Below are 59,779 nucleotides of genomic sequence, written 5' to 3' on the forward strand. Positions count from 1 at the left end.
ATTCGCTCAGGGTTGTGTCCCATGCGTGCCCCTCGTCACATTAGAAGAATGTTCACTTGGACATGCTTTTGCCATACTTGAAATCAGTAATTCTACATGACGAATGCATGTACACTCTTAAGTGGCAGTCATCACTCTTTACCTTTACATTTCAGCCTCCAAATCTTTTCAATTTCTTCACTTCTATCAAATCCATCAAAGTTTTGACCAGAATAACTAAAATCTTCTTCAGATGTAACAGAAACACACCACTACTTTTTCTCGAGGTCCATGTGTGTTTCTCCATCAGAAACAGCCACCTCAATAGTCTCCTCAACTGATACTTCTGATTTGTCGTCTTGGTCATCTGATCTTTGGTGTAAGGTTTCTTGTATCTTCGTCACACCCTTAGCTGTACATACTTCTGATAATGAACCGACCGAAGTCGTTCTACGGGGAACTGTGAAGAGCGTTTGGCCTGGATGGAAGAAAATTGTAACGGATGAGTTCAGAGGAGAACACAACGGCCGTACTAGTAACTAGGCGGTCTGTGCAATTTTTTGAGTTGTAAGCTCGACACGTGTACTGTTACAGCAACTTATTCCGTGAATTCAACGACACGTAAACTGTACAACCTCTTGCGAGAAAAACCAACAGGTGTAAAATCTCCTCTGCCCTCTCAGAAAACAAGTTACTGATTTACTGACAGTCGGTCTGTTTTGTGAAGAAGAATCTCAGAAGTCAGAACCGGTGGGTGGAGATCAATGTGCAAGTAATATGTTCGCCAAATGTGCTTGCCGGTATCGTTCTGACATGTTCGCAGTTGGAATTTAGAGTTTAGAGTTCCGGCGGAGAATCATTAAAGTCATTGTGCGACAAAATTAAATTTTTCCAACTTTGGTAATGATGCTATAAACCAAAATGTGAATCATTGTCAAGAATGGGAAACATAGATATCTTCTCAACTTGGGTCGGAACATCTCGTTGACAAACAATACAAGTCGAGAAGACATCGTCAAGTGAGATTTTTTTTGTTTTCCTCGAGTAATTTGCAAGCCCGTAGTTTAAAGATAATCATATATTTCATTCCTGCTGAAAAATTTACAGGGTTGACCTGGGCTGTCGAAAAGATCCCAAAACATTACACGAATGTTGATCACTCGACAAAGCGTAAGAGCAAATATTGTACTAGCTGCCTAGCTGTGGGTATTTTGATGCAATTAGGAGAAAATGCAGAAGTTCCTATACACTACTCTACGAGATTTATGATCCGCTGTTTCCTCGACCACAACATAATTCTGCACAGCAACCTAGGCAGCCAGCACACGCTAAACCAGTAAAGAGCTGGGTTAATACATTTGCGAACTGAGGGTTTATGTGGGAACAACATCGGATGCAGGCCATGCAACAGCAGTGATTGCACAGGGAGCCACAGCAGCTTGAAGCAGCTTTCACAAACATTTCAGCTGCTTCTGGAAGCTTTGGTTCTTCGGATCCCGGAGGTATGTTGTCTGCGGTTGCACCCAAGTTTCCAAAGCCCACGCACAAACTATGTCGCAGTATCATTTTCAGGCTTTCAGAATCTTTGGTCTTGTTCTGGCTTTTCTTTGAGGCCTATATGATGTTTGTTGAAGAGAGACCATTTGAAAATTAAAACATAGCAGTTAAAAAAGACTACATGACTTGTTAAAGTTATGTAAAGTATTTTAGTTTAACATTAACATACCTTCTGCTGTACAGCTTCTTCTTTTTGATAGACGACCATGCGGGTATACTCACTCACAGTACCAGTAAGTACACTCAATTTAGCTACCTGCCAATTTTTACAGCACCAGAGACTTGTTAGTAACTTAGTACTATTAACTGAAAAGTTGATGTCTAGAAATGAAATCATCGATCAAACGAAACTTTGTACTGAAGTGCAAGGTTTGTGAGGGTGAAGGAGTTGAAAGATTTAAGATTCCAAAAGACACATTTCCATTTTTCATGGAGGGAGAACGGAAACTGGAAAGGACCCCATGACTAACCTTATCCTCGAGCTGCTTGTTCTCTGACAACCATGCCTGAGCGGTCAGTAAATCAATCTCTCCTTTCGCACATACCTGTAATAAAAAAAAGGGAAGAAATTGTCACAAAACAAGACATAAGATAAAGAACATGCATACCGTATGCAAACTCATGTGGATTAGCACCTGCAACTCAAGAAAAAAAACTGAAGGGGACATGAAGGGCCGTCATGTACTGATGTAAGCATGAACCGAACTGTATAATCTAACAGTAACGAATACCAGCATAAAGAGTTCAAGAAAAACAGAGCTAGCATAGCCAACTCAATAACCAAATTAGTGGACAAATATGGATATCTGATTATCTACTCAACCACAATACTCTAAAAGAGATTAATGCTCACAAATAAATTAGTGAGGAGCAATTTGAAGTTTCAGCTCAAAACCCAAAATCTTACCCTGTGAAGAGATATGTCCTTTGCATCTTGGACTTTCAAGTCGATCACAATATTAGACATGTCAGCTGAGACTCCTTTAACTTTGAAGGTTTCAGGTAAATTGCCTCGGTATCTGCCAGATACAGTTAATGGACTCTCATATGAGAGATCTGGGATATTGCAAGGGATCACCTATTGGATAAATTCAAGATTTGTCACGATGTGAAGAATAGTCTATAAGTTGGATGTAAAATTAAAAAGAAGCAGTCATTCTACATGTGAGGTTTGACAGAGATTCCCATTAAATTTGTAAATTTATCAGAAATTATTCAAATTTACTTGTGAATATATACAAAGACATAGAGGCACAAGAAAGTATCAAAAACCTACAAAGAGCAACATATGACATCATAGACAGGTGTTCAAACTACTGCAGGCTCATGCTATATCTCCTCCACATGAGACAGGATACACTATATATTGAACACTGTCCTTGTGTTGATACGGGTACCAAAAGTCATTAATAGACATGGAGAGTGGGCCAAGAAGTCTTGGATGGCTTAATTAATAGTGTTTAAGATAGCTCAACTTAATATCTAAACAACACATAGGATGAGCATACCTCAACATCGTCAAAATCATCCAATGTCTCATCAAGGGTTATATTTGTAAGAATCACAGAGGAAGCTCTTGTAAATAGGTTCTGCATTCGAGGTTCAACCAAATCTGCACAAGAGAAAAGATTTAAGTGCATTAAAAAAACCATATTTATCTCATCTACCTTCATATAAAAGGATCGATGCACCGAATAAATCAATTTGCTAATGTTTATTGAGTAATATATGTTTTTCTTTTCAAATTAAATATATTTAATCGTGAGTTACATATCACAACATTATGAAGTGGTAAGTAAGGACTCATAAGATTTGAAGCTCAAGCTAAGAGTCGGGCTACAATAGCCTTTGATTTAATAAAGCAGGGAAAGTAAGCTCACTCTATTATAAAATGTAGATGTAGGGGTAGATATTTGTTTCTGAACAAATATACTTAACTGACCTATATCATAGGCAGCATCATATTGGCCCCTTCCGATACTAGCTAGCATCCGCAGGAAATAATGGTTGCAGAACGAACCTGAAAAAAGTAAACATAGATGTTAACCAGGAGATAGAGCATAAAAATTATGATCTTATCAGGAAGTGCAGTTTATAAAAATATGTGAAATGTGGCTGGATAAGAGGTGAAACATAATAAGGCAATAATCTTGATTGATTGATAAGATTAAGTTGCACAATTCAAAACATTCCTATGATATACATAGCCTGCAACTAAAATGAGCTCTAATAGCACAGTTACAATTACCTATTCCAAAAGTGTATAGACGTGGGGATATCACATCCTCACTTGCAAGATGCTTTTTCATCACTTCGCATATCTGTCTCTCATCTTCAACTGCTCCATCAGTTACCAGGAATATGATAGGAAGTGAGCCCTTAGAGTTGGATAGAATCTCTATGGCCTGAAACAACAAAGAGACATCCATATTGTTGATAGATCACTTACTACCAATGCAGAAAATATCTTATAGGATATGAAAAGTAAAAGTGAGAAAACTAGATAGCCCTTCAAAGGGGTATTCAACAATCACCAAGTTCATTTGATGTAATGTGGCACAATACATGACTATGTTAGAAATGCATAATACTTATTAAAATGAAAAAATAATTGGTAAACTCCAATTGAATAACTTTAAGGGCCAAAGAAGCAGGGGACAATACCTGGTTGAGGGGAGGCAATATATTTGTATCACCACCAGCAATAAAATTTATGCCAATCCACTCAATGGCCAGTTCGACAGCCTCCTTTGTAGCTGATTTCAATGATGTAGATGAAACATGAGTCTGTCCATTAAAAGCTATCATGCAGAATGAATCTTCTGGACCAAGTTTAGAGAGAGCTTCAGATAGTACATTCTTAGTGTGATCAAGTGGCTTTCCCTCCATACTTCCACTTATATCAACAACAAACACTACATCCCTTCTGAATACCTGCAAGACCGTGTTAAAGTTATCAGAGACAGAACTTTGAACAACCAAACTGAATAACATATAATATGGAAAAGCCTAAGAAGTTCCATTTAACATTAAACCAACCTTTCTTCCCTGGTTCCCTGGAAGAAGATAGACGGAGAAAATCTCTCTTTGATCGACATCATCCTTGGAGGGTGACTGCGAGATATAGGCACCATGTATTTGGCTTGAAGAGACCTAGAAATGCATGAACAAGTTAGACAAATTAAGCTAATGTTTCTTATATGCCCCCAACGCTTTTGCAGTCAATCATATATTCAGAAAGAGGAACGCATAAGAGGCTTACAGTATATGAGAAATGGAAGTCAGTTTTTGACCAAATGACAACATCTCCTTCATATTTAAACCCCAATTTTCCTTCTTGGCTCTGCAATTCCTGTGAAGTCAAATAAATTTCGAAAATTACCAACTCGGCTACTAAATATACATAAAAAGAAAAACAGTGAGCCGTGATCAATAAAGCACCTTCAAAGGATAACTAGCTCCCTTGAATAAAATCTCAGTCCCAAGACCAGAGTTCACATTCACCACGATCCTCTCCTTCTTGAGGTACTTCTTCCCCGGTGGAATCACAAAATCAGGAAATGCGAACGGTATATCCAAAGAGAGCTCCCCATTTCTATACATCAACTTCTGGGACCAGCTCATTTTCACTGTGAGATTGACTCCCCCATCAATCTTGACAAAACAAAAACAATAACACCAAGAATCAAAAACACACACATTTCAATTATACAAACAAGAACTAGGCTCAAATTTCGAATAAATAATCGTCACCGGCGGCGTTGTCAAGGTGAAGATATGAGGCTTGACATTGAGGAAGCCTCCTTCTCCATGAGGAACCTTGCTCATATCCACGTCATCTTTCAATTCAGTTAACTGAGTAAAAAAAGATTTACCAGAAACTTCGACCTCAACACCTAGAATTGAACCCTGTTAGGATAAATGTACATTTGCTTAACAACACATTAAACCAAAGATTAATCACAGTAATTGACAAAATTAAAACCCTAATTGATTAAGGGAGTAGTTGGAAAATTGAAGGACCTGTTCACCCATAGGAATCGCAATGCGGCAGCCGCAGCTCCTGGAGCTTTTGACGCAGTGGACCCGCCACGACCCGGTGACCCGAATAAAGGCGGTGTCCAGGTGGCAGTCGACCTCCAGGTCAACCTTGTTCATCGGAAGAGGAATGAGCGCCGGCGGGTCGCAGCGGCCGTGGACGTGGGGCTGGTAGCTCGGGATGTCCGGGTTGTCGACGATCGTCGGGTCGGATATGACGGCGTAGACCATCGGCGACGTCGGGAGGTAGGCGGAGCCGGTGGCGGCGACGACGACGGACTTGTCCATGAGCGGCTGCGGCTTCGGCGGCGACACGGCGGCTCGATCCTTCCCGAAGTATAGGCGTTTGGAGAGGCGGAGACCGTCGTCGACGGCTTTGGAGAACTCCTCGGCCATTTCGGACGATCCTCCGGCGCGTCGTCGGGAAAAGGTGGGATCGGTGGCGGAAGCGAAAGAGGAGAGAGAGAGGGTGTGAGTAATATACGGAAAACGAGAACTAGAAGTGAGAGAGTTGCGTTTGACCGTTGGCACCTGGATTTTTTCTATTTGTTGAAACCATTTTCTACTTTTTATTTATTTATTTTGGGTTCTGGAGCTGGCTGGCTTCTCGAGCAATGGCGTGGCGCCATGTGGAGGGTAAATCGGATCTGGTGCTTCTCGGCTCACGGCTTCACGCTGTACGCGTTGGAGGGGCGGCAAGGGGGAGGATGAAACGGCGGCATGTAGGGATGGTTGGACTGATGGAGACGTGGAGGAGGGAAGGCACGGCACTTGGCAAAGGGTTTGAGGGTTCGTTTTCTATTTATTTATATATGAAAGGCGTCGTTTTCCTTTTAAAGTGGACTTAAGGGTGGGAATTACGTCATACCCCATTGAACGATATCTTAACGGAGGAAAAAGGTGTTGATCGGTATCTTAAACAGGCAAAAAAATTATTTTAGTTGTATTGTTCTTTATTAAGTGGAGGATCTTCCGTCGGCCAAAGACTTTCTTTATGAAAGTTTGTGAGAAAATTTGAGAAAATGATATGTAGACCTTTGTCTGGACAAAAGTTTAATCGTGTTATAGATGAGTCAAGAATGTGTGTAGAGTTAATTCGATATTTAACTGTGGAAAGTTTAATATAGGCTCCCCATGGAAACCATAATCCGATTCACCGTCGTCTCGAAACTCAAATGAAGCGGAAGGTATTGGTAATTGGTCATTGAAGAGAAGTGCCGGTTAGTTTGTTACGCTTCAATAGAAGATTTTACTAGTAGGTTTGTTTTGTTCTCAGTTCACTCAACATGTTTGTGTTCTGGATGTTGCTTAGTACTATCTCTGCAGTTATCTAAACTGTCAATTTTGTATGAGTAGTTTGAGGCAAGGAATGAAATATCAGCGATAACGGAAATATCGATGATCCGAAAATTAGAAATTTCGTTTTTAAAAAATAATTAAATAACTTGATGGAAATTTATATAAAAATATAGAAATTTTGAATGAAACTTTAAGAAATGTTTATTTGATCAATTATCTACTATATGTCATAAGAAATTATTATATAACTATTAATTTATATTGAGTTATAGTAATTTGAGGTGAAATAATCGTCGATCATTATTAAAAATCTACTTAATATATATATATATATATATATTTACCTAAAGATAGACTAGTTCATCACGCCTTATTTACATATGATATATTGAACATGAAATTATATGAGTGATTTAGAACCATATAAATGATCTATGAGGTACAAAATTTTCACTATTTTCATTATGTTTTTGAGTAAAATCCTTAGTATATTAAGAATAGTCATTAAATGATACCTCTCATTTCTAATTTTGCATATATTGACTTATATGCCAACCATATGAGTCATGAGTGATTAACTATGGGTTGTGCTACTAGTAGTTCCCGTTTGGATCAAGTATTTCTCGACTTTGTCCATAACCATAGATTTGTGAAGATTGTACATCAGATTGTGTCCATATGTTTTCACTTGATTGCATCTCATTAGAGAATAAATATGGTGGATAAGGCATGTTGAATTTCCCCCATTAGGGTAAAGTCCATCATTGTTTTCTCCTAGACCAAATGGATTCGATTCCCTCAAACAACTAGTTCGGTTTTATTTTAATTTTAGATGAATGTTGAGACATGTAATGCAATATATAATAAAAAGAGTCATATAAAATTATGTTGTTGTAGTAGAGTTGACTATAACTTTGTGCTTGCAAAATGATAGATTAGAGGTTTGATTCTCTTAACCAGTGATTTTTAATTTTATTTGAAATTGGCTTGACACGTGGCGATATTATGAAAAAATATCGGGATATTTCGAAAGTTTCCAGATATATCGGGAAATATCGAGAAATTTCGAAAAATTTCCATCGAAAAATAATTGGTATGTAACGGATATATCCATATGTCAAAAAATGGAAACTTTCGCGGAAATATCGAGGAAATTATAGATATTTTAATCCTTAGTTTGAGGCCTCGGTTGATACAAGATTGCTAGAGACTAGAGAATCAGTTATCAAGTAAGGCCCCTTGGAGGTTGAACATTATGTATTCAGTATGGTGGTGATACTGAAGAGGTTGTATTGTTTTCCTAGTAGCATTAGAATTCCTATCAGTTGTTTGATTTGGTAAAGACCTATGCATCTCCAGTTCTCCACTCTTAATTACTTTGCAAGTTCAGTTTTTGTCTTAAATCATTCTTTGTAGTCAAAATTTTCACCAATCACATTACTTGATCTGAATTCTAAGTACTAAAGCCATTTCAAGGCCATTCAAGGTGGAAGACATTGCAAGGTAAATGAAAAATTATCATGAAAAGAAGTCATGTTATACATGTATATATGTATGTCAGGGTCCATGTATGTACATGAATGTCTGTTAGTAAAACCTAGCAAAGAAAATTATTATGAACTTAAGATCCCTATGTTCATCTAGATGAAGAAAGTGATTTCACTCTCTTCAGGAATTAGATCAAGAACTAAGAACCAAAACCTCTTTCCTGAATAGAAAAGTCAATTTATTCAGTGTACTTTCAAAAAATTCCATTTGCTTTCCCTTGTTCCACCAAACACTCTCCTACTCTTTTCTTTTTCTCACCTAAACTGTAAAACTGGCAAGCAAGCTCTCATTTTATTTAGTATTTTCACTTGACTCCATTTTGCTTCTCTGCCTTACAGATTTCTTTCCTGAAAAACCAACAGTATTTTTCTGCACATACCAGCATCTTGGTAGAAATGCGTCTCATCAGGCTTGTACCTCGAGTATCCTCCTAATGGCCTCCCTCATGTCAGGTCTTTGATCAGGTTTACTCTCAGTGCAATCAGCTCCGATTTTAAGAAGCTGCAGCATCTGCTTCACTGATTCTGCATTGCTTTCAATCTCTGGGTCTAGCAGCTCTTGCTCTCTCTGCTCGGCCATTGCTGATTGCACCCATTGAACAACATCAATCCCACCTTTGCCATTGCTTAGATACTGAGATGGGAATTTTCCGGTAAGGATTTCGAGAATGACTATTCCTAGACAATAAACATCAGATTTTGGAGATATTTGCTGGGACTCTATGTACTCTGGTGTCTTAAAAGCAAACATTGCTTGCGCGGCATTGTTTGGATTCATTAGTGGAAATAAAGCATAGTCATTGAGAACTGGCTCATAATCATCATTTAAAAGAATATTGCTTGACTTGAGATTTCCATGGGGCAAATCATAGGCTGCAAATTCAGTATGCAGAAACTCCATCCCACTCGCAACACCTTGGATAATCCTCAAACGGGTAGCCCAGGTCAGCTCTGAATGAGATACTCCTCGATCGCCTGAAATAATTGTCACAGAATCATCAGTCTAGTTAGTCATTAATCCGTTGCAAGAGCGTTATGTCCCAAGGTGTTTGATGAAAAGTAAGATAGTGACATTTTCCTAATGGCGCTAGGAGTAGGAATTAATCATTGGCAGGAAGCAAAATGAAGTTTGAAAGCTAAGCCCCTTACCATGCAAAACATACAATAAGCTGCCTTTAGTAATGTAATCTGAAATCAACAGCTTCTCTTCTCTCCTATAATGGTAAGCCAAGGGAGTCAAAATATTCGTATGCCTTAATCTTCCGAACCTTCTCATCTCAGCTTCAAACCCCTCTCTCCCTAATCTATTCATCTCCCTCATCCTCTTCACCACCACAGACAACCCATTATTCATCACTGCTTTGTAAGCTGAGCCCAATCCTCCATTCCCCAAAACCTCTGCGGCAGCTTTCATCAAATCCGGCAATCCAAACGTGCCTCTCTGGTCATTCACCATCAACAAATCATTACTATTCCCTCCATTATTAATCTTCCCGCTATGTGAACCCTTCTTGGAATCCCCAGCTTTCTTCCTACTGGCCGACCTTGACATTGCGGCCGGCGCAGTACTAGCAGTAGTGCTACCTATACTCCTGCTATTAGAGCTCGGAACATGAACTTCAACCACCTCCCCATGGTGTTGAGGCACATGATCCTCCATGTTCTCCTTCCCAAGAACACTAAACTGTTCTTCTTTCCTCTGCCTCTTGCGCCTTATTACTACCACCAGCAACATCAGAACCAGCACGCCAGCAATCACGCCGACAACTATCTTGATGGTGTAGGACTTGTTCATCTCATCCTTCGCCGATGGCGATTTGTTTGGTGTTCCTGCAGGAGGTTTAGGCTGCTCTGTAGTTGGGGCATTTGCTGGAGCAGTTGGGGATGGTGAAGGTGCATCATCTCCACATGGCTCGTCGAGTGGCTTGCCGCAAAGTCCTTCATTTCCTTCAAAAGACGATGGTGGTAATCCGGACATGGCATCCGGGATTGCACCCTCGAAGTTGTTGTTAGACAAGTTTAGTGTTTTAAAAGATTTCACTTTTAAGTCAGGGATGGCCCCAGATAATTGGTTGCTCTGGAGTTGAAGGTCCTCCAGATTATCCAACTGTGTTATAGATTCCGGGATTTGGCCGGAGAATTGGTTGTTCTGGAGTTGAAGGTTCGCCAGGTTTTTCAATTGAGTTAGAGATTCCGGGAGTTGGCCGGAGAAATTGTTGTTGTAGAGATAAAGTTTCTTTAACGAGATCATTTTGGAGAAGTAATCATTTGGGATTTCGCCGGAGAAGTCGTTGTCAGACAGGAAAAGATTCTTCAAATCTCCAAGTACGTTGAAATCTGGGATCTTCCCTGAGAAGTTGTTGTCCGCAAGGTTAATTGTTTGGAGGTCCTTGAGTTGTGTCAAGGCTTCAAAATTGATTGTTCCAGAAAGGCCCATTTTAAGGAGCATAAGATGGAGGACGGTGCCGTTTTTGGTACATTGGACTCCGGTCCAGTTGCATGGGGACGTCGAACCGGGGATGGGGACCCAGTTGCTCAAGGCCGTGGTGTTGGTGAGGGATCCCTTGAGCTTGAGCAAGGCTTCCTGCTCGGACAAGGAAACCGAGAGGTAAGGGGAGAAGGTGAAGAAGAAGAGGAGGAGGAAGAGGAAGCGGCAGCGAACAGCGACCATTGCCGAGATGGGACTACAATGAGAGCCGCTGTTGCTGATCGGAGGAGGAAGAGAGAAGGAGGTGGTGGTGTATGCGTGGTGGTAATTTGGTTGTGTTGATCATGAAATTGGGTTTGGGGATGAGGAGGAGGAGGAGGAAGAAGAGAGTTTGTCATTTTGGGGGTGTGTGGGAGTAAGTTGTGTGGCTTTGAGAAATGTGGGAATGGTGAGATGGAACTAACCAGATTTTACATGAGGAACTAAGAATAGGGGAGGGGACAGAGGTGAAGAGGCTGTGTTAGAGAGCTGTGGGATTGAGAGGAAGAGAGGGAGGTTTGGGACTTAAGGTTAGTCAATAACCTCTGGATTTTGCTACATTTTAGGAGTGCCAACACAACAACTACTATTTACCTCTGGCTATATCTGTTGCATCTGATTTTTAGTATTAATGCTATCCGTAAAGACAATATTGTGCACAACTGCACATTCTTGAATCTATACTATTTTTTATACCAAAAAAAAATGTTGAGTTCGTTGCAAAATCTAGCTAAGATGTGAACTTCAACAAGTGCAATCACTTTTTCTTCTATCTTCCATCAAAGCTGTATAAAAATTCATCGTTTTCAGATGCAAATAACAGAGGTGGCTTCTTGTTATGTACAAAAATTGCTTTGATTCTTATAAGTTATAAGAAAGAACAAATAGTGATTTGGTACCGTTTCAATGGAGCCTTCAACCATGATCCGTAGTGCTCATGAAACTCCATAAGCTAGCTAGTATTGTGAAGTGAATGCCTGCAGGGATAAAACGTTTAGTAAAATCTGGTTTAGTGTTGACAACAAGGAAATGAAGCACACAAACTACTTGCATTATTACCGAAAATATGTTAACGTGACCAGGATCTGCAATATGATCCATCAAATTCTCAATGGGATCTTTCCCAGTGTAAAGGGCTTGGAACAAGAACCCTGCAAAGGCTAACATTGCAAGACGCCCATTCTTAATCTCCTTTGTTCTCAACACCATCACAGGCTCAGGAGACCCTCTTCCCCAATTTATAGGGTCAAAAAAGAGCCCTCCCGGGTACCCGACATCTGCCTTGGGGATTTTCTTATTAGGCAACTTAGGCTCAATGGAAACACTCCCAGGATTAAGCATATCTGCCCATCTTCTACCTTCAACCCAACCCATTAGTGCTAATTGCACCACAAACAAGGTTGTTGGGTCTGCAAAGTATTCTCTTTCACCTGCTTCAAACCATGAGAAGTTTTCTAGGAAGCCTAGTCTTTCAGCCCACTCTGGGATCAGAATTCCTGCTACTGCAAGCATTGCCCATCTGCCATGCATCAGCTCAGCTTGTGCAAACCATTTTAACAACTCTGGATCAGATCCTGTAGACATTTTCACAATGAGGTTTGTAGTGTGAAGATGACAAAACTCACTCTGGAACCTTTGATCTTTGCTTGTTAATATATATGAAGTCAGATGATAACACTATCATACTATCATGATTCATGAACTTGTTTTGTAGATGGCAGAGAAGTACATGCATCTGTTGTTGAAGCTGTCCTGCTTCATCAAGTGTCTTGGTTCTTAAGATGCAAGATTCGAACACACTCAATATACTTCTTTTACATTTTTGGCTGAAAATACAATGGAAGTATAGAATTGAATCCCCAAACTGAAATTCTGCCTTGATCTAGTTAACTTACTCTAAAATACAAGTGCATACTTGTAGTTCATATCAAAGTGCATGCATTGTTAGCTTAGAGAAATACGTAATTAACACATACCTAATCCGAGGGGGTCGAAGCCAAAATCACCAGGGAGGCTACAATCAACCAAGAAATAATCAAATAAAACCATAAATATGCTAAAACAGACGTCGGTGTTCGATCTGTTCTGAAATTAAGATTGGTATAAATCAGTACCTGCCATCAAGCCACTCAGGAGGTGAACTACCAGGAAACCACAATGGTCTATCTGGAGGGAGTGGTTCACAAACACTTGACACCCCTTTGCTTGCTCCAACACGTGTACTTTTTCTCCCTAGCATACATGTTGTGACTCTTAATCCTGGGGAAAATTTCCAAGGCACTTCTCTGCTTCAACCAGAAACTTTTGGAATTAACAAGAAAAGTACAGAAGACTATCCATCTGCAACAGTGCATTTTAATACCAGAACCATAGTAACCTAGTTCGGAAGGTTGAGACTTATCACCTGATTGGGAAGCTTGAGAGAGCAGAAGAGGCAATGGCCAACGCCATTACAGATAGCTATAGAATTGAGCCTTAGAGAAAGGCTTTACTTCCAGACTATGTGACACTGTTTCTATTCCTATAGTCCTATGAAGAAGGATAATCAATCCTCCATAAGTTGAGTGGAACAGGAGAAAGAATAAGAACCAGTAGTAACTTGCCACGTGTTCTGGATATGAATTCCTAACCCTGTAACTTTCAGCAGTCCTGAGGGCTAAACATAGCCAAACCAACATTATCACAGCAACTAGAAAGGAGATTCTTTAACCAGAAAGAATGCTGTAGCATAATTAGTTAATCACTGCCCTAGTTTACCAGGTCATTTCATTTAGCAAAGATTCCTAGCTCAATCCAATAGTCACAGACAAAGTTACCTAGGAACTAGGTTGGTTTTGCCTATCACAATGGCTAGGTTGAAACTTTAATTAATGCTAAACCAATCTAGTTTTTGATCTGAGACATACAAACTCATCATTGTCAATCAAATGGACCCAATTTGAGAAGTTAACTTTTTAATTCTACATATGAGCTCAGTAATCTGTTCAACCAAGCTTGACATTATGTTAGGTAGTGTAGCTCATCCATTGCTATCTCAAAGTGACACAAATGGTCATCATCCTATTAATATTGCAAGTTTTTAACCCTGAAAATGTAACTTCACCATGCAGCAAAAGTGACTGCTTATTTGTTTTCTTGCTTATGCTTAGAACACTAGCCAGGTCAAGAGAAACATCAACTCTTTTTCTTTTCTTTTTTGAATGGAGAAACATCAACTCTTAACCCCACCTTAACTAGCAAGTAATGTAATCAAGATGGTTTTCTCTGTTGCACATGACACTTAGTAACCAACTAATCACTAATTACTTTTTAGTTCTTGGACACGTGTCATCCACCCAAACAAGTAGCATGTAATTTATATGAAAGCTCCCTGTTGAACAGTTACTTGCATCAGTAACCCAGATAACTCCCAAATCAAAAATCCCCAAAGTTCCAAACTTTCACTTTCTTCTCTGCTCAAACTTAACAACCCTCCCTTGAAATGCACTCAAACTTCACCATTTCATAGACCAAATCCACCAGACTCTGCTCTCACCAACATTAACATCTCACCCATATCAAACCCCAATATAGATCCTCCTCTCTTTTCCCACACACCCAGTTAATCAATCCCCCAGATCAATTCAACACAACCCGGTAGCCCAATTCACATAAAGATCAAACCTTTACATCTTTGGGGTCTCAGTCAGAGTTGACAATGGTGGAGACCTCACCTTTGGGGCGGTTCCACCACCACAGACTCGACCTTAAGCGGTGGCTGCCGTCGTTCTTATCCTCCCACAGAACCCTCTTCATCCTTCTCTGGATCGCCGCGTTTGCGTCGGTTTTCGTGTGGCAGAGGAACATTGTAGATGGGTTTTCGTTTTTCCGGCGAGCTCCGGCGAGGGCCATGCCGCGGATGAGGCCGGTGGCGTTTAACTTGACGGAGTTTGGGGCGGTGGGTGACGGCGTTACTTTGAATACTGAGGCGTTTGAGAAGGCTGTGCTGGCTATTTCAAAGCTGGGGAAGAAGGGTGGTGGTCAGCTCAATGTGCCACCTGGACGGTGGCTGACGGCGCCGTTTAATCTCACTAGTCATATGACTCTGTTTCTGGCTGAGGATGCTGAGATACTTGGATATCAGGTAAGGTTTTGTTATGTATGTGTTACTATTCGAAATGTGAATACTTGCTTGGTTTGGAAGTTGTTGCTATGTAGTTGTTATTCTAGTTGTAGACTTGTAGCCATATGGAAGATGAAGAATGACATTAGAATTTGGAGTTTGATGATGGTTATGAGTTGGGACTTGGATCAGGTGTGACAGTTTGTATTTGGATTTCTAGGAGTCCTCGTTTTTATATGGTGATGTAGATGGTTAGTATAGGCGAAATGGGGTTTGATCACGGTTTTGTTTATGTAGTGTGTATATGCTTACGATCTATGACTAGAATGAGGTAAAGACTTGTTGAAGGATTTGTGATTTGATGATCATTGTGGAACTTGACTCCCGACACTGGTTGAAATGTTACCTGCTAAGTGATGAGAATGTTTATCTAAAGAAGAATAGGTGCTGGTGATAAGGTGATAAAGAACAAAATTTAAATCTTCATTCTTTGTTTTACTTGGTAATAAAACATATGGAAGCTACTGTAGTTTAATTCAAATGCCTTCTGATTCTTAAGCATTCTTACTTCCTATGCTTCATTCTTGTGGTAAGAATAGGGTTTGTGATAGAGAATATTTCATATAAAAATTTACATCTATCCTAGACTAATATACAGTTTAGTTATGGTACAAAATACAAACTCAATTAGTAATCCCTATTCTTGGGCTTGAATAAGATAAGGCCTTGAAAAGTTCTGCTACTGATTAAGGTTGGAGAAATCCTTAACGCTTCCTGGATCTTATGGAACCTCAGTTCTATATCTTGGTTCTTCTGTAGCTGTTGCAAATTCTCCCAAGGTATGGTGGGCCCAGCATGTGTGCTTCAGCAATAAGCACTACAGAACTTATAGTGTGGGACTTGCTGCAAATATTAACTGAGCATCATGCATTCACATATGGATGATTTTCCTGCTCATCCTACTGCCCTGATATCTGGAAACGATACTTAAGCAGTAGATCAGCTGAACATCTGAAATTCTGAATACCATAACATGTCAATAAGCACAAGCTATTACACCTTCACTTTCACCTTCACCTATGGTGAATGTTTATGCATCTTTCACCTTTACCTATGGACAACGGTTGTGCATTTTAACAGTTGTAAACACACACATACTGGCGTCATTCATGGATTCATACAGTTTAATGTGTCAATAAATTTTCCGTTGATACTTCTTTGCTAATATTATATGGCCCCTCAAGAATAATTAAGCAACCTGGATGAGATCAGAGACAAGCATGATAAATTTTTTGTCCAGTCTCTGATGTGGCATTGTCTCTCCTTTATGCATTGCAGGATGAGAACTATTGGCCTTTGATGCCTCCACTGCCTTCATATGGGTATGGGAGAGAGCACCCTGGTCCTCGGTATGGAAGCTTGATTCATGGTCAAAATCTCAAAGATATTGTCATAACAGGTGATACATTTCGACCCTTCCGTATCAACTTTTCAGTTCACAATAATGGTGTATTCAGTTCAAATTCAGTTGTTCATTATTCGGCATACCCTTTGAGGTTGTAGGCCTTTCTAGCTAGCAATCGTGTTTTATCATTCGATGCTTCATGAAAGCATCATGTTGTGGTTGGTTTTGAAATCTACCTCTATTGCTAGTGAACCAAGTAGAACGTTAGTAATTGAAAATGAATATCCTGCTCAGAGGCTAAGGTGTGAACATATCTTTCTTCCAGAGGGCTTAGTTTCTGCATTGTGCTAATCATGTTTTTTATTCAATGATCAACAGGGCATAATGGTACCATTAATGGTCAGGGTCAATCATGGTGGAAGAAATATCGCCAGAAGCTTCTCAATCACACCCGGGGTCCACTTGTTCAGATCATGTGGTCAAGCGACATTTTAATCACTAATATAACTTTACGAGATTCTCCTTTTTGGACACTTCATCCATATGACTGCAAGAATATTACAATTAGAGATGTTACAATCCTTGCTCCGATCTTTCAAGCTCCAAATACTGATGGAATAGATCCTGGTAAGCGTTTCCTGATATGGTATCTTGTAATAGATTTTGGGTTGTCACTAATAAAGTTTAATACCCTGGGATGAGCTGATAAATAGATATTAGGCAAATAAAGGGATAGGATGTAAAGTCACAATGCAGCTAATATTAGGAAAATACATGGAGAAATCACCCGTTATAAGGGTTGGTCACCTGTGTTTGAGGGATGATGGTGGTTGAAAGGCTGACTAGTTCTTTTAGTTTAGTTGCCTGGATGTCACAAGGGTTGCTTGAGGTAGTATTCGTTCATTTAAACATAATCATGTATTTCATCGACCTTAAATCCTTAATACTAAGTTGCTATCTGTGTATTTGTTTATGTGTTTGTCTAGTTTGCCTTTTGATCTGAGATCTCTAATAATTGTAAATAGCCTTGATTTTTGGTAAGCAGATTCGTGTGAGGATATGGTGATTGAGGACTGTTATATAAGTGTGGGTGACGACGGAGTTGCAATAAAGAGTGGCTGGGATCAGTATGGGACTTCTTATGGACGGCCATCAAAAAATATACTCATTCGTAACCTTGTGGTCCGCTCTATGGTCAGGTGAATATTATGCCTTTCTTTCTTTTCTATGTAGCAGACTTTCATTACATGCATATTGCATCCTGGCATTATTTGTATGCATCTTTTGCAATTAAACCTGGAAGGTGCGAATAGCACCCCTAGAGTGTCTTGAATTTGAGGGATGTGTATATTTGCAAAGGATGGTAATGGTCATGGTGAAACCAGCCTCCTTGAAACTCCTTTTTTATCTCCTAAGTTCTAACGCGTTAGTTTTGTTTTCTAGCATAATTCCTTATCGACCTAGGCATGTATAGCCATGCAAACCCAAATCGTAAGATAAAAGTAGGAACAGAGGAGAATAACAAAGGCATGAAGATTATAAGGTGAATTTCGAGCCTGTCAAGTTTCTGGCTTGAAAGTGATGAGACCAGCTCCTTGACCTTGACTGGGATATTTGTTAGAATTATACATGTACATTTCTTGCACTAGTGTGTAGGTCATACACAGGATCTGAAATAGAAAGAGCCTTCATCTATAGTTGAATTATGAGATGCAGCCAGACATTTATGGCATCTTTAACTCATTAGAATTCAAATTTTTATCAAAACAATAGTGCTTGTTTTCTCCTTTGTTGTTTGCTAGTATTTCTGTCTATTAAAGAGTGACTCAACTTATCCTTGTTTGGAATGCTACAGCGCTGGCATATCAATAGGCAGTGAGATGTCTGGTGGGGTTTCAAATGTCACGGTGGAAAATGTGCTTGTGTGGAACTCAAGGCGTGCTGTTCGGATCAAGACCGCCCCCGGAAGAGGTGGATATGTGCGTAACATAATTTACAGGAATCTGACGTTTGACAATGTTCGAGTCGGAATTGTTATCAAGACAGACTACAATGAGCACCCTGATGATGGCTATGATCGAAAGGCTTTTCCAGTAATTAGGGACATAAGTTTCACAAGCATCTATGGGCAGGGAGTTCGCGTGCCTGTCCGTATCCATGGGAGTGAAGAAATTCCTATAAGAAATGTGACTTTTCGAGATATGTCAGTGGGGCTTACATACAAAAAGAAACATATTTTCCAGTGTGCCTTTGTTCAAGGTCGTGTTATAGGGACCATCTTCCCTGCTCCTTGTGAAAATCTTGACCGGTATGATGAGCGAGGAAAGCTGGTCAAGCAATCTGTATCCCAGAACATTTCGGACATAGATTATGATTTTTGAGGTGAATGGCTCATACTTCTGGAGGGTCCTCGACAACTTAAAGACCTTTGTGGGAGGGTACTTGAATTGGGACGATGAGGATGGAGCTGTTTGCTTTATTTTTCGTTTTCCATTTCTCACTCCCATCTTGTAGCTTTCTTTATATTACGTGGAGTTGTATATACCGAAAATTTTCAGCTCACTAAGCACAGTTTGATGTATAATGTATACCAAAGCTTCTGTTTTACATCTAATACATACTCTCCACTAAGGGAATGAGGGATCATTTGGTCAGTGTAAACATGCTGGATCAGTGGGTCACTTTCTTAATCAACCAATTTCAAGTGTCTTGGGACAAAATTAAATACTAATTAAGTTGTGAAGTTGTTGACAAACTCGTTTTCATTTTTATAAGAGGGACCCCAGATTAAATTTTATTTGATTGAAAAAGTTGGTATAGAGTATAGACTATAGCTACTTTTGTTGATTAGGAATAGTTGAGCGAGCCGCCTTGATTAGTACTTTTAAGTCATCCACTACTCATTTCTGAGGAAAAGAATTAGCAAAGCCTATAATCTGCTCTAAAATGATCTCATACATTTGCCTGCAAATGAAGAAAAAGACCGGTTCATATATATGGCCATGCCATAAAACCTCATACCTGATAGCAGATGAACAAAGAGTGAAAAGAAGAACCCAGAGAACAAGCAAATTTGGGTGGGAAATGAAAATCAATGTGACATCCCACCAACCAGCATTTGGAAAAATAGCAAGATCAGAAGATAGCCACAGGACTCTAATCATTTCGATCCAAGGAAGTAGGAAAATGTTAATTCCTTGTGCTTTACATGACATATTGAATGATTAGTCAAATCATATCACATTGTGGAATGCTCAGAGCACAAGGGATCACTTGCTAACACAACCCTACTAACGATAATATGGACCCAATTACCGTACTCAACGATGATTGATCAATCTATTGTATTTAAATGTTCACAACTGAAGCCTTCAAAAAAAAAAAGTTTACAGCTGAAATATTATACGTAAGGATGTGAAATTTCGATGGAAAACAAATCACATTTTTGTGTAGGAGTAACATGATCGGATCCAATACTTAACAACAATCAATGAACTAGCTGGGACTACAGAAATTAGATCTCTTTAGTTCCCTTGTTTCGATATCAGTTGTCTGTGTGTACTGAGGATCCAGCATGCATTATCCTCAAGTCCTGATAGCTAATCCATTTATTCCAGTTTGTGAGCTCCAACCTAATTCATAACCACCCCCATAAAGTTGAAAGCACTCGGACAATGGGACACAGGGTTCTACTCTACCCCATAGAAGTTGAATGCATAAAGTTTCTCTGTTAGGAGAACAGTTATCTGGTCCAGAATACATGAAGCAGGGTTCTATTCTAGCAAGCAAGCACATATGTAAATATCTAGCTAACGCCTAACAGGAACATCAGCATTAGAACCATAGCTATCTAATCCTCGATCAATTAGCCCTTCGATCTACTTGTTACAGTAGTTACTCCAGTCCCATCCCACTCGATATCCCAAGAAACAAACACCCCCTAGCTAACTATCTTAAGACCGTTAAACACTTAAACCGTTTGATTAAGATCGTCATCAGTTTATTTGTTCGATACAATGGCTCAATTTTCACTTGATTGCGTGAACCTAAACCAAAAAAAATGCTGATAGCTAGGTGCTCGATTTTGCCCGACAAAGCCTTTCATATATATGTGATCGATCGATTCCAATTATTGATGTCTCTTCTACGTTGCACTGAAGAAGTTTGATAGCCATGCATGATGAAATGATATCTGGTTGCCCTTGTGTGCAAAGATATTCAATGAAAATGGCCAAAATACTGCTTCATGAGTGGATTGAGAATTCGAGATAGACCTATACAAATCGAGGAGTTGGCAATTAAATTCACTAAATAACCAGCTAATATCCTTTATCGCAAGGGGTAATTAAATTCACACCCAAATTTGAAGACACCTTTTAAATAAAACCCACTAAATTTATATTTTTAATAAACACCTAAAATGTGCTGACTATGATACATTTTATGTCCTAATTTTTGTAATATTTACAAATTGCCACTATATAATTATAACATTAGCATTATAAAAATGTTTAATTAACTCAATGTCATAAATATTATTGGTTTCTTATAATGTTAATTATTTTGATGTTTTCAATTTAACTATTATGGCTAGAATCATGCATTGTTTCTATAAATTTATAACAAAAACAAATTAAGTAAGTGAAAGAGAATTCATTATCTATACATAATATGTAATCCTAAATATGATAATATATATATATAACCTTCATTTGTGTAATAAATTTTTTGATTATTAGTGAGTTTCACATAGTTACCTATATATTAGACTCTTATTTTTACTGTACCTATTAGCTAGGTTTTCTTCTAAATTATACTTATTTTTACTGTACCTATTAGACATGAAATAATAACATATCTACCACATAGAGAATAATCTGCCAAAGAACAAAATTGTGTGCCTTGTAGTGCGCAAAGACATCAATATCACAACTTTTTCCCCAATTATTTATTTGCTTCAATCTCTTTATTTTGTTTCAATATATTTCTTCAATCAGCTCATAGAGACACATGCAAGAAATACTATGGATCGAATGCAAAAAAAGAGCATAGCATACTAGCTTTTTGAAGATTCTAATTAAAGTTTCTTTTCATCTTTTGAAAGAAATGAAACTTTTCCTCATAAATATCTAGCTAGCTATCAATCTATTACAAATGGAATACTTCTAATAAGGTATATATACAATCAAGTAAGTAATGAAAATATAAAATAAGGTAAGAAATTAAGAATGTAATATTAATGATATATAATTAAATTCAACTAAATTTGAGCTTACTGTTTGAAAATTTTAATTGATGCTAATTTTTGAAAAACATACCATATATAGTTTCATCCAATCTGAAGGGTAAATTAGTGACACGAAAAATGAAAAAGACTATTAATTATAGACATACGCTAAATATGATAATTTTGTTTATGTAGAATGGGTGTAAAATAAAAGAAAAATGTGCATGAGCTTATTTTAGAAAAAAAACTTAACATTATTGAGTTTATATCTAATTTTCTCATATCTCAATGATCGATATATTTTAATGTAGCTATTGCTTGCTGAATCCATTTAATCTGATTGGTTCGAGGAATCATGAATTGAATCCCAGATCAATAAATAACCAGCTAACATCCTTGATCGCTATGATCGATATATTATAATGTACCTATTGCCTGCTGAATCCATTTATCTGATTGGTTCGAGGAATCATGAACTGAAAGGTCTTGGTCCAGATCAATAAATAACCAGCTAACATCCTTTGATCGCAATGATCGATATAACATCCTTGAGCATCCAACACCATGTGATATACCATTTTTTAATTATTAACGAGCTCGATCTTCACCTCGATCTCTAATTACGTACTAACTAATTATATATCCTACATACCTCTATTTATGGACATCACTTGGCTATAATACGAACTGCATGAAACACTTGATTTCAAGTATATAATTCCTTCTCAACAAAAAAAAATGATTTCAAATATATGATTAGCAATACATGCAACCTTCGATCTCCATTATTTCTAGTACGTTCGAGCTATCCGCAGTTAACTGATTACTTAATTGGGTCGATCCCTTTCTTCTCGATCCTACGGCGATGACTGGTCACCGTACGTATTAGGTATACATGGACCCCTAATTTTATTAACCCCTTGAAATTTCTGATCGAGTAGCCTCCAGATCGATGGCGGTGGTCCGCAACAGGTTTATGTTCTTCGATCGACAGCCTCTGCTCATTGGACTCAAAAATCCGCATGTAGTACGTGGTCCTCAACAGAACGATGTACGTTCTATATATTTAATCAGAAAAAACAAGACCTATATATGTCAATGTTGGAGATGGATCGAACTGCATGCACGGTGCTAGCTAGCTACGCACAGAGATGATTGTCAGTTGTTCATAGTTTGTTATATCTAACGATCAACACAAGCTCATGCCGACATTGGACTACGGATTTTTATCTTAATTTGTATCTTCATTATTGACAAAACAGAGTAAAAGTCTAGTGGGAGTATAAATTAAACCTCAAATTGTACGAGATAGTTAAGAATGTTAGTTACAACCTTAGTTAGGTCCCACTTTGTAAGTTGTAACCTTAGTGAATACAAATATTGTTGACATCATTGAGTCCAAATAAAATTTAATGAAACAGGTCGGAAATGTAGCTATTTCAAATATCATAACTCGAGCAAATTCATGATTAGTTTTAGCTGGTAATTTCAATCTCAACATGATACCACTTTGAAGTGAGAAGGCTCTACATATCATCACGAGAGTGACAAAGACCACTCATGTGCACCACTCTATAGTGAAATTGCTTTACAGGTGTTACATTTAATTGAGCCAGGAAATAATTTAGAGCAATTTGAGCTTATTTAGAGCAACGAGGTGCACTTGTACCAATTTAAATAAATCGTCATATTTTATTAAATATATATTTTTATTTTAAAATAATAATAATTATGTATAGATATTAATGATTGATATTGCATAATAAATACTTATTCATTTATATCTTGGTGCATTGAATAATTTTCCATATAAAATGCAAGTTTCATCTTTACAAATAATCAAGAACCATTCCGTTAACCCTATTTTGCCTTACCACAAATATCAATTTATAACACAAAATAATATGAACTAGTTACATCGGCACAAGTTCATCTCGGTGCATGCAATAATTTTCGCCGCAAAAAAAATATTGTCCAATTAGAGAGAGTTGACATCAGGGTCCAATCTCAAGTGGAGAAGAGCATATGAAACTTACTATTAAAAATCAAACCCAATATCATTTTGGTTCGGGCTAACTAAATAGATAGGTAAAAGGGACCACAGCCCACTAAATTCAGGAAAATTCTAGTATACATCAATGTATACTATACATCTCACATCCAACGGTCGATATTGTTTTGTGAGTGGGGTCAGAAAAATAATATCTGTTATCAACCGTTGAATGTAAGATGTATAGTAGATTAACCCCTAAATTCACGCATCAAATATATATTTCTGGCTCTGGTTTTGGCGGGACCGAGAGATCGATAATGAGAGCAGCAACCATGCACTTCACGTTGGGGTGGAAACAAAATTGACGGTCCGCCACCGTCACCGCCACGGCGGAGGGGGAAAGATTATGTCAGCGTACAAACCCGTGACCTGCAAGCTACGTATCTTTTAAATGTCGTTCTTTTCATGCAATCTCTGCAAAACCCACATAAGGAAAAATCAACTTACATGAACAATCAAACCACTGGTGCTGACACTCAGTGTCACGTCACCGTCGTCTTCGCCGTCACAGTCACGAGGAAAACGTTCTGCTCCGGCCTCTGTGTGTGAAATGGCACTCCGCCACGTAGGAAGGAAGCGGCCAGTGAGTTAAGGGGTTTATGAGTCATGACTCATCCGTCGTCGTCGTCGACCTCTCATTATCTACGCGTTTCCCACAGGGGGTTTCATCTGAAACTGACGGCTGGTCCCGCCGTGGAGCCATCTGAACAAACCAACGGAAAAAAAAATCTCGAAGGGAATCTGGAAATATACGATTCTCGAATCGGTTGCTGTTGGAGAGGTTTGAACTGATCTAGTGGGGAAGCTAGAACAAGTGTTGTGATCCATTGGTTTTGGTTATTCGCAATCGTATAAACTTGGTGGGGGAGTCTAATCCAATTTCTAAATCATGGTTTCCATCATTATTAGCTAGAGATGAAAATCCTACACACATAGTAAATAGGTATGAATCTATGCTTGCTTTGAAGAATATCTGGTTATATGTGTAGCTTACAGAATACAGACAAAGATAATCGATAATTGGACCCCCAACGTGTGTGAATATCTGATAGTTTGTAACCTTAACCATAGGTAATCAATATAACAATACTTGTGGAGTTGCGGTCTAGACATGGATATATAAATAGGACCCATATGTTTACTTGTTCATGTCATATATTGGAGTGCCACATCAATTATCTCGTTTGCGTTAACCAGTTAATTAAAAGACTGTCCTTGTAAGGAGCAGGGGGCAGTGGTGGCTTATGGAGTTGATTTGCTTGTAATGTGTTGATTTGAGTTGGGGTTCTCTTTTGAGAACAGTGATCCCCATTGATGTAATCGATCCTTGGAAGTTAATAAATTGCAATTTCAAGTATTTCAATCGAAAAAACAATAACTAGTACATAGGTTTTCAAATAACGTTATAAGAAATATTTCAAATAACGTGATTTTGTATATCAAATTTTTGTTTTACAGCTGTTTCTTTACTATAAAGTATTTTAATAAAGAAAATATGAGTCGTCATTTTGAGACAAGAAACCAGGGAATGGGGTCGTAATCTATTAACTATGTTATACACTTGTCCATTTAATTAATCAAATGAAAACTTATTAATTGAACAAAGTTACGAGTGTTACAAAATATAAATCCAAAGACCAAGTGGCGCATTTACAGCATGAAAAATAAACTTGGGGGAGAAAGCAAATATAACATAACTATGAACAACAAAACTGAGCAAAAGAATATCCCTTTCCCTTTCCCATTCCTGGTTGGAAATTGGGAATTAATCCCAGTCGGAATTGGCATCTCTGCATTTTCACGAGGGAGAAAAGCAGAGGGGTTTTGTCTACGTACGGCGTACCGTATATTCTAATAGTTAGTTGGGCCTGCTTTATATTTTCCCCAAAACAAGTTTAAAGCCGAAGACCCTAAGTCGTTGGGGCCCACTTACGCCCTTATCCCCATGTTGGCACCAGCAGGATTGACAGCAAGCTTCAGGAGGTAAATTTACCGAAATATCCGCACGGAATTTATCCATGACATTTTATTAGCAATTTACCATACGAATCATTATATTTGACCGTAGTGACGAAATTAATACATAATTATCTAGCATGTATTCTAAATAATAAATATTGCCGTGAATATAAACAACATAAATACGACAAGAAAACTACAAAATGATGAAATAACCAAAATACATTGTTTGTTCATAAATCATGACACTCACCTATAAATAATAACCACATTTAAATGATTAATTTATTCATAAACAAAAGATATTATGACTCTGTCACGAATGACGTACTAAATTATAATACAAGTGACAACATTTCATAAACTATGTTTACTACTCATTGCATTCAAATTGGTGCGACTATATTTTAGTCTTATCCACGGGAGGTTTGAAAATAAATATAATTTTTTACCACATTTGGTGTGTAACTTTTTAACATATATCCAAGAACAGGTGTGTATGAAAAAGTATATGAGTTAAATGTCTAACGTCATAGTCTTATTCTAAGAAAAGTTTGAAAAAAACTAAATTATTTTCCACATATGTTGTGTAATGTTTGAACATATATTCAAAAATGAAACAAGAGGTGTGTAAAAAAACAAATATATGCATCTCAATGTCTTAAATTAGCGAGCCAATGTTATAGTTTGATCTAGGATAAGTCTGAAAATAACTAGATTATTTTCCACATCTTATGCGTAACTTTATAAATATAAATTCAACAATGAAACAAGAGGTGAATGAAAAAACACGTATATACATTTCAATGTCTTAAATTAATGAGTATGTTTTATAGTCGCATCAAGGAGAAGATTGAAAATAAGTAGATTATTTTCCACATTTGGTGTGTCACTTTTTAAACATATACTCAAAAACGAAACAAGATATGTGTAAGAGTGCATGTATATGCATTTTTAATGTCTTATCCACGAGAAGTTCGCAAGGATTAGATAATTTTCTACATTTGGTGCATAATGCACTTTGAACATATATTCAAAATGAAACAAGAGGTGTATAAAAGTACATATAATATGAAATTCAACGCATTAAATTAGTGAATTTACGTTATTGTCTTATTCACGAAAAAGTTTGAAAAACAATTAGATATATTTTGATGCGTAAATTTTGAACACATATGACATAAGAGCGTGTGAACAAACAGTTATATACATTTCATTGCATTAATTAGTGAATTTGTGGTTTACTTTTCTCCATGAGAGACTCGTAGATAATCAAAAATAGTTTTCCCCTTTTTACCCACAACTCTTAAAGCATGTTATTCAAGAATGACACAAGAGCAACCAAAAGTTTGAACAAAATTGTCCCCCCCCCCTAAAGTTTTAGGTCTTCTCCAACTCATGGACTATTGTACCACAATTTCCACATTATGGTGCACTTCGTCTCCAACTCATTTACTAGTGTGCCAGAAGTAACCCGAAAGGGCCATAAACATGTGAGTCCCGCCTAAAAACTTTTTTTTTGGGTGAATAATTTCATAAATATCAACGTTATTTAGTAAATATATATATTTAATTATTTGAAAAATAAAAACTGTATTTTTCTTTGTTGAAATAATATACTACAAGTCTACAACACTAAACTTGAATTAAACTTGTATTTTTAATGTAATAACTCCTTAAATATACAACACTACTGATATAAAACTAATAATTTTTAATGAATCAATAAAAATCACTTATTAAAACTAATAATTGCATTATAAATAAAAGCGACAAATAATAATCATTTAAAATAGAATTAATAATTTCCAACTTTGCTTCCAGAAATAAGTATAATTAAAAATATATACAAATGACTATTATTCAGATATATCGATTGATATGCTTAATTGTGAGAAATGCGGCGAGAAAACAACTTGCCAAAAACAAAGATGCGGAAGTAAAAGTTGGATTATAAATTTCAAAACACATATGCAGCATAAGAGAATCTATGATGAAGGTCCAAGAGGAAAGAATGCTTAGAAAAAAAAAGAGAGCAAAGAGAGAGCGTACTAGAGAAGAGGCAATCATATCTATGCAAACTACCAATTTTACTTCAACAATTAAGGAGTATTATGATGGAGATGGAGAGAAAATAAAAAATATAATGTAAAAATGTAGGCAACATTAGTTATTCTCGCCATCCGATCATAATTAGTATCCGAAAATGTCGACTGATACACTAAATGATCATGAATTTAGTATTTTATAATTATTTAATTATAATTTATGTAACTTAAATTAGTTAAATTTCATGTAATTTTAATTTTTATGGTTAAACTTTCATAATACATTTATTAAATTTATAATTTATTAAAGTAAAATTATAATTCAATAATAGTATATAAATTAAAAAGTACAAAACACATTTAAAAAATATTAAAGGACTATATTGTAACGAAAACGATTAATATCAAATCGATAAATAATATCTATAGTCCATGAGATTACAAATAACCCTTTAAATTGGAGAATGCCTTACACCACCGCTCCATTTGACAAGAAAATGAAAGATGTAAATGATTTATCAATACGGTAATTTGTAAATGACTAAATTTTAATAACAGTATATGACATTTGACTCACTAATCATCAATGTTACTTTACTTTTAAAATTATCATATAAGTACATAAACAACATAATTAGATATAATTTTGATACATATTGCTATTTACTTGGTTAGTTGATACGATTACCAAAATACTTTTAAGAGTAAGTTTGTATTCTCAGTAATGATGAAGAATTGAAACCTACTCTTACTCGTTTTATATTGTTTATCTCCCACTTTTTTGTCTGTGTAATAAAAAGTTTCCTCAAAATTATGTTGTAAGTGTAATTAATGAGATTAATAATCTTTAAATTATTAACAATTTTGCTCTGAATATCACGTACCGTTTTAAAATTTAGCCTTTGTAAATTATAATGATCTAACCAAAAATGGGAAACTTTCACTTTTGACGAACATGAAGATGGCAATCCGGTGAATAAGTTGCATATAAGGAGGCAATTATGTTACATGGGAGGTGTTTATTAGGTGACGCAAACAGCACGTGTTTGAAATGGCAAGCTGACGGCGACTGATGGCAGAAATTGTAATTAAAAACTAATAATAAAAAAAATCTCACGTACTCGACCTGGGAGGTTGCGAAGAACCCAAAGCTTTGCCATATATTCCTCGTGCTTTAACTCATAGACCACCCAATTATAATATTCATTTTTGAAATAATATCATCACTTATATAGAAATATAATACTCCGTAATCAATAAATATAGATAAGCTTCCCCCCTCTCTCTCTCTCTCCTCTGTAAGATAAAGCCATAAAGCAGAGCCAAGAAGAAGAAGGGTATAAATATAGGGAGAGACGCACACAGCACCAAGAACAAGACCCGACTGCTTTGTTTTGTCCTCGTTTGGGTTTAGAAGGGTAAACTTTTTAGAAACAATCTTAGCAGCCGGGAAATGTCGAGCTCGTCGGAGATGATGATGAGAGCGGTGGAGAAGCCGCCGACCTTCAATTCAACTTGCAGCATGCTATACCAGTTCCTCAAGGAGAAGGGCTCCAAGCTTGGCGATCTCAACCTCGACATGCAGCTATCCAATGCCAATGGTCAGTCATCATTTCAGCTCAGACACAGTTTTTATCTATACCCGAGTCCTGGTTTTGGGTTTTGTTAAAACTGCACGCGTTAGAGTTTTATTTGTTTTTGGTTTGATGGATGTAGGGCATGCTGAGATTTTCCGGCAGAGGGCCCAGCAGCAGCAGCCGATAGATTTCTTTGCGGACATGGAGAATTCTAGAGATGTTCATGCTGCCAGAGGCTACAAATCCATGGATTTGTTTCCTCAGCGAGCTGGGTTTGGGTCTTCTTCTCTGCCCAGGATGAGTGATATAGAGACGTAAGATGCTCAAGTACACTAGAGTCGAATTGGAGTCATATTTGTTTTATTGGTTCAGATATTGAAAGATTTAACATGATTTTGATTAGAAAAATTGTACTGATTATGGATTTTGTGGATCAGTATGAAGAAGACGGTGGCAGAGGAGCCACAGAAGGGGCAGATGACCGTCTTTTATGAAGGGAAAGTTCATGTGTTCAATGATTTACCAGCCGAGAAGGCGATGGAGGTGATGCTGTTCGCAAGCAAGGAAAGCTCCAAGTGCCAGCAGGCCGTTCATGTTTCTGATTTTCATTCTCAATTTGGGAATGTTCAGGTCAATTCCGGCACTGCCCCGGTTCCACCTCCGAGCTCTAATCATTTCCCTGAGTTCGGTCAAGTGATGCAGCAAACGGAGGCCATCAAGCCGACCCCGACTCGTCCGCTCATTACTGGTAATTTTTCCGATCTAGTCACTCTGTTTCTCGAATATGAAGTAATTGTATGTGTAACATGGTTGTGATGAGATTGAATTGGTTTTGCTGTCATTGCAGATATACCAATGCAGAGGAAAGCTTCACTTCAGCGCTTCCTGGCCAAGAGGAAGGATAGGTAAGCTAAAACCAATCCTGCCTTGTTCAATTTGGATTACGTTGGTTTAGGTTTCGAATTTGAGATTATTGTGATGATTTTAGGGTCTAATTGGGGGTTATGTATACTTGCAAATTTACAGGATCAACAACATAGCTCCATATCAAATGAGCAGCCCCGGTTCTTCCGACCTTGCGAAGCCGGCAGCCGGTAGCAAGTCATGGTTAGGAAAAGTCATGGTTAGGATTGGCAGCTCAGCCGACCCAGTAATCTGATTCCTTGATCATATGATGCATACTTAGGCTTCCTGCAGATTTCAATTCCGGCTATTATCTTTTTCAATTTTGGTGGCTTTAAGAAACTCGGATTTTCGTCTAGTCCTGTTGTTCGTTTCCCTTGCTCCAAGGCTTGCCTCGACTTGTCGAACTCGCCGTAGAACATCTAACTGTGGATTAAATTTCCAGTTTCTGTAATTAAGCTCCATATGAAAGCAAAGGAATTCGATCAATGATAAAAAAAAATTACTATTCGGTTTCTTAGTGGGTGTATCATAAATTCGTAATGTCTCTCGTCTTCAGATAAGAACAAATAGCTGATACTTGATAGTTCACCTGAGGCATGTTAAATGTTCACCGATTGTGTGATGTTTCAGGAAAATGATTGACAGTAAGGACGTTGTGACACCCTTTTATTATAGAATCTCAATTATTAATATATTATATTATTATTTGATAATAATAAAAATATATACTTAATTAAATCTAATCACTCATTTAAATTAGTACAAATGTACTCTCGGTATTTTAAATAAGTTGTTCAAAATCCTTTTTATCTTTGGGAGATGAAATTTCCACTCCTAAATTTGTAATCTACCTCCATGTTTTCTTTTTAAGTGATTTGAATGTGGATTATAATTTTTAGAGTATAAATTTCAGCTCATTTATCTTTTCCATTAGTTTCATCACTTTTATGTGGCCCGTTTTGTTCTTGTGGTGGCTATTACATAAAGTAAAAGAAGATATTATAGTGCAAACAAGGCATGTGTAGTGATCAACATGAAGGATTACATGTCCAAAGTTTGTTGCTAAGATGCCCCCTCTCTTTTTTGGGCATACACACAACCACAACGCTTCGATATTTCCATTTATGGTTAATTGAAACCTCGGATGTTCGTATATCTTTTACATTTTATCTCCAACCGTCATGTAATGCAAAATAAATTGAAGATAAACGTAGTGTGTTTTTACCGTAAAAAGATTATTAGGTATTCTTTAAGTTTCATGAAAATCTTATCTAATATTCTTATAACAAAAACTCAATTTGTCAACTAAAATGAGTGTGAAAATATATAAACACCATTGCACCATATGTTACTATAAAATGAGATTATATAATTCATGAACAAAAATGTAATTGTTAAAATCAAAATAAAAAAACATTATTCTCTTTACAGGTAACTTCCTGCTCAATATCTCCAATATTTGCAATAACATCATTGCAACTAAAAGATTATATTGTAATTATAATTAACATCAACATTAATCGGATGTGTTTTATTCTAGTCTAACAAAATAGGAGTCGGATCATAAATTATTTATGTTCCAACACCTCAACAACTGTTGTTGCAACTAGATCTTTGCTGATTTACTGGTTTGCAAGATTGACTATCTCACTTAGTAGAAATCCACACGAAACCTCTTAAAATGTCCCAAGATGCTGACATTTTGAATCACAAATTCAAAGGAGTCCCCATTGTGGATGTTGAGTAATTCAAACCCTCATACATATTCCAGTTTCTGCTAAATATAGTTAATTCTAAACGTCAAGATCTCTGAAAAAAAATGCCAATTTCCTCCAAAACCCCAACAAGAACAATCATTTCTGCATCTGAAACTAGCCTCAATTGTCCAACTTGAATCCAAGCTTCTCCTACTACTGCTTTGAATAATGGGATTCTGCCAAAACAGTTTGCCTTGTTTATTCAGGTGTGGAGAAGTTGGACTTGTTTAAGTCAAGCTCACGCGGATTCAAACGTGAACAAGGAAAATTGCCCCCGAATAGTTTTCTTTGCTTTAGATGGAAGAAAAGTACTATGTACTATGTATCAAGTAGGTGAAATTAACTAATCGAACTTATATAATGGCAGACATATACTTTAATGAGTTTGATATTATACGAAGGGTAACGTTTTGGTGGAGATTGGCAAGCACTTAGAATCTTGCATAGAAAAGTTTGATATGGTTTTTCCATATGGTCACGTTGTTAACGTCTGCGATGACTTCTTAAAATAGTTTTTTTAATAAGCGACGGATTATTATTGACACATGAAAAATATGAGTACAATATAAACATGATCCACTATTACTAGTGCTTCGTTAAAATTAATAGAACCATGCAAAATAAATAAATAAATAACAAACTTTCTTTCATTAATGGATGGATTATTAGTTTTGTTCAATAAGGAAAATGCACCTAAAATGAGTGAGCATGAATGAAGATATTTTTAATCGATTGGTCATCACATGCTATGTTGATGACTTGACGGTGGTGGGCAAGTAGGGTCTGTTTTCTTCTTTAGCCTTTTTTAATTGTGGTTTTGATATCATGCATTTTTAATTTGCATAATATTTGCATATTCATATGTTTCGTCGGATGAAACAACTCGTCCAATCTTTTCGTTTTAGTATCGAATATGAGAATTGTTCTCTTTATTTTAATAAAAATTATTTTATTCTTGAATAAAAAATGAAGTATGAAATCACATATTCTAAACACAGCACGAGTAATCAAACGGTTTGAATGAACATAACTAAACAGCTTGTATCAGAATTATAATAACATATTTGTTGGCACATATTTATGATACAACTAAAAGTGTAGTGTGTAAACTATTCACAAAAGAGAATGGAAGTGATGCTTAGCTCAAACTTATCAAAGCGATTCAACTCACTCTTGATTTAGTTGGGTGATTTGGGTTTGGATGGCATTCTTGCTCATGGAGAATGAGACCAATTTGTTTCACTGAACAATACAAGGATAATAGGAACACGTACTCTCTAGCCCATTAACATTTAAAAAGGCCTAATGTAATGAAGTTTAAGGTTTAGAATACTTCCCATCACACACAAGCACTTGAAATCCTAACAGCTTTGAAATTAAGCGAGAGCAAGTGAAGAGAGTCGCATTCTCATTCTAAGTTGGTAAACATGCATTCCGAAATATGGTTTGGGTTGGGCTGGGCTTTGCCCAAAAAGGTGTAGATTTCCGACCCAAAGGCAATTTAAAAAGATTAGTTAATTAATTGCGAAAAATAAATAAGGATGAGACATATATAAAAGGGCAGAGACTTCCTTCTCTTCGAGGGTTTTTGTTTTTGTTTTTGTTTATTTCTCTTCCTTTACTAAATAGATTCCCCGAAACCCGAAAATCGCCGATCAGTTTCCGTACGAATTCCGGCTAACAGTGTGCCGGAAGAAGGATGCAACAGCAGTACCAGCAAGCGATGATGCAGCAGTCGCTTTATCAGCACCACCCTGCTCTCATTGCCCCTGCTCAGGTAGGCCCCTATCTCCCGTTTGATTAATTTTAGGTTTTGATTCGTCGTAGTTGCAATCGTTTAGATTTCTAATTTTGTTCTGTGTATCTGTTACTTGTTTTAATAAGCATTAATTTTAACTCGTACGATTTTGTTACATATAGGAAAATAAAGACGTGTTTGAAAAAATAAATATAACGTAGATGGGTGTAAGCGTCATTGGAAAATTGGTGGTCTTAGTGTTGTGAGGAGTGTAATTTTCGAAATTTAGGTTTTATTTTTTTGCTAGTTTTTTTTACTTTTTAATTTTGCAGATAGAGCCTATCTTGAGTGGGAATCTGCCTCCTCGGTTTGATTCAAGTACATGCCGCGCTGTGTGAGTGTTATGTAGATTTTTTCTTTTCTTCATTTTTTTGGGGGGGTATTTATATGATATTTATAGGTTATTTGAGTTGGGTAAAATATCTTTTTTTTTTATTGCCTGAACCTCTGAAAGGCTGAAACAGTTAGTTTTGTGGCAATAATGACCCTGAATGCACACTTTGCTTGTATGTACATGTCTGTGTGTTTGGGTGTGTTATGAGTCCTTGCAATTTCTGTTAGGTATGCGGCATTAAGCTTTGCTATATTATTGTATATTATAATGTTTTTTTTTTGTTTCTTGGGAAATGCAGGTATGTTGGAAATATTCATCCGCAGGTTACTGAAACTCTTCTTCAAGAGGTTTTTGCTAGTACTGGCCCACTTGAGGGATGCAAGCTCATTAGGAAAGATAAGGTGGGTTGTTGTGTTGTACTGTTTTCCTATGTTCATAAGGATTGGGGAAATTAGGATTGCAGTTCCATTTGTTTGGTTTATTTCAGGATTAGATACTGGCGTCATGTGTATATTTTGTTTGAGTTTCAGGAATTAGAGAGCTTTTTGTTTCTCTTTTGGAAACCTGCTAACTTGTAATGTCTTCTGTATGCAGTCATCCTATGGATTTGTTGATTACTATGATCGCCGATCAGCTGCCCTTGCTATTGTTTCTCTAAATGGCAGGCATCTGTAAGTAGAGATGTCAACAGAATCATGATGCCTTTATTTATCTATATATTCTTTGTATCAGTTTCTTGTTTGTGTTCAGGTTTGGTCAGCCAATTAAAGTTAATTGGGCATATCAAAGCAGTCAGAGGGAGGACACTTCAGGTTTGTATATGCTTCAGTGTTTTTAGAATGATGTTTTGGTTTTTCAGCTTCTTCAAAGGTGTAATTTCACATGCTATAATATGTTGTAATGCAGGTCATTTTAATATATTTGTTGGTGATCTTAGCGCCGAGGTTACTGATGCCACACTGTTTGCGTGCTTTTCTGTTTACCCCAGTTGCTCGTAAGCTCAATTTCCTAACTTTCAATATCTTTGTTGAACCTTATTTTTGGCATATTTGTACTGGATCCTTGAAGCTTTTTATTGGAAAGCACTTTTGAGACTTGAGAATAACTTGACTGGGCTTGATATTTGGTATTATGGTTACAGAGATGCAAGGGTTATGTGGGATCCGAAGAGTGGCCGTTCAAGGGGTTTTGGGTTTGTTTCATTCCGGACTCACCAGGTACTGGAATTATCGGAGCATGTTTTTTTTTTCTTCTACTTTTGTGTTTCATTCTCCTTTCTACACTGAATATATTGGTGTGTTTTCTTTTCTTGGTTCAGGATGCTCAAAGTGCCATAAATGACTTAAATGGTAAGACAAAGATAATTCGTTGGATGGAATTTGTGCTCTTTATAATTGAGTTGTTTTGCTTCTTCATTGGTGCAGTTGATTTGTAAGCTCTCTAACTTTCGCTGGATATTTCAGGAAAGTGGCTTGCAAGTAGACAAATTCGGTGCAACTGGGCTACAAAAGGTGCTACTTCAAATGATGATAAACAGAGTTCTGATTCTAAAAGTGTTGTAGAGCTGACAAATGGAACATCAGGTTTGTATGTCCGTTAATGCTACAGATCATTGTTCTTTACTCTGCAGTTGTAAATTTCAGTTTCTTTATAGACAACATCCTTCCATTAGGGGGTGCCTTATTCTGTTGACTGGTGGTGGGTTCTGTACCATATTGTTTGTTCATGGGGTTATGTGTCGTGTCTCCTATAATCCCACACTATGTAGCCCAGACACCGACACCGCACCGACACGGCGCGACATGACAAATCTAAAAAACTTAGATCCTGACACGGCGCCGACACGTCAAATCTAAAAAACTTAGATCCCGACACGGCGCCGACACGTCAATTTATATATAATTTAATATATTTATCAGTGCGTACAAAAATATATATAACACATGAAATAACGTCAAATTAAAATTTTAAGTTCATTCTATTGCATAACAATTCAAAAGAAATAAATATAAGGAAAGAAGAGAGAGAAAATGATAGGGCGAAAACAAAATTTGGGTTTTTTGTTTTGTTTAGTTTTCGTTTTTTTTTTTTTAAATCTAAAATGATGATGTGCCGTGTTGGAATTATGATGTGGTGTGTCAATCAAAGTGTCAGGAAAGTGTTGGAAAAGTTAATATTACTGACACGCCACTTGGCGTGTTGGACACGGGAAGTGTCGGAGTGTCGAGAAGTGTCGGTGCTACATAGATCCCACATCATTGCAATGGATGTTGACTGTTGATGCTTGAGATATGACCTTTGTGTCTGTTCTTTTACCCATCTTATACTTATTTTGCGTCTTGCAGAAGATGGTCAGGAGAAGCCTAATGAAGATGCTCCAGAGAATAATCCTCAGTATACCACAGTTTATGTTGGCAATTTGGCTCCTGAGGCAAGGCTTTTTTTAAGTTTTTCATCCTTAGTATTACATTCTTTGGTGTGCTTTGTCAGCCTAAATGTTAGGTAGTTATTAGTTTTAAGTATCTGTTTTACCTACTATTTATCCTTGTCTGTGGGTATATAGGATTAAGGTGGCTGAGTTGGTTATCAGAGTGGATGAGTTTTTTAATCCTCAGAAGATCAAAATTGTTAGATTATATTTCTGTATATATGGGATAGTAAGGTTCATTGAATTCATTGCCTTTGAAAAATGATGTCAGCTTCTCAAACTACTAGTTTATCAGGTATAAGAGAGATATCTGTAGTTGTCCTTTTTCCGTGTTGTCTCATTGTCTTGATGCAATACCATGGCTTGTTTTGGGAGGCAACAAGCTACGTAATCCTGTTTAATTAGTTTAAGAAGACAGGCAAGATATGCCTGCGGCTTTTCTTTGAGTGTAGAGATAATTTGCTGAGTTGAGTGAGTCATATTGTATTACTATCAGTTTCAATTTATTGTCATTTGCATTGGGGTTGGTGTATGTCCTGTCATCTGTTGTAAGTTTGTAACAATGTTTTTGCACTGCAATGGGTGTTTATATGGTTATTCAGCTTCGTCCACTGATTAAACCGCCATATGAACTCCTTTAGATTTGTTTAATCTAATATTAATCTGCAGGTTACTCAAACTGAACTCCATCGTCATTTCCATGCCCTTGGTGCTGGAATTATTGAAGATGTTAGGGTGCAACGAGATAAAGGGTTTGGGTTTGTGAGATACAGTACACATTCTGAAGCAGCTGCAACTATCCAGATGGGGAATGCTAGGTTTTTGTGTGGAAAACCAATAAAGGTAGATTCTTGTTGAGAGATTATAATATCACCACCATCTTAGTCCTTTTATAAGAGAACTTTTAGTATAATACATGCGCACATAGGCGTGTTATGATTATCGTGAAATGGTCATTGGCTTCGCCATCCAATATCGTTTCTTTTCCATTGCAGTGTTCATGGGGTAGCAAGCCTACTCCACCTGGAACCACCTCCAACCCTCTCGCTCCACCAGCCGCACCTTATATGCCAGGTTTTTCAGCTGCAGACCTTGCGGCATATGAACGGCAAATGGCATATAGTAAAATGGGTGGTCCACAAGCCCTCATGCTTCCCCAGGGTCAGCATGGTGGTGCTGGAGCTAGTCAGGCGATATACAAGAATGTAGCAACATCCCAGCAGCTCATGTACTACCAGTAATAATCAGAGTTGGAAAAACCCCATTGTAGCTCAATGTGAAGAATAAGTTGTCAGAGAACGTCTGAGAACCTTTAGGATTTGTATACATTTTTAAGTTTCCTTTTTTTTTTTGTGTGTTAGTTTTTAGATCGCTGTATCTCTATCCTCAAGTTACAGCTGCTGTTTGTATGGCTAGTTTGTTTTTCTGTTTTACGTTTGGGGGGTTTTGACATGACTTGTTTATCTACAGCTTCCTTATTTAATGAGTTATGATAATTTCTACTTTCTCCATCTACATTTAGCCCTTATCGACCCACTTACTGATGGCTGATTCTGTGGGAGATTTTCGCTGTTTTCGCCAAAGGAGGTCTTTCTTTGGTATGGATGTCATTTTCAGTGAATAACTTTAGAATATACAGATACATATACATCATATCTGAACACCATTTGGAAAGGACTTGATTACTATAACAGTTGCTACATGAGACACTAAACAGTGGCCACGCTCTTTTCTTTCGCTGTTAACTGACTTGCCACACAAAGCGGTTCATTCCACTTGCTTACAGCTTACCTTCACCTCATATGCATTATCTACTAAACATGGAAAAGATATATTTTTTGACATTACGACATGTATACTATCAGGGCAATAGTGTTACAGAAGCAGCTGCTATAACCTCGATACCAGATCATGCATTTTGTTCGATTAGTATCACAATTTCTGAATACGACAAACTAGCATTCAATCTGTTTTTCATCAATCTAACTGAAGCCAAAATCAAAATATGAACTTCGTTTTTTTATCAAGAAATGTTAAGATGTCAATTCGTCATCGCTTCTTGTAAGATCGTCGATCTGATACATCAAAATTTTCCTTGTTTCTTCTGTTATTAGCGTCGATTGGGTCCGATAGAAGATGATCAAATTGACAGCTTCTCATATTTTGTATAGATAGTGCTAGCCGTCTATGTACTCTGCTGCTGCCGCCTTCGTTAAATAATGATTTGCTGCTAAATCGCAAGAATACCAGTACAGAAGAAAATCTGATCTCTCGAATAAGGCGAGCTTGAAACATCTGCAGATCTTCTTGAAGTTTCTGATCTGCACTGTTCTTTACGCTCATCATTCATGATCTGTGTAGCTCTACACTCTGTGCTACAAAATGCTTTGTCTCCCCTATAAAACCAAAACCCCAAAAATCAACCACATGATCAAGAAACTAAAACAAAGTCACCATTATCATAGAAGGCAAGCCAATACTTTGTTGAACGTGAACAAAGAATAGTGGTTCTTACCTGTACATGTAAATATCTAAGCCATCAAGCGTTTTGCTGCACAAATGGCATGAGCTGAGAAAAGCGGATGTGGGATACAGCGGAGCTTGTTTTTGTTTATTGTTCTGGTTTTGGTCAGGATTGACATGGGTCACATGACATGTAGCAAAGCTGACATGGTGCTCAGTACTTGTTCTGCAGTCACCTCCATCATAGTAAACCTTAGTGATGGACTTGTTCCTTCCATGGCAAGTCACAAAGGTATAATTTTCCTCACTATCTTCATCCTCAAGTTCATGAAAACCCTCATCGGATTTCTGAGCGGAGCTGACCGGAATTGGGTTGGACCGGTTGGAACCGTGACCATAAACAGCACACTTTGGAAGAATCTCACGTCCATTATGACTCGACTTCTCCAAGGCAGCTACTATCCCCAAGCCAACGCCACCAGCATCATAACTCTTCAAACCTCTTGGACTTGGAGAAGGAGACTGCAACTTGAGGTCTAGTGGCCCTCTAGGGCTTGACCCCACGTCAAGAAATCCGGCACGGTTGCCGGAAACCAACATTTCTGAGAGCTTTTCAATCATTGGGAAAGGTTTCTTGCTCAACTTCAACATAAAAGAAGGTCTAGTGTTTTAACTGTCTATGAAGAAGAAGAAGAAGAAGAAGAAGAAGAAGAAGCAAAATGGGAAAATGTTGGAGATGATGTTGGGAATGTTTAGGGGGGTGGTGTTCTTAAAATCTATGTTAGGTTCACCAATTTATGATGGAGTGGGTGGACTTAGCCCATGGTTTGGTTTGGGAATTATATGGCTGATGATTGTTTTCAAGCATCAATTATTTGTTTATTTGTTTATTTTTTAAGAGAGAGAAATAAAATCTTCAATGATTCATTCATTGATTTACTCAATGGACTTTTTAATTGATTAAAATTGATTCCCAAAAAGGTCACTTGTCAAAAAGCCCTTATTAATCAGGGAAGATGTCCTTTTCTTGATCACTAGGGCCCACACCAAAGATTCCTTTGTGGCAGGAACGCCATTGGTTTGATGGCACGTGTGTGTGACTGGGAACAGAAATTATTAAAGAAACCACTCAAGAAGAAGAGGGGAGTTGTTTCAGAGAGCCCACTGACATGTAGGGGTGTGGGGCCCAAATGGGGGCACTGAAAATGATGCAGGCCCTTGGGTGGTTGTTACCAACCTCAAATGACCGGATTGCCCTTGTATGAAATGATGATATTCCCATTATAGGAGACAAAGTACATTTTTTTCTTTATTCCCACTTTATATGTTTTGCAACTTTGCACGATGATCTCTACCTTTTTTTTTTGTTATTTTGATTATTCTCAGTTGGGTTGATTATGGTTTAAATTGGATTCTTTTAATCCATCATGGTGTTCATACAATCCTTTTTATTAAAAAGACTCGCTTTCATGAGTGTGATAAGATATTTTGACGGACGTCAATATAATAACGAATAAAATTAAAGACTTATAATACAATATGGGTAAAGATTATAGCGGCGTTTAGTATGAATGACAATTTTATTAGCAGAAAATATTAAAGAAGAATTGTGGTATTAAGTAAATTTAAACATAATTGTAATTATAATTTTAAAGAAAATAAGTGTACTTCTAGACACCCTCCTAAGGCCATAACTATATTTTATACTTGCTTAAAGCCTGCTTATAATTTATGACTTTCTTAGCTTTTCAGTCAATAGAAAGTGGTATCAATATCACTATATTTAACACTTAAGGAAGTCATTCTAATTATATTAAAAAATCTGCTTTCATACATGCAAATGATTCTATTCAGTCTTAATTGTTTCCCTTAATCATCTTATGCATCTATCAAAACTGATTGGAAATGTGATTCGGTTAAAAACAGTTAGGTATTGACATAACTTGACATTTTAATCAATACATCCCACACCTAATTCAGTTGTACTAATCCATCGATTTATAGATGTAACACTTGTACTCTCATCTCTAAAAAAAATTCACTTGTACTACTACTACATGGGTAATACACTCGTACATCTACTTTTTCTTTTTCCTCACGAAGGAATATTTCATACATGAGGACATTTTGGTCAATTGGGCGTTAGCATCAATTACCGGTCGGCCCAAACAATCATTTCGTTTTCTGAAGAAATGTCCAAATAACCGTAAACCACGCGGGGCCATAAATTCTCATGTGGCGAAATGTGATTGGGTTGATCCGTGAAAGCCCACGTGAATGAGAAGTAGCTATTGGCGGAGGAGTCCACTACAAAGACAGTGACCTCCTCCAAGGGAATCATACTGTGCGCTGGAGAAAGGCGTCAAGATTTCCATTATTCCATTTTAAAGATATATTTAAGAGACTAGCAATTTTAATTTTATTTTTAAAATTTGGTTAGTTTTTTGCTAATTTTGATATTCAACTAAATATCTAAAAGTTACCTAAGTTTAGCTTTAACTAAAAATTATAGTTAAATTTGATTAGGGTTGAGAAAAATTTCGTTAAATATTCCAACGTTAAATTTATAACTCAATTTAAGTCTAAGTTCTTATTGGAGCATAAATTATTAAATGAGCTAGTTATAGTTCATTCTCAGCCGTTTATAGCTACTAAGATAACTCTCACCGTTATAAAAAGTCCTAATAGGCAACAAAATTATGAAAACATAATTGGAAAAAGTTAGTATACGTAGCCATCAAGTATCAACTTCAATTATTTAGGGTTTCTAACTAGGGTATTCTATATGTATGATTAATGATTATGAAGCTCCATTTTACTCGTTTACTTTAATGGGAGGTGGTTTGAAAGTGATTTTAATGTTTGTCTTTTTTGGAGACCCGTTTTGTAGTTAGAATTCTCTTTTACCAAAATTTTCGGGTTTATAAAAGCGGTGAATGGTTTGAATTTACATGGTCTAAATCTATACGTACTATGAAATAGACCGTCACCTACTAATGTACCTGCTTAAATAACAGCTTTTGGTAAATTTGTCATTGTCTACACTTCCCCATAGTTTGGGTAACTTATGACATATGTTTAGTTTTCCTCCAGGGAATCTAGCAGTTACCATGTGCTTAACTTTGAATTCACCTAACAAGCTCAAATGAAATGTGAATAACGTACCTGTCATTTTCTCTCTAGAACCAGGGGTACTGAAGAAACAAATTCTCAAAGAACTTAGCAAGAAGAAAGACTCCCGATTGAGAATATTATTCAATGCACCAAGTGCAATTGGATAAAAATTATTATATAATTTCAACCACTGATTTCTAAACATATTTTTTTTAATAATAAAATGTATATTTAATAAAATCGAACCGCTCATTTAAATTAGTATAAATGTATCTCGGAGTATTAATCCAACAAGGACATCAAATTAGCAGTCCAATAATGGGCTAAATACATGTGTTATAGCCCAGAGCAGAGATCCAATAGAAGTTTTGCTTTTGCACTCACGACTTCGATTAGTTCAATTACTTCAGCTGCAAAAATTGATGATTAATTCCTGACTAGACTTGATTGTACCAAAGTACCAAACTCTAAATTATCCGAAATTGGATAAGAATGAGATAAAGCATCTATTAGATTATTCACCAAAATCGACCTCTGCTCCCTAATTGAACTTCAAGTGCATGCATGCTAATGGTGTTTGATTCCGTACTAAACACATTTACGCAGTCTACTTAAACCCTAAACTCTAACAAAACTTTAATGAGAACTACTGACTTAACTATTCGAAACTCTTATAATCGGTAATTGGATCAAAATGGATAAGCTTCTATACAGAAGATTTCTATAACTCCCAGAACACGTACTATCCTATTACGAGTAATCTCATAATAACTCTGTATCTTATCAACTCGGTGTTCTATTTTATCTTATCAACGGTGTTCTCTCGTATATATAGATAACACCCTGATCATCCCCTTTACTCGTTATCTCTCTTCTCTCCCTCTACAACCATGGCCCTCCCCAAGCGTTTTACCTTCTCTCTTTGGCTCTGTCTTTCTGTGATCCTCTGCAGCTTCGTTGCGAATGCCATAGACGTTTCTTATGATGGGAGAGCAATCACTATTGATGGCAAACGAAGGATTTTGAACTCTGGTTCCATTCATTATCCTAGAAGCACACCACAAGTAAGTAAACCCTAGTGTCTGGTTTACCGGTCTACTTTCATTATTTCATGTCTTTTCATGATCATCAAGTTATTCATTGCCATGTTGTGCAAATGCAGATGTGGCCAGACTTAATTAGTAAGTCGAAGGAAGGTGGACTTGATGCAATTGAGACTTATGTCTTCTGGAATGTGCATGAACCAGTTCGTCGTGAATACGATTTTACTGGCAATCTTGACCTAGTTAGGTTTATCAAAACTATTCAAGATGAAGGACTTTATGCTGTTCTTCGTATTGGTCCATATGTTTGTGCTGAGTGGAACTATGGGTTAGTATATTTTCTTGCTGTTTTACAAACTAACTTATGTAATGAAAACATTGTGACTGATCAACTTTTATATCTAAATGATGGAACAGTGGACTTCCTGTTTGGCTCCATAGCTTGCCAAACTGCCAGATTCGAACAGCAAACGATGTGTTCATGGTAATATCACTTTCATAGTTTCACTTAACCTAAAATAATTCAAGTCTTAAGAACTCGTACTTAACATTCCTTTTTGTTTCTGGCAGAATGAGATGAAGAATTTCACTACATTGATCGTGGATATGATGAAGAAAGAGAAGCTATTTGCATCTCAAGGAGGCCCTATAATTATTGCTCAGGTACGTATGCTTACTTATATCATTATACGTGCTCATGCATGGTTCGATTCATATAAATTTATCTTCTATTTACACAAAAATTTTAGTGATGCATTGACAATTTTCATTAATTTGATTAGATTGAAAATGAATATGGGAATGTGGAATCATACTACGGAGATGCTGGAAAAGCATACATCAACTGGTGTGCAAATTTTGCTGAATCACTGAACATTGGCGTTCCATGGATTATGTGTCAACAGAAAGATGCTCCCGCATCAATGGTATGCAATTTTTCTTTTTCATTATGCATAGCTATTTGTATTAGTCGTGTACTAATGTTTAATTACCTGCATTATATCTTATCAGATAAACACATGTAATGGCTGGTATTGTGACTCATTCACGCCAAGTAACCCAAACACTCCCAAGATGTGGACTGAAAATTGGACTGGCTGGTACGTTTACAAGTGCACAAATATTTATTGCAGAGTTTATGTATTTGGTTTTGATTGTTAATTACCTTAATATGCAAATTAAGGTTTAAGAGCTGGGGTGGTTTAGACCCTCTCAGAACTGCTGAGGACGTTGCATTTGCAGTAGCAAGGTTTTTCCAATATGGAGGCACATTCCAAAACTATTACATGGTTAGTAGTACATTAGTTTTAAAACAAAATTTATTAGTTCTTTTTTGATACAATATTTGCTGATATACACATTATTTACAAATGCTTTCAGTATCATGGTGGAACAAACTTTGGTAGAACAGCAGCTTCATACATTACCACCTCGTATGATTATGATGCCCCTCTTGATGAGTATGGCCATCTGAATCAACCAAAATGGGGGCATTTGAAAGAGCTTCATGAGGTTTTGAAATCCATGGAACATACTCTCACTTATGGCAATATTACCACCACAGAATTGGGTAACTCTGTCTCGGTAAGTAACCATTTTCACATAACGTATTCAGATTCTTATATGATACAGTTTAACATTTTAACTAATGTTGTTGTTTTCTTCAGACCACTGTGTTCGCAACAAACGATTCTAGTAGCTGCATTTTTGGCAATGCCAATAACAGTGCAGATGCTACAATCACTTTCCAAGGAAATACACATACCATTCCTGCTTGGTCTGTTAGTATTCTTCCTGATTGCAAAACAGAAGTATACAATACTGCTAAGGTATACAATCAATTTCTTCTCCTTTCTACAAACTATTACTTTTCTTCTGTTCTTGTTTATTGTATTTTTAACCATTTTGTTATACTGTTTTTAGGTTAACACCCAAACTACAGTGAAAGTAAAAAGTGTGAACATGGCTGAGGACGAACCTGCTTCTCTTCAATGGTCATGGAGGCCCGAGAAGATAGATGACACCCAGCTTCTTGGTAAAGGTGATGTTGGAGCAAATCGTCTTATGGACCAAAAAGATGTTGCAAATGATGCTGATGATTATCTTTGGTACATGACAACGTAAGTAATGAATTTCACTTTAGATCTCTGCAGAGGGAATTGTTTTCGATCAGATTATAAATCTTACTAGAATTGCTCGGTATTTATCAGAAGCTGCTGTATACATGATCAAGATATTTTTTCAGTGCACTTATCCTCTTTAATTTTTCTTTCTTTCAGTGTTCAACTCAGTAAGGATGATCCAATTTTGAGTGGCAACATGACATTGAGGATTAATGAAACTGGTTACATTCTTCATGCTTATGTTAACGGAGAACATGTCGGTACGTAAGATTCTAAAATTTTATCTATTAGTGTACTCGTTGAAAGATTAGCCCTGTTATTGATAATTCAATGAACATATATAGGTGATCAATGGTCCAAATATAACAACTTCAACTACATTTTCGAGAAATCTATCAAGTTGGTTCCCGGAGTGAACACAATTTCATTGCTCAGTGCTACAGTCGGTTTTCCGGTTCGTATCGATTAATATCAATTTGTATTTCAGGAAAGAGTTGTGAATGATTGACTATAATCTTTACTTATGCATTTTTTAAAATCATGATCAGAATTATGGAGGAGGATTTGAGGACATTAAAACTGGGATTCTTGGTCCTGTTCAACTGGTTGGACAAATTGAAGATGAAACAGTGATCAAGGATCTCTCTGGACAAAAATGGTCATACAAGGTTGGACTCCATGGCATGAAAGACCTGCTCTTTAGCTCTGCTTCTCGTTTCGCAAATAAGTGGTCGGTTAAAGCTTTACCAGTAAACAGGAGGATGACATGGTATAAGGTACAGAACCCTAAATTTTCATAGTTGTGGTAATTTTATATAAACCGTACCCTAAAAGCAAGTGATTAAGTACTTTTGTTTGTGTCGTTCAGACGACTTTCAAAGCTCCCCTAGGAACTGAACCAGTCGTGGTGGACTTACAAGGGTTGGGCAAAGGCCATGCTTGGGTGAATGGTCACAGCATTGGGCGATATTGGCCAAGTTACTTGGCTCCAGAAGATGGCTGTAGTCTTGAGGCTTGTGACTACCGTGGTACATACGACAATAACAAGTGTGTATTCAACTGTGGCAAACCTACTCAAAGATGGTAAGTTAATTACATTTTTCTCAACCTGGTTAATCTATGTAGTGGATATCTTATCATCAATCCTAATCGATACTTCTCTTGATTGCATTGTAGGTATCATGTTCCGCGATCCTTTTTGCAAGATGATGTAAACACATTGGTGTTGTTTGAGGAATTTGGTGGCAACCCATCTTATGTGAATTTCCAAACGATCAGAGTAGGAACTATATGTGCAAATGCATATGAGAATCATACATTGAAATTAGCATGCCAAGGTCGTTCCATTTCAGCTATCAAGTTCGCAAGCTTTGGAAACCCAGAAGGGACTTGTGGATCATTTAGGGAAGGCACCGGTGATAGCACAACTGCTTTGTCCATCCTTCAAAAGGTTAGTGATTGTCCCCATTTTCTTTATCAGTCGCTTCGTTTTGCTATCATGGAGCTAATCATATCTACTGTATGATTGCAGGAATGTGTTGGAAAAGAGGCGTGCTCAATTGACGTATCAGAAAGCAAGTTTGGCTCCACAAACTGTGGCGATATTGTGAAGAGGCTGGCCGTGGAGGCAGTTTGTTAGGCTTTTAATTTATTTTCAATAGGGATATTAAGATTTTTGTTAGTGTTTTTATTTTGGGCGTAGTGAGTTTCTGGCTTACTTTTTATAACTAGCTAGGACTGTTGATGGTCATTTTGTAGTAATATGATTTGGCAATATAAACTTATTTATTTTTAATTTTTGAGTTCATGGTTATGCATTTGATTCAATCTTTATGCATACAATCATTTGCCTGTTCTAATACTCTTCCTCTTGTTCTTATCAATTTTTTAGACTAATAAACTCAGTTCTTATTTAAAAAGACGATTGCTAAGGTCGTACCCAATATGTTTTAGCCAACAGATTTCGCAATGAGGTACTTAAAGCCATCGTAACTAGCGAAATCAAACCCTTATTCTTTTAGTTTGCCAATATCCTAGCCAGTTTTTAGCAATTTTCAGACATGCCAAGTTGCCAACCATGCAAATAATGTCATACACGGTGAAGATCGCATACTATACTAAATATAGCCATTCATGAGCACTTTGATGGTGCATGAGTGAGACACAATTAACGAATGTAATCTATCAACATGTAGTCCATTTGAAAATGTTTCCAACAAAAGAAAAATGCATTCTATATGAGAAATCGTATGAATAACCAAGAACTTGCATCGGTAATTACAAGTGAATCTGATATGCTCATATTGATCTAATGATCCACCCATACATACAAAGCCGCTTCAAATTTTTCCGGTCAATAATTATACCTGAATGACAATTGCCAGAAAATGTAACAGCAGAGAAATTTTTCATGAAAATAACATCATATAGGGGAATCATAATTTTTTTTTTTACATGCGTCAATTTATGTATCTTCAAATGATAGGATACAAACCAATATGAAAAACAATAGATGGCTAGTCAGCGGGCACGAACAGAAATGCAGTCACTAATGCTTCCGATGAGTTGCTAATAATGTAGCTCAGGATCATAAGCCGAGCCAAACGTCCAACTAAGACAAAGGGGAAGGAACAAACTTATAACTCTACCACTCCCTTGTATCTGCAACATCTTTCATTTTATAGGTTCGGGAGTTTGAGAGTGTTGCTCCTCGATTAAACTTTGGACCCTCTGTAATATACATCAAATGGAAGTCCATAATTAAAAAACAAGAGCATACCCCGTGTTCAAGATAAATGGAGAAAATTCAGTAATCTACCTTTACGGAACTTCCAACTTCATCAAGTTTCTGCAGTAGTGTTAGCTCCCCTGGGTATGAAAATGAATCATGCCTGAGAGATTTTGATGGGGACATCTGAAGCTGACAATAAAAAGAACCAAGAGTTTGTCAGTAAATAAGAAAAAATAGGAGAGAAAAGAATGACGAAACGAGAGAAAAAGAATCGACTAGCATATATGACTTCACCAACAATATGCCCTGATTAAACTTTGATCAAACTTGTCAAAAACATGTCCATCATCACTTCAACTTCAGTTAGTCAGAATTTAGTTTGGTTATCAGTTGTAATGCTTATACTAATATTTTGGCCCAGCAATATGATATAAGAGCGTACCCTCAAATTTGGAACATCTTCAATTGTAGATACTTGTCTGGAGAAAACCTCATTTGTCATGCTCGAAAGGCGCATTAAGACAGCCTGCAATTAATACGAAGATACAGAAATTCATATTTCTGAACTTCAAATAAGATCACGAAATCTGCTAATTAAACTCATGGTACCTTCCGAAAAGCACTTGGATTGGCAATGCCGTGGATTTGAACATCATCACTCGGTGGCCTTCTGACACCAACATGCTCTATTCTAAGCGAGTAGACCCCAAAGAGAGACTGCAGACATCCTGAGTATGACAATAGCATTTACATTGGGTAAAAGTCGTAACACCATGAGCAAGTCCAAGGCAACAGAACAACTATAGAATTGATGACAGTGCCAGGGGAACCAAAAAGAAAACATCAAACTTTTGCTCAACACACAGCATTCTACAAACCATACAAGTATAATGACACAAGAACTCAAAAATACAAATCCAAACCGGATAACAATGCCAAATTTCCAATGCCTAGTATCAACAGGCATCAAACTAGTCGCACGTCATACAGGCAGTTCAACAAGTAGATAACAATCATTCAAAGTATCAAACTACTGCAACAACTTTCACACAAAAAAATGGTCTTCTAGCCCTTCACAAAAGGACACTATTAAAAGAATCGCCACAAGAATATATATACCTACCAAGCGAAACGAAAAAAAAAATGCAGCAACTTGCCAATGCCTTACCTTGCTCGATCACAACATCAGCCACCGAAGCCAACAAAACATGCTTCTCCTTCTTCAACACCCCGAAAAACGGAATCGGCACCGGCCTCGTAACCTGAGCTAAACCAACAAACTCACTTCATCAATCACATCCTAAAACAACAATGCAACAATCAACCAACCCCTAAAGAAACACCAAACCCTTCAATAAAATCAAACCCTACTTTATAGACAATGGCACTAGAAGTCAAGTAAAGCTTCCTGGACCGGATATCCTTCCTCAGAATAAACCGCCGGACCGGCAGATAGAGCAGCATGAACAACCCCATCCCCCACGCCAATATCAACAGCGCCGAGTACAGCACCCACTGAGCTGTTTGGTACTTGACGAAATTGTCCTCCATTTCCTGAAACGACGCCGCATAGAGAACCGGCTCTTCTTCAATTCCAGCCCCGGACAGCAAGCCCTTCTCTAAGCTATCGATTTCCGTGACCATTTGAAGCCCAATTAAACCGATCCGAATTCCCGATCAACAGAAACTAACTAATAAAGCAGATTTCGATCAGGAGAAAGCCTCACTTCACCATTAAGGTCGTCTTCCTCTTCGTCCTCCAGTCTCCTCCGGTCTTCAATTTCCAGGCTTTTAAACCGTTTTTCAATATGGGCTTGGGCCTGGTGTCCGGTTAATATAAAAGGGGACGTAAAAGCCGAACAATTAGTAATGAAATAAACACTTGAACACAGTCTCGTTCACACAGTCAGTATGTAATCATGTAATTAATACTCAACTACCATTTGATGTAAATTCAAAGGTAAGGAGAATATTTTTAAAATTAAGTTATTTTATTTTCAATCCTTAGATTTACATCTAATGATAGTTGAGCATGAATTCTATAATCAACTACTAACCGTGTGAACGGAACTGCACTTGAACAATAACATAAACCTCTCCTAACTAGCAAAGACTCAATATCAGGCATTTGGGCAACTTTATTCACTTTAGAATAGTGACGCGGGAAAGATAAAAACTGTCATGAACAAAAATGGAAGACCACTATCGCAATGTGTTGCTGACCAGACTACTGTTTGGCGGCCCTTCATTATATTATTAAGATGTTGCGGCCGTTTGAGAAGTTAGACTCATCCAGTCCAAGACCAAACCGAGCACTGGTGCATAAACCGGACCTACTCTCACTTTGGCTTACTAAGAGTAGAAAATTATTGAAAGCTTAAAACTTGAAAAAACCAAGGCAAAGCCCAATGGTGACCGGGTCGGATCTTTATAAGAACTAAAATTTGAGCTGGAAAAACATTAGGGTGGTTAGCAATGGTGGCCGCCAAGAAAAAAAGCGCGAAAGCCGAAGGAGGAGGAGGAGGAGAAGACGGCGAGATTTTCTCGGCTTCGTCTTTCTCAAGCCTCGGTCTTCACTCCAATCTATGCGACCAGCTTCAAGGTAGACCTCGATTCCTTTTCATAGCCGGAAATTCAGGCCTTAATTTCGGAGAGATTTTGATATGATTTTGATGAACAGAGAGGTTAGGGTTCAAAGGACCGACTCTGGTTCAGGCCCAGGCGATTCCGGTGATTCTCTCCGGCCGCCACGTGCTGGTGAACGCGGCGACGGGGACGGGGAAGACCGTGGCGTATTTAGCTCCGGTTGTCCACCACCTGAGCTTACAAGATCCTCGGGTGCAGCGCTCCGACGGGACCTTTGCGTTGGTTCTGGTGCCGACGAGAGAGCTGTGTCTGCAGGTTTATGAGATTTTGCAGAAGCTGTTGCACAGGTTTCACTGGATTGTGCCTGGTTATGTTATGGGAGGTGAGAAGAGGGAGAAGGAGAAGGCTAGGTTAAGAAAAGGTAACTGGACATTTCGCAGTTTTTCGTTGCGAGAATTGGTTCGAATTTTGATGTAAACACTAAAACCTTAAACCCTTGCATTGCTGTTGTTATAGGCATTTCTATTCTTGTTGCTACTCCTGGGAGGCTGTTGGATCATTTGCAGCATACGGCGTCGTTTACGCACACGAATTTGCGGTGGATCATTTTCGATGAAGCAGATAGGTAATGCCACATTTTGTTACTATTGTTGCTGTTATTGATGTGGAGAGAGAGGTTTGCTTAGCTGTGTATTGTGTGGAATTGTGGATTTACGACAGGATATTGGAGTTGGGGTTTGGGAAGGAGATAGAGGAGATACTAGATCTTTTGGGTTCGAGGAAGCATGGTAAGGATAGTGGTGCGTCGAGTAAGTTTGAATTTGAGAGGCAGAATTTGCTGTTGTCTGCGACCTTGAATGAAAAGGTTAATCATCTTGCAAAGATGAGCTTAGAGAAACCGGTTTTGATTGGTATGCCTGATAAGAAGAGGCAATCGATAACAAAATTTGAACCTCTAGGGTCTTCAGACTCTGACACAGAGGAGCCGCAATATTCGGTGAAGGACACCGGCTCTAATAATGAGGATTATAGACTTCCATCTCAATTGACTCAGAGATATGTTAAAGGTGTGTATCAATAGTTCTTTATGTGTTCCTTTTTGGTTGAGACTTGAGAGTAACCGAATTTGTAGACATGGTGATGCAAGTTTTCTGATCAAATTTATCTGCAGTTCCATGTAATGCGCGGCTTGCTGTACTTCTTTCCATTCTAAAGCATCTTTTTGAGCGAGAAACTTCTGAAAAAGTAAGCCTACTTCTATTTTTCCATTTTTTTAGGGGTGTTTTACAGTGGCTAGTTTGATTGTGTTTTTTTTTTTTCATCTTAAAACCAATGTTCTGTAGCCAATCCTTATGCCTCTTTGACAAATCCGATTTCGCACAATCTGAATTCCTCAAAAATTTTATTTTATTGTTAAACTTACTTTCAGTCTATCTCTGTAGTCTTCATCTTCATTTTTAATGTTATTGCATTTTCAAGTTACTCACATACTCATTTTACAGATTGTGCTATTCTTTTCAACATGTGATGCAGTGGATTTTCACTACTCCTTAATAAGTGAGTTCCAATTCAAACCTAATTCCGGACCTGGATCAGAAATCAAGCAGAAGTTTCTTGGATGCAAGACCTTCAGGTTACATGGCAATATGGAACAAGTGGATCGAAGAACCACATTTGAGACCTTTAAAACAGAAAAATCAGCTCTTCTTTTGTCCACAGATGTTTCTGCTAGAGGTTTGGATTTTCCCAAGGTCAGATGTATTATACAGTATGATTCTCCAGGCGAGGCTACAGAATATGTGCATAGGTATGTTAGATTTCAGCCCTTATGTTTCTCACATGTGCGATAATCCAACCCAAACTGCTTGACTTTTGGGCTCTCACCGGTTTTAGTCTTGTGGTAAAAAAACCCCAACTTCTACTGTGTATTATCGAACGACCATACATCATGAAGCACCTATGTGCCCCTGAGTTTCCTCATGAGATAGATTAGTCTTTTTTATTCAATTATTTCAATAAGCCTGGATAACTAATTGAATTTTGTTCTTTTAACTGGAGTAATATTGTTTTCTTGGTGGCTGTTATGAGGGAAATCTTCTAGGGAAATTAGTTTCTGAACATTGAACTTCTCGAGGGAAAGTTTATCAAGGTTTCTTCTATGTGAGTGTTGAGATCAAATTGTGGATAGGGCGTGATGTTTTTATTATGCTTGTTGTAGGGTTGGCAGAACGGCTCGGCTGGGTGAAAGAGGAGATTCAATATTATTTCTACAGCCAATTGAAATCGATTATTTGAAAGAATTGGAGAAGCATAGTGTTTCTCTAGTAGAATATCCGCTACTCAAAGTATTAGATAGTTTTCCACTATATGGCCAGCAGCATGTCAGGAAGTTTGTTTCCATTGATGCACATCCTTGGGTGCTGGCTTTGCAAAAGGCACTTGAAGCGTTTACAGATCAGGTAGTTCATTTCTTCTGTGTTTCTTATTATGGCTTTAAGTTTAAATGCCCTGTGCTTTAGCTGGGATAGTTGTTTAGAAATTATCTTCAAGATTAAGACTAGTCTCATCAGCTCCATTAATGTTAAAAGTTGAAACCTGAACGACTCACTGATCATCACCAGATACTTGTATAAAGTAATTGCTAATAGGCTATGGCTAGGAATGTTTCAGATGCAAGGAAATAAGGATATAAATTGATTGTGAATCACTAACATATCGTCTCTAATTTGTTTTCTTAGCCGAACATAAAGACTTTGGCCAAGAATGCATTTTGCTCTTGGGTTCGTGCGTACACTGCCCACCGTGGTGAGCTGAAGAGAATTTTTGTAGCAAAGAAGCTTCACTTGGGACATGTTGCGAAAAGCTTTGCATTAAAAGAACAACCTTCCTTGGTTGGGGGGTCATTTCACAAGCAAGCACAGAAGAGGAAGAGGGAAGAGAGGCAGAAAGGAGGAATGAAAAAGCGGAAGTTTACCAGGAAAACATGATTGCTGATCGTGATACTAACACAAAGATAGTTGAGGGAGATGCAGATCGGTGAAGCTTATTTTGATTATCATTGTGTGCTATAACAAAGTTTGCGCATGTTGTATGCCTGTTCAAGTGCAAGTGAGAGTGATCTCCTTAGTTAGAGTACTTGTCCTATTATCTTCTGGTTTTGTTATTAGAACAAGTTAGCAATAGGGTGTTTTATGGGTTACCATGCAGGTCAAATGTAGCCCAACAAACAAATCATTTTGAACAGTTTGGGCTCCTTTTTGTTCTCTCTTGTCACTCTTTTCATTTCTTACAGCTCCCAGTGTTGTTTTCTCGATTCACTATATGTTTTATGTGATTGTAAAACTTATTACTAAACTGGTAAAACTACAACACATGTGCGGAGTAATACTTCCAAATGTAATAATAACACGACATTTCTACAAAATAATACAAGGATCAATTATGTGTTGCCTATACATTCACCAACGTGCTATCTACAAAACTCAAACCATTTCTGATTTCTCTGTACAGGTCGGACTAAATCCACCGTCCTCATCATATCACATGTCCTTACTATACGCCAAATTCTTCTCCTCCAAGAGTTGATGGTCTAAGATAAAAATAGGGGAAAAATAAACTCATAATTCTGACCGACATGCGGACTATTTTTTCTAAATCAAATTACCGTTAAGTCATTAGGACGAAAGCTTACGAAGCAAGTCTGCTTCCTATGAATGGAGAGAAGCTCGCACACCCCCAATCTGCAATGTACAATTTAAACTTGATTCGTATCATCACATAGTCAAATATGGAACTGTTAATAAAACATTATTGTTAGGAAAAACTTGCGTCTAATCTAATATGTCTGCACGCATCCGTTGTTGGTATACATATTTTCGTTTATATCTAATGAGAAAGACTTCTCAATAATTCGAACTCCGACCTCCGGAATCTTGAACCGGTCGGGGAGACATGGACATAACAGCCTAGGTCAAACCTTTGTTAGATAAGAGTCAAAATCAGAACCACATGGAGTCATGGACTGATGGAGGAAAAGGGGTCCCAATTCCATATATAGGCTCACACAGTCACACCGAAAGAGATCGATTCCTCAAAGCAAATCAGACGCGTTGACGAAGTGAGGACCATGAACGTGATGATGTGGCCGTTGGTGTTCCCACGTCAGGTGAATCTCGCATCACTTGGTCGGGTTTCCATTGGGCCCCACACTCGGAACCAATTTGCACGACAAAGGTAGGCCCGTCATTAAATTCGGTCCGGCCCAGCACTTGTCATTCGGCCCTCCTCACGTCCATCTTGTCGGGTCGATAGATCAACTTAGCTAGCTTTCCTTCTTTGAACATCGACCGGTTTGGAGTGAACGTATACGAAAGAGGAATGCAATAAGGTGACTACTCTTGTGTTAGAACGCAATGGAATGTATGTAAATGATTGAATTTGTTTACTTTTGAGATTTGGTAGCTTTACGATGATCAATTGTGTATTAACGTGTCAAATTAGAATACATTTACGTTGTTGAGACAAATATAACAAATCACATTTAATTAAGAGAACCGATGTAATCATATGAGTACACTATAATCGCTAAACTACAAGATAACACGATGAAGGCCAGAGATCTACAAAATTAAAGGACAAGTACGTCAACTTTAAAATCGCGACATGTCCTTTGATCACCATGACTTTGCTTCAGCTAGTGTTTCAAGCATGATAGGAGACGTTGATCATGAAATGATCTTATACATTTAAGTAAAACTTCACACGCGACATAATTTTGCGTTTGCTCTAAGTCAAATCGGGCTATTGATTAAAGCATTAAGAAAGGGAAATGAACATGTTGTGCTAATTCTGCGAAACCTCGACCAGATATGCTATGGAAAGATCTTCCATTTGAGAATTCATCATGACCAATGATTCAAACTTTTAGGCATACATAGAATACAGAAGCAGCTAGCTTAGTATTATTCATGAATTGGGTTAATTATCCGATCCAATATTAGGTACGTATGACCATCCTCGATCACTATATCGATAAATGTTATTCAATACTCTTTCAAACCTGAAAAATGTCTGGTCGTGCATGTTGTATCTATGTGGAATTTATAAATGATACCGGCCTGCTAAGATAGCTATGACGAGTCTAATGTATTAGATACATACCAGTACCTTATGCAGAATTTATTGATATATCATTATCGAAATGAATTGGGTGCAATGTTCTGCTATGGGTCAGAAAAAAATAGCAGCAATAATTAAATTTTAACCGCAAAACAGAAGTAAGAATTAAAGCTTTCGTTTCTTGTAGAGAATCACGTACAGTGCCGAATTCTTCAGCACATTACTACTTACTGTTAGATCAATTTTGGACATATCACATATTATAGGATTATGATGTTTAATGTCATAATCTATTTCTACATGGAAACAAAGATAGAATCAAATCTAGTTCATAATGATTTCGTGTATTATATCATTATGGTAAGGAATCCTAATTTAAGTCTAGAAGCAAGATTACAAATCAGTATTGAATCATGAATCTAAATAAGATGACTTAACTTACAAGATGTCTTTAATGGAATGACTCTTAAGGGTTAAAGATTCTCTATATATAAATGGTAAACGTCTCTGTTATCACTACGAATTTTTACGTGAGTTTATGTCCATTGAGAAAGCAAAGAGTAGTGACTAACAGAAGACCTTACCTAGCACCTTGTGACTTCGGATTAAGGCACAATGGATCACAGTGTCTTTGGTAAGTAAATCACATTCACTAAGTTAACGATTAGTTGTTATGCATATGATCTTTGGTTTTGTACTCATATCATGTAATTTGTGATAGGAGCACTTTGTGCGACGTTTTTAACATGTTTTTACCTCAATTTGTACTTTGCTTAGCCCTTATTGTTGTACTATTAAGTCATTGAGTCGTAATAAGAGTCTTGAGCGGTATTGGATGCATTTTTGTGCTTACATGAGTTAAAACGCATAATTGGTTTAGAGTCCTAGTTTGACTAGGAATCCTTGTTAGGTTTTGAAACTAATTATCTCTTACTTATGATTTTATTTTCTTATTTTCAGATTTGATTGAAGAGATAATTAAAGAAAAAAAGATGGAGCCAAGTCATGCAACAATTAAATAGAAGATGATCATTAAAGGCATAAAACATGGCATATTTTAGGGAATAAAACATGACATGTTTTAGGGATTAAAACATGACATGTTTTAGGGAATAAAACATGACATGTTTTAGGAAATAAAACTTTCCATGTTTTAGGGATTAAAGCATGACATGTTTATAGGAAGAAAGAAGCAATTTCAAACCCTCCATCTTTCCTCTATATATACATGGCCCCACCTCTCAAATATCATCACTTCTCATTAGCATTCAAGAGCCAAAACTCTACTAAAACACCACCATAAATTTCCCTCACAAATTATCCAAGCCGTCCACCCCAAAACTATCATCATCTCCACCGAGTTTCACTATTGAAGACACACCTCCAAGGTTCCTACAACGTGTGATTCTCGCAACTCATCTCCATGGCTTCGTCTATTTGTGTTAATCTACAATTCTTTGTCTATGAAGATTGTAAGTTGTTATTTATGTGGAAATATTGGTTTAGTATTTGTTTTAGAATTTTCAAATTGTATTTGATATTTTTTTGAGACTATGCCGAATCTATGTTCTTATAATTAATGAGTTTGTATTTCTATTGTTGTGTTCTAATCATCTTTCTCATACTTTTAGATAATTTTCAGATATGTGCATATGAATTTAGCGGTTGGATGCAATCCCTAAGATTGTATTTGAGTGCTAGATTCATCAACCATATTGACACAAATCGAATCATGCCCTAAGTAGGTTCGGTTTGTGTTGATTAAAAGTGGTAAAAATTCTGGAAATTTATATGTGAAACCATGGTGGGTGACGCCATACATGAAACATGTCTCCAACAAAGATTTGGTGCTTAAATGTAATCTTGTTTGATTTCTACTCTAAGTGTTATTGAATTCGATTGCATGCAAATTTAGATTAGACCCTAAGTCAATCTAAATGTTAATTGAAATCTTGCACGATTAGATGATCCCCTAAGGCTCTAATTGTATTGGTGTCTAAAAAGTATGTAATTGGTCGAATTAGAATGCATGATAGGTTCGAACTTGTAATTATGTGGTGTAATGGTAAATTTGGTTTAAGTTTGTTAAAGAGAAGTCGATCATGTAAATAATACTTTAGGTTTTATTTTAGTAGTTAATAATCAATCTCAAACCCCCCATTATTTGTTAACACTAAAAGTTTAGAGTTCCCTTCAATTCCCCGGAAAGAACGATCCATGCTTATTCTATACTAACGATGATGTTTTACAGGGTTTATTATAGACGTTTTAACAAAACGCTCTATCAATTTGATTTACATATGGTATCAAAGCACTTATGAGCACAAAAATTTTCAGTTTTGCATAACCAAAAATCGGTTTTAGATTTTAACAAAAAAAAAACAATGGCGTTCTTGATGGTCGCGAGTGTCACTGATGGTTGCGAGTGTTGCTGGGGATCGCGAGCGTTACTGATGGTCGCGAGCGTCGCTGAGGATCGCGAGCATCACTGAGGATCGTGAACATTACGAAAGGTCGCGAGCGTTACTACTGAGGAATTTTGCTTTATGGGTCGAACCGGTTGCAAACACGCGGATCCGGTCTCAACCCACTCCAAACTCAAGAACAACAACCCAGAAAAATTTTAGCCGTTGTGTTTTTCAAAACGTTGAGCTTCTAGATATGGGAAGACGACTGGATCGGAAGCGATTGAGACCTTTATGTCTCTTACGGGATTCATAACTCAAATTGCTACGGATTAAGAAGACAACATGAAATTGCTGCTAATTCAAAAAAAACAAATTTTTTTGTTCTATGCTTCCGCTCAAAAACTGCAGCAAATTTGGGGAAAAAGCAAAACAAGTTTTTCTTAAAGGTTTTCCGATTTCAATTCAAGCAGATTATATGAAGTATATATATATATATATGTGTGTGTGTGTGTGTGTGTGTGTGTGTGTGTGTGTGTGTGTGTGTGTGTGTGTATATACATAAGAACCCTAGAGCACACCCAACGTGCATATAAGAGTAGCTTAGATACTTGGATTGTGGTTGACGTGTGGTTCCTATATGGCTGGGAAATTTAATTTTCTATGCAAATATATACTCTATGGTTGAATTGAATGATTGCATTCTATGTGTGTGCTGTAATTGATGGACAATGTATGTAGAAGTTTAAAATCTCCCAATTTTATATATTGTAAAAGGTTTACAAGGCACAAAGCTTAGTTTTCTTATAAAGATTATATGGGTAGAAAACAAAGTTATAAGCTCAAAATTGGTTTGTGGTTTCCTGTTGGTATAATTGAACATATTGCACAAAGCATTCTTCTTTGATATCTGCAGGGAATTTTCAAGATAACAAACTGAAAAGTTGTGTTTTGTGTTTTTAAATTCATATTTTATTCTTCCAAAGAAGTGGTTAAAATATGATTTTAGAATACAGACAACAATAAACATATTTGATAAAAATAAATTCGGATACTTGGAATTAGATCTTCTGTCTAAAGATGTTGATTTGATTTTTTGGATAACATGTTTTTATCATGTGTGGCTTATTGAAAAGAATTACAGATTGTTAAGTAATTGCTCAAAAGTATTGCTTAATGTTGATTAAAGTTATGGATTGAATTACATGCAAGTATATGACTGTGTTGTTTTATGGTATTTTTGTTTTATGCTTGTCTTGATTGTCATTGTATGACAAAACATAAAACACTGAAAGCTAAGAACTCATAAAATTTTCTTTTGCTATTTAGGTAGCACCTACCTCACATTCAACATTGTTTTAATGCTTACTGGGTCAAACTTTAGAGCTTGGAAGGATTCTGTAGAAACCTATATCACCATGAATGATAAGATAGGCTATTGTTTTCAAGAGGATAGACCTGAAACCCCAGCAGAAGATGATAAAACCACAGTCAAAGCTAACTATAAGAAGTGGATGCATTCAAACATGATGGCTAAGAATGTTATTAGGCAGTCTATGTCTAAAAGCATTAGCGGAAGCGTGGCTGAGCCGGAATTTGCTACTGATTTTCTGAAGGCCGTGTCAGCTAAGTTCAAGGAAAGTGAGAAAGCTGAGATAGCTAGGCTAAACAAGGAATATCATAGCCTGCAATACTCAGGAACTGGATGAGTCAGG

General features: G+C 37.2%; 10 protein-coding genes across 11 annotated transcripts; 5 read left to right on the forward strand and 5 right to left on the reverse strand.

Moving 5' to 3' along the window:
- Window positions 1–1,039: 1,039 nt before the first annotated feature.
- On the reverse strand, window positions 1,040–6,088 carry LOC126782721 (uncharacterized). The gene is made up of 13 exons (XM_050508025.1): window positions 5,560–6,088; window positions 5,290–5,445; window positions 4,978–5,190; window positions 4,799–4,888; window positions 4,576–4,689; window positions 4,201–4,470; window positions 3,785–3,941; window positions 3,479–3,556; window positions 3,045–3,148; window positions 2,444–2,614; window positions 2,007–2,081; window positions 1,706–1,792; window positions 1,040–1,593 (listed from the first exon to the last, which is right to left on the reverse strand). Exons 1-13 carry the CDS (start codon window positions 5,968–5,970, stop codon window positions 1,243–1,245), a joined length of 2,277 nt encoding a protein of 758 aa, XP_050363982.1. The 5' UTR covers window positions 5,971–6,088; the 3' UTR covers window positions 1,040–1,242.
- A 2,685-nt stretch (window positions 6,089–8,773) lies between these two features.
- On the reverse strand, window positions 8,774–11,097 carry LOC126795947 (pollen receptor-like kinase 3). The gene is made up of 2 exons (XM_050522678.1): window positions 9,570–11,097; window positions 8,774–9,395 (listed from the first exon to the last, which is right to left on the reverse strand). The coding sequence occupies exons 1-2, from the start codon at window positions 11,089–11,091 to the stop codon at window positions 8,827–8,829; spliced, it is 2,091 nt and encodes a 696-aa protein (XP_050378635.1). The 5' UTR covers window positions 11,092–11,097; the 3' UTR covers window positions 8,774–8,826.
- Window positions 11,098–11,531: 434 nt separating this feature from the next.
- On the reverse strand, window positions 11,532–13,402 carry LOC126793742 (photosystem I chlorophyll a/b-binding protein 6, chloroplastic). Its single transcript, XM_050520360.1, has 5 exons — window positions 13,292–13,402; window positions 13,002–13,172; window positions 12,864–12,901; window positions 11,947–12,461; window positions 11,532–11,864 (listed from the first exon to the last, which is right to left on the reverse strand). The coding sequence occupies exons 1-5, from the start codon at window positions 13,336–13,338 to the stop codon at window positions 11,844–11,846; spliced, it is 792 nt and encodes a 263-aa protein (XP_050376317.1). The 5' UTR covers window positions 13,339–13,402; the 3' UTR covers window positions 11,532–11,843.
- An 899-nt stretch (window positions 13,403–14,301) lies between these two features.
- On the forward strand, window positions 14,302–19,003 carry LOC126783115 (probable polygalacturonase). The gene is made up of 5 exons (XM_050508521.1): window positions 14,302–15,010; window positions 16,328–16,448; window positions 16,773–17,021; window positions 17,440–17,593; window positions 18,250–19,003. The coding sequence occupies exons 1-5, from the start codon at window positions 14,585–14,587 to the stop codon at window positions 18,773–18,775; spliced, it is 1,476 nt and encodes a 491-aa protein (XP_050364478.1). The 5' UTR covers window positions 14,302–14,584; the 3' UTR covers window positions 18,776–19,003.
- A 9,967-nt stretch (window positions 19,004–28,970) lies between these two features.
- LOC126785117 (protein TIFY 10a-like) lies at window positions 28,971–30,679 on the forward strand. Its single transcript, XM_050510718.1, has 5 exons — window positions 28,971–29,282; window positions 29,398–29,572; window positions 29,696–30,006; window positions 30,106–30,163; window positions 30,285–30,679. Exons 1-5 carry the CDS (start codon window positions 29,135–29,137, stop codon window positions 30,415–30,417), a joined length of 825 nt encoding a protein of 274 aa, XP_050366675.1. The 5' UTR covers window positions 28,971–29,134; the 3' UTR covers window positions 30,418–30,679.
- Window positions 30,680–33,519: 2,840 nt separating this feature from the next.
- Window positions 33,520–37,938, forward strand: LOC126805046 (oligouridylate-binding protein 1-like). The gene is made up of 12 exons (XM_050532140.1): window positions 33,520–33,698; window positions 33,992–34,053; window positions 34,352–34,454; window positions 34,648–34,724; window positions 34,804–34,865; window positions 34,960–35,047; window positions 35,195–35,270; window positions 35,372–35,402; window positions 35,517–35,636; window positions 36,399–36,484; window positions 37,151–37,324; window positions 37,477–37,938. Exons 1-12 carry the CDS (start codon window positions 33,621–33,623, stop codon window positions 37,720–37,722), a joined length of 1,203 nt encoding a protein of 400 aa, XP_050388097.1. The 5' UTR covers window positions 33,520–33,620; the 3' UTR covers window positions 37,723–37,938.
- Window positions 37,939–38,136: 198 nt separating this feature from the next.
- Window positions 38,137–39,735, reverse strand: LOC126789436 (FCS-Like Zinc finger 13-like). The gene is made up of 2 exons (XM_050515593.1): window positions 38,997–39,735; window positions 38,137–38,877 (listed from the first exon to the last, which is right to left on the reverse strand). Exons 1-2 carry the CDS (start codon window positions 39,593–39,595, stop codon window positions 38,712–38,714), a joined length of 765 nt encoding a protein of 254 aa, XP_050371550.1. The 5' UTR covers window positions 39,596–39,735; the 3' UTR covers window positions 38,137–38,711.
- A 3,942-nt stretch (window positions 39,736–43,677) lies between these two features.
- On the forward strand, window positions 43,678–46,863 carry LOC126804970 (beta-galactosidase). The gene is made up of 13 exons (XM_050532049.1): window positions 43,678–43,764; window positions 43,884–44,027; window positions 44,113–44,201; window positions 44,285–44,390; window positions 44,482–44,685; window positions 44,769–44,930; window positions 45,025–45,221; window positions 45,381–45,484; window positions 45,569–45,678; window positions 45,773–46,000; window positions 46,093–46,307; window positions 46,401–46,674; window positions 46,756–46,863. Exons 1-13 carry the CDS (start codon window positions 43,678–43,680, stop codon window positions 46,861–46,863), a joined length of 2,028 nt encoding a protein of 675 aa, XP_050388006.1.
- A 684-nt stretch (window positions 46,864–47,547) lies between these two features.
- On the reverse strand, window positions 47,548–49,718 carry LOC126804972 (uncharacterized). Of its 2 annotated transcripts, none has more exons than XM_050532053.1 (6): window positions 49,327–49,718; window positions 49,124–49,217; window positions 48,565–48,683; window positions 48,398–48,481; window positions 48,043–48,138; window positions 47,548–47,954 (listed from the first exon to the last, which is right to left on the reverse strand). In XM_050532053.1, exons 1-6 carry the CDS (start codon window positions 49,597–49,599, stop codon window positions 47,898–47,900), a joined length of 723 nt encoding a protein of 240 aa, XP_050388010.1. In that variant the 5' UTR covers window positions 49,600–49,718; the 3' UTR covers window positions 47,548–47,897. The 2 variants fall into 2 exon arrangements, with proteins under 2 accessions (XP_050388010.1, XP_050388009.1); XM_050532052.1 differs by having other exon boundaries at window positions 48,043–48,144.
- A 710-nt stretch (window positions 49,719–50,428) lies between these two features.
- Window positions 50,429–53,857, forward strand: LOC126804971 (DEAD-box ATP-dependent RNA helicase 17). The gene is made up of 8 exons (XM_050532050.1): window positions 50,429–50,557; window positions 50,636–50,962; window positions 51,058–51,166; window positions 51,262–51,608; window positions 51,713–51,786; window positions 52,044–52,348; window positions 52,760–53,000; window positions 53,280–53,857. The coding sequence occupies exons 1-8, from the start codon at window positions 50,431–50,433 to the stop codon at window positions 53,526–53,528; spliced, it is 1,779 nt and encodes a 592-aa protein (XP_050388007.1). The 5' UTR covers window positions 50,429–50,430; the 3' UTR covers window positions 53,529–53,857.
- The last annotated feature ends 5,922 nt before the right edge of the window (window positions 53,858–59,779 follow it).

Source organism: Argentina anserina, chromosome 1 (genome assembly GCF_933775445.1).
Source record: "Argentina anserina chromosome 1, drPotAnse1.1, whole genome shotgun sequence".
Lineage (NCBI taxonomy): Eukaryota > Viridiplantae > Streptophyta > Magnoliopsida > Rosales > Rosaceae > Argentina > Argentina anserina.

Bases quoted from the DNA above. Each gene is read 5' to 3' on its own strand.
- LOC126782721 (XM_050508025.1), bottom strand. From the start codon at position 5,970: ATGGCCGAGGAGTTCTCCAAAGCCGTCGACGACGGTCTCCGCCTCTCC. The intron at 5,191-5,289 runs GTGACGATTATT...TGTTTTGTCAAG, and splicing joins TCACCTTGACAACGCCGCCG to ATTGATGGGGGAGTCAATCT. The intron at 3,942-4,200 runs GTATTGTCCCCT...TTGTTGTTTCAG, and splicing joins TATTGCCTCCCCTCAACCAG to GCCATAGAGATTCTATCCAA.
- LOC126795947 (XM_050522678.1), bottom strand. From the start codon at position 11,091: ATGGTCGCTGTTCGCTGCCGCTTCCTCTTCCTCCTCCTCTTCTTCTTC. The intron at 9,396-9,569 runs GTAAGGGGCTTA...CAATTATTTCAG, and splicing joins CTTATTGTATGTTTTGCATG to GCGATCGAGGAGTATCTCAT.
- LOC126793742 (XM_050520360.1), bottom strand. From the start codon at position 13,338: ATGGCGTTGGCCATTGCCTCTTCTGCTCTCTCAAGCTTCCCAATCAG. The intron at 13,173-13,291 runs GTGATAAGTCTC...TGGTTGAAGCAG, and splicing joins CTCTCAAGCTTCCCAATCAG to AGAAGTGCCTTGGAAATTTT. The intron at 12,462-12,863 runs GTATGTGTTAAT...AAATGTCTACAG, and splicing joins CTTCGACCCCCTCGGATTAG to GATCTGATCCAGAGTTGTTA.
- LOC126783115 (XM_050508521.1), top strand. From the start codon at position 14,585: ATGGTGGAGACCTCACCTTTGGGGCGGTTCCACCACCACAGACTCGAC. The intron at 17,022-17,439 runs GTAAGCGTTTCC...TTTGGTAAGCAG, and splicing joins TACTGATGGAATAGATCCTG to ATTCGTGTGAGGATATGGTG. The intron at 17,594-18,249 runs GTGAATATTATG...GGAATGCTACAG, and splicing joins GTGGTCCGCTCTATGGTCAG to CGCTGGCATATCAATAGGCA.
- LOC126785117 (XM_050510718.1), top strand. From the start codon at position 29,135: ATGTCGAGCTCGTCGGAGATGATGATGAGAGCGGTGGAGAAGCCGCCG. The intron at 29,573-29,695 runs GTAAGATGCTCA...TTTGTGGATCAG, and splicing joins AGGATGAGTGATATAGAGAC to TATGAAGAAGACGGTGGCAG. The intron at 30,164-30,284 runs GTAAGCTAAAAC...GCAAATTTACAG, and splicing joins CTGGCCAAGAGGAAGGATAG to GATCAACAACATAGCTCCAT.
- LOC126805046 (XM_050532140.1), top strand. From the start codon at position 33,621: ATGCAACAGCAGTACCAGCAAGCGATGATGCAGCAGTCGCTTTATCAG. The intron at 34,455-34,647 runs GTGGGTTGTTGT...TTCTGTATGCAG, and splicing joins AGCTCATTAGGAAAGATAAG to TCATCCTATGGATTTGTTGA. The intron at 37,325-37,476 runs GTAGATTCTTGT...TTTCCATTGCAG, and splicing joins TGTGTGGAAAACCAATAAAG to TGTTCATGGGGTAGCAAGCC.
- LOC126789436 (XM_050515593.1), bottom strand. From the start codon at position 39,595: ATGTTGAAGTTGAGCAAGAAACCTTTCCCAATGATTGAAAAGCTCTCA. The intron at 38,878-38,996 runs GTAAGAACCACT...TTGGTTTTATAG, and splicing joins TTAGATATTTACATGTACAG to GGGAGACAAAGCATTTTGTA.
- LOC126804970 (XM_050532049.1), top strand. From the start codon at position 43,678: ATGAAGAATTTCACTACATTGATCGTGGATATGATGAAGAAAGAGAAG. The intron at 44,931-45,024 runs GTATACAATCAA...TACTGTTTTTAG, and splicing joins AAGTATACAATACTGCTAAG to GTTAACACCCAAACTACAGT. The intron at 46,308-46,400 runs GTAAGTTAATTA...ATTGCATTGTAG, and splicing joins GGCAAACCTACTCAAAGATG to GTATCATGTTCCGCGATCCT.
- LOC126804972 (XM_050532052.1), bottom strand. From the start codon at position 49,599: ATGGTCACGGAAATCGATAGCTTAGAGAAGGGCTTGCTGTCCGGGGCT. The intron at 48,482-48,564 runs GTACCATGAGTT...TATTAATTGCAG, and splicing joins ATCCAAGTGCTTTTCGGAAG to GCTGTCTTAATGCGCCTTTC. The intron at 48,145-48,397 runs GTACGCTCTTAT...TTTTATTGTCAG, and splicing joins AAGATGTTCCAAATTTGAGG to CTTCAGATGTCCCCATCAAA.
- LOC126804971 (XM_050532050.1), top strand. From the start codon at position 50,431: ATGGTGGCCGCCAAGAAAAAAAGCGCGAAAGCCGAAGGAGGAGGAGGA. The intron at 51,609-51,712 runs GTGTGTATCAAT...ATTTATCTGCAG, and splicing joins GACTCAGAGATATGTTAAAG to TTCCATGTAATGCGCGGCTT. The intron at 52,349-52,759 runs GTATGTTAGATT...TGCTTGTTGTAG, and splicing joins GCTACAGAATATGTGCATAG to GGTTGGCAGAACGGCTCGGC.